Genomic DNA, 70774 nt, shown 5'->3' with positions numbered 1-70774 from the left:
CCTCCTCTCTCTCTGTGCGTCCCTCTCTCTCTCTCTGTGCGTCCCTCCTCTCTCTCTCTGTGCGTCCCTCCCTCTCTCTCTGTGCGTCCCTCCTCTCTCTGTGCGTCCCTCCTCTCTCTCTGTGCGTCCCTCCTCTCTCTCTCTGTGCGTCCCTCCTCTCTCTCTCTGTGCGTCCCTCCTCTCTCTCTGTGCGTCCCTCCTCTCTCTCTCTGTGCGTCCCTCTCTCTCTCTCTCTGTGCGTCCCTCCTCTCTCTCTGTGCGTCTCTCTCTCTCTGTGCGTCTCCTCTCTCTCTCTGTGCGTCCCTCCTCTCTCTCTCTGTGCGTCCCTCCTCTCTCTCTCTGTGCGTCCCTCCTCTCTCTCTCTGTGCGTCCCTCCTCTCTCTCTGTGCGTCCCTCCTCTCTCTCTCTGTGCGTCCTCCTCTCTCTCTCTGTGCGTCCCTCCTCTCTCTCTGTGCGTCCCTCCTCTCTCTCTGTGCGTCCCTCCTCTCTCTCTGTGCGTCCCTCTCTCTCTCTGTGCGTCCCTCCTCTCTCTCTCTGTGCGTCCCTCCTCTCTCTCTCTGTGCGTCCCTCCTCTCTCTCTCTGTGCGTCCCTCCTCTCTCTCTCTGTGCGTCCCTCCTCTCTCTCTCTGTGCGTCCCTCCTCTCTCTCTCTCTGTGCGTCCCTCCTCTCTCTCTCTGTGCGTCCCTCCTCTCTCTCTGTGCGTCCCTCCTCTCTCTCTCTGTGCGTCCCTCCTCTCTCTCTGTGCGTCCCTCCTCTCTCTCTGTGCGTCCCTCCTCTCTCTCTCTGTGCGTCCCTCCTCTCTCTCTCTGTGCGTCCCTCCTCTCTCTCTCTGTGCGTCCCTCCTCTCTCTCTGTGCGTCCCTCCTCTCTCTCTCTGTGCGTCCCTCCTCTCTCTCTCTGTGCGTCCCTCCTCTCTCTCTGTGCGTCCCTCCTCTCTCTCTCTGTGCGTCCCTCCTCTCTCTCTGTGCGTCCCTCCTCTCTCTCTCTGTGCGTCCTCCTCTCTCTCTGTGGCCCTCCTCTCTCTCTGCGTCCTCCTCTCTCTCTGTGCGTCCCTCCTCTCTCTCTCTGTGCGTCCTCCTCTCTCTCTCTGTGCGTCCCTCTCTCTCTCTGTGCGTCCCTCCTCTCTCTCTGTGCGTCCCTCCTCTCTCTCTCTGTGCGTCCCTCCTCTCTCTCTCTGTGCGTCCCTCTCTCTCTCTCTGTGCGTCCCTCCTCTCTCTCTGTGCGTCCCTCCTCTCTCTCTCTGTGCGTCCCTCCTCTCTCTCTGTGCGTCCCTCCTCTCTCTCTCTGTGCGTCCCTCCTCTCTCTCTGTGCGTCCCTCCTCTCTCTCTGTGCGTCCCTCCTCTCTCTCTCTGTGCGTCCTCCTCTCTCTCTCTGTGCGTCCCTCCTCTCTCTCTCTGTGCGTCCCTCCTCTCTCTCTGTGCGTCCCTCCTCTCTCTCTCTGTGCGTCCCTCCTCTCTCTCTCTGTGCGTCCCTCCTCTCTCTCTGTGCGTCCCTCCTCTCTCTCTCTGTGCGTCCCTCCTCTCTCTCTCTGTGCGTCCCTCCTCTCTCTCTGTGCGTCCCTCCTCTCTCTCTCTGTGCGTCCCTCCTCTCTCTCTGTGCGTCCCTCCTCTCTCTCTCTGTGCGTCCCTCCTCTCTCTCTCTGTGCGTCCCTCCTCTCTCTCTCTGTGCGTCCCTCCTCTCTCTCTCTGTGCGTCCCTCCTCTCTCTCTGTGCGTCCCTCCTCTCTCTCTCTGTGCGTCCCTCCTCTCTCTCTCTGTGCGTCCCTCCTCTCTCTCTGTGCGTCCCTCCTCTCTCTCTCTGTGCGTCCTCCTCTCTCTCTCTGTGCGTCCCTCCTCTCTCTCTCTGTGCGTCCCTCCTCTCTCTCTGTGCGTCCCTCCTCTCTCTCTCTGTGCGTCCCTCCTCTCTCTCTGTGCGTCCCTCCTCTCTCTCTCTGTGCGTCCCTCCTCTCTCTCTGTGCGTCCCTCCTCTCTCTCTCTGTGCGTCCCTCCTCTCTCTCTCTGTGCGTCCCTCTCTCTCTCTCTGTGCGTCCCTCCTCTCTCTCTGTGCGTCCCTCCTCTCTCTCTCTGTGCGTCCCTCCTCTCTCTCTGTGCGTCCCTCCTCTCTCTCTCTGTGCGTCCCTCCTCTCTCTCTGTGCGTCCCTCCTCTCTCTCTCTGTGCGTCCCTCTCTCTCTCTCTGTGCGTCCCTCCTCTCTCTCTGTGCGTCCTCCTCTCTCTCTCTGTGCGTCCCTCCTCTCTCTCTGTGCGTCCCTCCTCTCTCTCTCTGTGCGTCCCTCCTCTCTCTCTGTGCGTCCCTCTCTCTCTCTGTGCGTCCCTCCTCTCTCTCTCTGTGCGTCCCTCCTCTCTCTCTGTGCGTCCCTCCTCTCTCTCTCTGTGCGTCCCTCCTCTCTCTCTCTGTGCGTCCTCCTCTCTCTCTCTGTGCGTCCTCCTCTCTCTCTGTGTCTCTCTCTGTGCGTCCTCCTCTCTCTCTGTGCGTCCCTCCTCTCCTCTCTGTGCGTCCCTCCTCTCTCTCTCTGTGCGTCCCTCCTCTCTCTCTCTGTGCGTCCCTCCTCTCTCTCTCTGTGCGTCCCTCCTCTCTCTCTCTGTGCGTCCCTCCTCTCTCTCTGTGCGTCCTCCTCTCTCTCTCTGTGCGTCCCTCCTCTCTCTCTCTGTGCGTCCCTCCTCTCTCTCTCTGTGCGTCCCTCCTCTCTCTCTCTGTGCGTCCCTCCTCTCTCTCTCTGTGCGTCCCTCCTCTCTCTCTGTGCGTCCCTCCTCTCTCTCTCTGTGCGTCCCTCCTCTCTCTCTCTGTGCGTCCCTCCTCTCTCTCTCTGTGCGTCCCTCCTCTCTCTCTCTGTGCGTCCCTCCTCTCTCTCTCTGTGCGTCCCTCCTCTCTCTCTCTGTGCGTCCCTCCTCTCTCTCTCTGTGCGTCCCTCCTCTCTCTCTCTGTGCGTCCCTCCTCTCTCTCTCTGTGCGTCCCTCCTCTCTCTCTCTGTGCGTCCCTCTCTCTCTGTGCGTCCCTCCTCTCTCTCTCTGTGCGTCCTCCTCTCTCTCTCTGTGCGTCCCTCCTCTCTCTCTCTGTGCGTCCCTCCTCTCTCTCTCTGTGCGTCCCTCCTCTCTCTCTCTGTGCGTCCCTCCTCTCTCTCTGTGCGTCCCTCCTCTCTCTCTCTGTGCGTCCCTCCTCTCTCTCTCTGTGCGTCCTCCTCTCTCTCTGTGCGTCCCTCCTCTCTCTCTCTGTGCGTCCCTCCTCTCTCTCTCTGTGCGTCCCTCTCTCTCTCTGTGCGTCCCTCCTCTCTCTCTGTGCGTCCCTCCTCTCTCTCTCTGTGCGTCCCTCCTCTCTCTCTCTGTGCGTCCCTCCTCTCTCTCTCTCTGTGCGTCCCTCCTCTCTCTCTCTGTGCGTCCCTCCTCTCTCTGTGCGTCCCTCCTCTCTCTGTGCGTCCCTCCTCTCTCTCTCTGTGCGTCCCTCCTCTCTCTCTGTGCGTCCCTCCTCTCTCTCTGTGCGTCCCTCCTCTCTCTCTGTGCGTCCCTCCTCTCTCTCTCTGTGCGTCCCTCCTCTCTCTCTCTGTGCGTCCCTCTCTCTCTGTGCGTCCTCTCTCTCTGTGCGTCCCTCCTCTCTCTCTCTGTGCGTCCTCCTCTCTCTCTGTGCGTCCTCTCTCTCTCTCTCTCTGTGCGTCCCTCCTCTCTCTCTCTGTGCGTCCCTCCTCTCTCTCTCTGTGCGTCCCTCCTCTCTCTCTGTGCGTCCCTCCTCTCTCTCTCTGTGCGTCCCTCCTCTCTCTCTCTGTGCGTCCCTCCTCTCTCTCTCTGTGCGTCCCTCCTCTCTCTCTCTGTGCGTCCCTCCTCTCTCTCTCTCTGTGCGTCCCTCCTCTCTCTCTCTGTGCGTCCCTCCTCTCTCTCTCTGTGCGTCCTCCTCTCTCTCTCTCTGTGCGTCCCTCCTCTCTCTCTCTGTGCGTCCCTCCTCTCTCTCTCTCTGTGCGTCCCTCCCTCTCTCTCTGTGCTCCTCCTCTCTCTCTGTGCGTCCCTCCTCTCTCTCTCTGTGCGTCCCTCCTCTCTCTCTCTCTGTGCGTCCCTCCTCTCTCTCTCTGTGCGTCCTCCTCTCTCTCTCGTGCGTCCCTCCTCTCTCTCTGTGCGTCCCTCCTCTCTCTCTGTGCGTCCCTCCTCTCTCTCTCTGTGCGTCCCTCCTCTCTCTGTGCGTCCCTCCTCTCTCTCTCTGTGCGTCCTCTCTCTCTCTCTCTGTGCGTCCCTCCTCTCTCTCTGTGCGTCCCTCCTCTCTCTCTCTGTGCGTCCCTCCTCTCTCTCTGTGCGTCCCTCCTCTCTCTCTCTGTGCGTCCCTCCTCTCTCTCTCTGTGCGTCCCTCCTCTCTCTCTCTGTGCGTCCCTCCTCTCTCTCTCTGTGCGTCCCTCCTCTCTCTCTCTGTGCGTCCCTCCTCTCTCTCTGTGCGTCCCTCCTCTCTCTCTCTGTGCGTCCTCCTCTCTCTCTCTGTGCGTCCCTCCTCTCTCTCTCTGTGCGTCCCTCCTCTCTCTCTCTCTGTGCGTCCCTCCTCTCTCTCTCTGTGCGTCCCTCCTCTCTCTCTCTGTGCGTCCCTCCTCTCTCTCTGTGCGTCCCTCCTCTCTCTCTCTGTGCGTCCCTCCTCTCTCTCTCTGTGCGTCCCTCCTCTCTCTCTCTGTGCGTCCTCCTCTCTCTCTCTGTGCGTCCCTCCTCTCTCTCTCTGTGCGTCCCTCCTCTCTCTCTCTGTGCGTCCCTCTCTCTCTCTCTGTGCGTCCCTCCTCTCTCTCTCTGTGCGTCCTCTCTCTCTCTCTGTGCGTCCCTCCTCTCTCTCTCTGTGCGTCCCTCTCTCTCTCTCTGTGCGTCCCTCCTCTCTCTCTCTGTGCGTCCCTCCTCTCTCTCTCTGTGCGTCCCTCCTCTCTCTCTGTGCGTCCCTCCTCTCTCTCTCTGTGCGTCCCTCCTCTCTCTCTCTGTGCGTCCCTCCTCTCTCTCTCTGTGCGTCCCTCCTCTCTCTCTCTGTGCGTCCCTCCTCTCTCTGTCGTCCCTCCTCTCTCTCTCTGTGCGTCCCTCCTCTCTCTCTCTGTGCGTCCCTCCTCTCTCTCTCTGTGCGTCCCTCCTCTCTCTCTGTGCGTCCCTCCTCTCTCTCTCTGTGCGTCCCTCCTCTCTCTCTGTGCGTCCCTCCTCTCTCTCTGTGCGTCCCTCCTCTCTCTCTGTGCGTCCCTCCTCTCTCTCTCTGTGCGTCCCTCCTCTCTCTCTCTGTGCGTCCCTCCTCTCTCTCTCTGTGCGTCCCTCCTCTCTCTCTCTGTGCGTCCCTCCTCTCTCTCTCTGTGCGTCCCTCCTCTCTCTCTCTGTGCGTCCCTCCTCTCTCTCTCTGTGCGTCCCTCCTCTCTCTCTCTGTGCGTCCCTCCTCTCTCTCTCTCTGTGCGTCCCTCCTCTCTCTCTCTGTGCGTCCTCCTCTCTCTCTCTGTGCGTCCCTCCTCTCTCTCTCTGTGCGTCCCTCCTCTCTCTCTGACTGTGCGTCCCTCCTCTCTCTCTCTGTGCGTCCCTCCTCTCTCTCTCTGTGCGTCCCTCCTCTCTCTCTCTGTGCGTCCCTCCTCTCTCTCTCTGTGCGTCCCTCCCTCTCTCTGGCGTCCCTCCTCTCTGTGCGTCCCTCCTCTCTCTCTCTGTGCGTCCCTCCTCTCTCTCTCTGTGCGTCCCTCCTCTCTCTCTCTGTGCGTCCTTCCTCTCTCTGTGCGTCCCTCCTCTCTCTCTCTGTGCGTCCCTCCTCTCTCTCTCTCTGTGCGTCCCTCCTCTCTCTCTCTGTGCGTCCCTCCTCTCTCTCTCTGTGCGTCCCTCCTCTCTCTGTGCGTCCCTCCTCTCTCTCTCTGTGCGTCCCTCCTCTCTCTCTCTGTGCGTCCCTCCTCTCTCTCTCTCTGTGCGTCCCTCCTCTCTCTCTCTGTGCGTCCCTCCTCTCTCTCTCTGTGCGTCCCTCCTCTCTCTCTCTGTGCGTCCCTCCTCTCTCTCTCTCTGTGCGTCCCTCCTCTCTCTCTGTGCGTCCCTCCTCTCTCTCTCTGTGCGTCCCTCCTCTCTCTCTCTGTGCGTCCCTCCTCTCTCTCTCTCTCTGTGCGTCCCTCCTCTCTCTCTGTGCGTCCCTCCTCTCTCTCTCTGTGCGTCCCTCCTCTCTCTCTCTGTGCGTCCCTCCTCTCTCTGTGCGTCCCTCCTCTCTCTCTGTGCGTCCCTCCTCTCTCTCTCTGTGCGTCCCTCCTCTCTCTCTCTGTGCGTCCCTCCTCTCTCTCTCTGTGCGTCCCTCCTCTCTCTCTCTGTGCGTCCCTCCTCTCTCTCTCTGTGCGTCCCTCCTCTCTCTCTCTGTGCGTCCCTCCTCTCTCTCTCTGTGCGTCCCTCCTCTCTCTCTCTGTGCGTCCCTCCTCTCTCTCTCTGTGCGTCCCTCCTCTCTCTCTGTGCGTCCCTCCTCTCTCTCTCTGTGCGTCCCTCTCTCTCTCTCTGTGCGTCCCTCCTCTCTCTCTCTGTGCGTCCCTCCTCTCTCTCTCTGTGCGTCCCTCCTCTCTCTCTCTGTGCGTCCCTCCTCTCTCTCTGTGCGTCCCTCCTCTCTCTCTGTGCGTCCCTCCTCTCTCTCTCTGTGCGTCCCTCCTCTCTCTCTCTGTGCGTCCCTCCTCTCTCTCTCTGTGCGTCCCTCCTCTCTCTCTCTCTCTGTGCGTCCCTCCTCTCTCTCTGTGCGTCCCTCCTCTCTCTCTGTGCGTCCCTCCTCTCTCTCTCTGTGCGTCCCTCCTCTCTCTCTGTGCGTCCCTCCTCTCTCTCTGTGCGTCCCTCCTCTCTCTCTCTGTGCGTCCCTCCTCTCTCTCTGTGCGTCCCTCCTCTCTCTCTCTGTGCGTCCCTCCTCTCTCTCTCTGTGCGTCCTCCTCTCTCTCTGTGCGTCCCTCCTCTCTCTGTGCGTCCCTCCTCTCTCTCTCTGTGCGTCCCTCTCTCTCTCTGTGCGTCCCTCCTCTCTCTCTCTCTGTGCGTCCCTCCTCTCTCCTCTGTCGTCCTCCTCTCTCTCTGTGCGTCCTCCTCTCTCTCTGTGCGTCCCTCCTCTCTCTCTCTGTGCGTCCCTCCTCTCTCTCTCTGTGCGTCCCTCCTCTCTCTCTGTGCGTCCCTCCTCTCTCTCTCTGTGCGTCCCTCCTCTCTCTCTCTGTGCGTCCCTCCTCTCTCTCTCTGTGCGTCCCTCCTCTCTCTCTCTGTGCGTCCCTCCTCTCTCTCTGTGCGTCCCTCCTCTCTCTCTCTGGCGTCCCTCCTCTCTCTCTCTGTGCGTCCCTCCTCTCTCTCTCTCTCTGTGCGTCCCTCCTCTCTCTCTCTGTGCGTCCTCTCTCTCTCTCTGTGCGTCCCTCCTCTCTTCTGTGCGTCCCTCCTCTCTCTCTCTGTGCGTCCCTCCTCTCTCTCTCTGTGCGTCCCTCCTCCTCTCTCTCTGTGCGTCCCTCCTCTCTCTCTCTGTGCGTCCCTCCTCTCTCTCTCTGTGCGTCCCTCCTCTCTCTCTGTGCGTCCCTCCTCTCTCTCTGTGCGTCCCTCTCTCTCTCTCTCTGTGCGTCCCTCCTCTCTCTCTCTGTGCGTCCCTCCTCTCTCTCTCTGTGCGTCCCTCCTCTCTCTCTCTGTGCGTCCCTCCTCTCTCTCTCTGTGCGTCCCTCCTCTCTCTCTCTGTGCGTCCCTCCTCTCTCTCTCTGTGCGTCCCTCTCTCTCTCTGTGCGTCCCTCCTCTCTCTCTCTGTGCGTCCCTCCTCTCTCTCTCTGTGCGTCCCTCCTCTCTCTCTCTGTGCGTCCCTCCTCTCTCTCTGTGCGTCCCTCCTCTCTCTCTCTGTGCGTCCCTCCTCTCTCTCTGTGCGTCCCTCCTCTCTCTCTCTGTGCGTCCCTCTCTCTCTCTCTGTGCGTCCCTCCTCTCTCTCTCTCTGTGCGTCCCGTCCCTCCTCTCTCTCTGTGCGTCCCTCCTCTCTCTCTCTCAGTGCGTCCCTCCTCTCTCTCCTCTCTGTGCGTCCCTCCTCTCTCTCTCTGTGCGTCCCTCCTCTCTCTCTCTGTGCGTCCCTCCTCTCTCTCTCTGTGCGTCCCTCCTCTCTCTCTTGTGCGTCCCTCCTCTCTCTCTCTGTGCGTCCCTCCTCTCTCTCTCTGTGCGTCCCTCCTCTCTCTCTCTGTGCATCCCTCCTCTCTCTCTCTCTGTGCGTCCCTCCTCTCTCTCTCTGTGCGTCCCTCCTCTCTCTCTCTGTGCGTCCTCCTCTCTCTCTGTGCGTCCTCCTCTCTCTCTGTCTTCCCTCTCTCTCTGTGCGTTCCCTCCTCTCTCTCTGTGCGTCCCTCCTCTCTCTCTCTGTGCGTCCCTCCTCTCTCTCTCTGTGCGTCCCTCCTCTCTCTCTCTGTGCGTCCCTCCTCTCTCTCTCTGTGCGTCCCTCCTCTCTCTCTCTGTGCGTCCCTCCTCTCTCTCTCTGTGCGTCCCTCCTCTCTCTCTCTGTGCGTCCCTCCTCTCTCTCTCTGTGCGTCCCTCCTCTCTCTCTCTCTGTGCGTCCCTCCTCTCTCTCTCTGTGCGTCCCTCCTCTCTCTCTCTGTGCGTCCCTCCTCTCTCTCTCTGTGCGTCCCTCCTCTCTCTCTCTGTGCGTCCCTCCTCTCTCTCTGTGCGTCCCTCCTCTCTCTCTCTGTGCGTCCCTCCTCTCTCTCTCTGTGCGTCCCTCCTCTCTCTCTCTGTGCGTCCCTCCTCTCTCTCTCTGTGCGTCCCTCCTCTCTCTCTCTCTGTGCGTCCCTCCTCTCTCTCTCTGTGCGTCCCTCCTCTCTCTCTCTCTGTGCGTCCCTCCTCTCTCTCTGTGCGTCCCTCCTCTCTCTCTCTGTGCGTCCCTCCTCTCTCTCTCTGTGCGTCCCTCCTCTCTCTCTGTGCGTCCCTCCTCTCTCTCTCTGTGCGTCCCTCCTCTCTCTCTCTGTGCGTCCCTCCTCTCTCTCTCTGTGCGTCCCTCCTCTCTCTCTGTGCGTCCCTCCTCTCTCTCTCTCTGTGCGTCCCTCCTCTCTCTCTCTGTGCGTCCCTCCTCTCTCTCTCTGTGCGTCCCTCCTCTCTCTCTCTGTGCGTCCCTCCTCTCTCTCTCAGTGCGTCCCTCCTCTCTCTCTCTGTGCGTCCCTCCTCTCTCTCTCTGTGCGTCCCTCCTCTCTCTCTCTGTGCGTCCCTCCTCTCTCTCTGTGCGTCCCTCCTCTCTCTCTCTGTGCGTCCCTCCTCTCTCTCTCTCTGTGCGTCCCTCCTCTCTCTCTCTCTGTGCGTCCCTCCTCTCTCTCTCTGTGCGTCCCTCCTCTCTCTCTCTGTGCGTCCCTCCTCTCTCTCTGTGCGTCCCTCCTCTCTCTCTCTGTGCGTCCCTCCTCTCTCTCTCTGTGCGTCCCTCCTCTCTCTCTCTGTGCGTCCCTCCTCTCTCTCTCTCTGTGCGTCCCTCCTCTCTCTCTCTCTGTGCGTCCCTCCTCTCTCTCTCTGTGCGTCCCTCCTCTCTCTCTGTGCGTCCCTCCTCTCTCTCTCTGTGCGTCCCTCCTCTCTCTCTCAGTGCGTCCCTCCTCTCTCTCTCTGTGCGTCCCTCCTCTCTCTCTCTGTGCGTCCCTCCTCTCTCTCTCTGTGCGTCCCTCCTCTCTCTCTCTGTGTGTCCCTCCTCTCTCTCTCTGTGCGTCCCTCCTCTCTCTCTCTCTGTGCGTCCCTCCTCTCTCTCTCTGTGCGTCCCTCCTCTCTCTCTCTCTCTGTGCGTCCCTCCTCTCTCTCTCTGTGCGTCCCTCCTCTCTCTCTGTGCGTCCCTCCTCTCTCTCTGTGCGTCCCTCCTCTCTCTCTCTGTGCGTCCCTCCTCTCTCTCTCTGTGCGTCCCTCCTCTCTCTCTCTGTGCGTCCCTCCTCTCTCTCTCTGTGCGTCCCTCCTCTCTCTCTGTGTCCCTCCTCTCTCTCTCTGTGCGTCCCTCCTCTCTCTCTGTGCGTCCCTCCTCTCTCTCTGTGCGTCCCTCCTCTCTCTCTCCGTGCGTCCCTCCTCTCTCTCTCTCTGTGTCCCTCCTCTCTCTCTCTGTGCGTCCCTCCTCTCTCTCTCCGTGCGTCCCTCCTCTCTCTCTCTCTGTGTCCCTCCTCTCTCTCTGTGCGTCCCTCCTCTCTCTCTGTGCGTCCCTCCTCTCTCTCTCTGTGCGTCCCTCCTCTCTCTCTCTCTGTGTCCCTCCTCTCTCTCTCTGTGCGTCCCTCCCCTCTCTCTGTGCGTCCCTCCCCTCTCTCTCTCTCTCTGTGCGTCCCTCCTCTCTCTCTCTGTGCGTCCCTCCTCTCTCTCTGTGCGTCCCTCCTCTCTCTCTCTCTGTGCGTCCCTCCTCTCTCTCTCTGTGCGTCCCTCCCCTCTCTCTCTCTCTCTGTACGTCCCTCCTCTCTCTCTGTGCGTCCCTCCTCTCTCTCTCTCTCTCTCTGTGCGTCCCTCCTCTCTCTCTCTGTGCGTCCCTCCTCTCTCTCTCTCTCTCTCTGTGCGTCCCTCCTCTCTCTCTCTGTGCGTCCCTCCTCTCTCTCTCTGTGCGTCCCTCCTCTCTCTCTCTGTGCGTCCCTCCTCTCTCTCTCTCTGTGCGTCCCTCCTCTCTCTCTCTGTGCGTCCCTCCTCTCTCTCTCTGTGCGTCCCTCCTCTCTCTCTCTCTGTGCGTCCCTCCTCTCTCTCTCTCTGTGCGTCCCTCCTCTCTCTCTCTGTGCGTCCCTCCTCTCTCTCTCTGTGCGTCCCTCCTCTCTCTCTCTGTGCGTCCCTCCTCTCTCTCTCTCTGTGCGTCCCTCCTCTCTCTCTCTGTGCGTCCCTCCTCTCTCTCTCTGTGCGTCCCTCCTCTCTCTCTCTCTGTGCGTCCCTCCGTCTCCCCTGCCCCCCTCGCTCTCCTCTCCCCCCCTCCCCCCTCACACACTCTTTTCTTTGCAGCCGCCACCGAAGATTCCAGACAAGCAGCTGGATGAGCGCGAGCACACGATAGAGGAGTGGAAAGGTATCCCTCCGCTATACCCTGCGCGCGTCCTTACCCACAATCCCCTATACCCTGCGCGCGTCCTTACCCACAATCCCCTATACCCTGCGCGCGTCCTTACCCACAATCCCCTATACCCTGCGCGCGTCCTTACCCACAATCCCCTATACCCTGCGCGCGTCCTTACCCACAATCCTCTATACCCTGCGCGCGTCCTTACCCACAATCCTCTATACCCTGCGTGCTTCCTTACCCACAATCCCCTATACCCTGCGCGCGTCCTTACCCACAATCCTCTATACCCTGCGTGCTTCCTTACCCACAATCCCCTATACCCTGCGCGCGTCCTTACCCACAATCCTCTATACCCTGCGCGCGTCCTTACCCACAATCCTCTATACCCTGCGTGCTTCCTTACCCACAATTCTCTATACCCTGCGTGCGTCCTTACCCACAATCCCCTATACCCTGCGCGCGTCCTTACCCACAATCCCCTATACCCAGCGCGCGTCCTTACCCACAATCCTCTATACCCTGCGCGCGTCCTTACCCACAATCCCCTATACCCTGCGCGCGTCCTTACCCACAATCCCCTATACCCTGCGCGCGTCCTTACCCACAATCCCGTTACCCTGCGCGCGTCCTTACCCACAATCCCCTATACACTGCGCGCGTCCTTACCCACAATCCCCTATACCCTGCGCGCGTCCTTAACCACAATCCCCTATACCCTGCGCGCGTCCTTACCCACAATCCCGTTACTCTGCGCGCGTCCTTACCCACAATTTCCTATACACTGCGCGCGTCCTTACCCACAATCCCCTATACCCTGCGCGCGTCCTTACCCACAATCCCCTATACCCTGCGCGCGTCCTTACCCACAATCCCGTTACCCTGCGCGCGTCCTTACCCACAATCCCCTATACACTGCGCACGTCCTTACCCACAATCCCGTTACACTGCGCGCGTCCTTACCCACAATCCCGTTACACTGCGCGCATCCTTACCCACAATCCCGTTACACTGCGCGCGTCCTTACCCACAATCCCGTTACACTGCGCGTCCTTACCCACAATCCCGTTACCCTGCGCGCGTCCTGACCCACAATCCCCTATACACTGCGCACGTCCTTACCCACAATCCCGTTACCCTGCGCGCGTCCTTACCCACAATCCCGTTACACTGCGCGTCCTTACCCACAATCCCATTACCCTGCGCGCGTCCTGACCACAATCCCGTTACACTGCGCGCGTCCTTACCCACAATCCCGTTACACTGCGCGTCCTTACCCACAATCCCGTTACACTGCGCGCGTCCTTACCCACAATCTCGTTACACTGCGCGCGTCCTTACCCACAATCCCGTTACACTGCGCGTCCTTACCCACAATCCCGTTACACTGCGCGTCCTTACCCACAATCCCGTTACACTGCGCGCGTCCTTACCCACAATCCTATTACACTGCGCGTCTTTACCCACAATCCCTTTACACTGTGCACGTCCTTACCCACAATCCCATTACACTGCGCGTCTTTACCCACAATCCCGTTACACTGCGCGCGTCCTTACCCACAATCCCGTTACACTGCGCGCGTCCTTACCCACAATCCCGTTACACTGCGCGCGTCCTTACCCACAATCCCGTTACACTTTGCGCGTATAGTGCTGAACACTGGCTGGTACACGAATGCGCCGCCCCTGCGCTAACGCGGTTATCTGTCCGTTTTCAGAGCTGATATATAAGGAAGTGCTGGACTGGGAGGAGAGAGCCAGGAACGGGGTAATCCGGGGGCAACCGCCTCCTTTAGGTTGGTTTATTCAAATTGTGCCCAGATGTGAGCAGTGAGAAGGGGGGAGAGGAGGAGGAGGGGCAGGGGAGAAGCGGAGAGGTGATTTGGGGGGGGGGGAGTAGAGGGAGGTGATGGGGGGGCTAGGGGGGGAATTAAGGAGGGATGGGTGAAGGAGGAGTCGAGCGGAGAAGCAATGGGATGGGAGAAAGAGGAGATGGGGCAGAGGTGAGGGATGGGGAGATTACAGGCAGAGGTGAGGGATGGAGGGAATACAGGCGGAGGTGAGGGATGGGGGAGTTCAGGCGGAGGTGAGGGATGGGGAGATTACAGGCGGAGGTGAGGGATGGGGAGATTACAGGCGGAGGTGAGGGATGGGGTGATTACAGGCGGAGATGAAGGATGGGGAGATTACAGGCGGAGGTGAGGGATGGGGGGAGTACAGGCAGAGGTGAGGGATGGGGGGAGTACAGGCAGAGGTGAGGGATGGGGGGAGTACAGGCAGAGGTGAGGGATGGGGGGAGTACAGGCAGAGGTGAGGGATGGGGGGAGTACAGTCGGAGGCGAGGGATGGGGAGATTACAGGCGGAAGTGAGGGATGGGGGGATTACAGGCGGAGGTGAGGGATGGGAGGGGGGAGTACAGGCGGAGGTGGGATGGGGGGAGTACAAGCGGAGGTGGGATGGGGGGAGTACAAGCGGAGGTGAGGGGTGGGGAGATTACAGGCGGAGGTGATGGATGGGGGGAGTACAGGCGGAGGTGAGGGATGGGGGGAGTACAGGCGGTGGTGAGGGATGGGGAGATTACAGGCGTAGGTGAGGGATGGGGAGATTACAGGCGGAGGTGAGGGATGGGGAGATTACAGGCGGAGGTGATGGATGGGGGGAGTACAGGCAGAGGTGAGGGATGGGGGGAGTACAGGCAGAGGTGAGGGATGGGGGGAGTACAGGCAGAGGTGAGGGATGGGGGGAGTACAGGCAGAGGTGAGGGATGGGGAGATTACAGGCGGAGGTGAGGGATGGGGAGATTACAGGCGGAGGTGATGGATGGGGGGAGTACAGGCAGTGGTGAGGGAGGGGGGAGTACAGGCAGAGGTGAGGGATGGGGGGAGTACAGGCGGAGGTGAGGGATGGGGGGATTACAGGCGGAGGTGAGGGATGGGAGGGGGGAGTACAAGCGGAGGTGAGGGGTGGGAGGGGGGAGTACAGGCGGAGGTGAGGGGTGGGAGGGGGGGAGTACAGTCGGAGGTAAGGGATGGGGAGATTACAGGCGGAGGTGAGGGATGGGGGGATTACAGGCGGAGGTGAGGGATGGGAGGGGGGAGTACAGGCGGAGGGATGGGAGTGGGGAGTACAGGCGGAGGTGAGAGGTGGGATGGGGGGAGTACAAGCGGAGGGGGGAGTACAGGCGGAGGTGAGGGGTGGGATGGGGGGAGTACAGGTGAGAGGTGGGATGGGAGGAGTACAGGCGGAGGTGAGAGGTGGGATGGGGGGAGTACAGGCGGAGGTGAGAGGTGGGATGGGAGGAGTACAGGCGGAGGTGAGGGATGGGAGGGGGGAGTACAGGCGGAGGTGAGAGGTGGGATGGGGGGAGTACAGGCGGAGGTGGGAGTGGGGAGTACAGGCGTAGGTGAGGGATGGGAGGGGGGAGTACAGGCGGAGGTGAGGGGTGGGATGGGGGGAGTACAGGCGGAGAGATGGGATGGGTGGGGGGAGTACAGGCGTAGGTGAGGGGTGGGATGGGGGGAGTACAGGCGGAGGGATGGGAGGGGGGAGTACAGGCGTAGGTGAGGGGTGGGATGGGGGGAGTACAGGCGGAGGTGAGGGATGGGAGGGGGGAGTACAGGCGATGGGAGGGGGGAGTACAGGCGTAGGTGAGGGGTGGAATGGGGGGAGTACAAGCGGAGGTGAGGGATGGGAGTGGGGAGTACAGGCGGATGGGAAGGGGGAGTACAGGCGTAGGTGAGGGGTGGAATGGGGGGAGTACAAGCGGAGGTGAGGGATGGGAGTGGGGAGTACAGGCGATGGGAGGGGGGAGTACAGGCGGAGGTGAGGGGTGAGAGGTGGGAGGAGCTGCTGACCCCCTGCCCTGCTTTCCCATAGCACAGGTGCAGCAGTAAGTGACAGGTGGGATGGGGGGAGTACAGGCGGAGGTGAGGGTTGGGATGGGGGGAGTACAGGCGGAGGTGAGAGGTGGGATGGGGGGAGTACAGGCGGAGGTGAGGGATGGGAGGGGGGAGTACAGGCGGAGGTGAGGGGTGGGATGGGGGGAGTACAGGCGGAGAGATGGGATGGGTGGGGGGAGTACAGGCGGAGGTGAGGGATGGGAAGGGGGAGTACAGGCGGAGGTGGGATGGGGGGAGTACAAGCGGAGGTGGGATGGGGGGAGTACAAGCGGAGGTGAGGGGTGGGAAGATTACAGGCGGAGGTGAGGGATGGGGAGATTACAGGCGGAGGTGATGGATGGGGGGAGTACAGGCGGAGGTGAGGGATGGGGGGAGTACAGGCGGAGGTGAGGGATGGGGAGATTACAGGCGGAGGTGAGGGATGGGGAGATTACAGGCGGAGGTGAGGGATGGGGGGAGTACAGGCAGAGGTGAGGGATGGGGGGAGTACAGGCAGAGGTGAGGGATGGGGGGAGTACAGGCAGAGGTGAGGGATGGGGAGATTACAGGCGGAGGTGAGGGATGGGGAGATTACAGGCGGAGGTGATGGATGGGGGGAGTACAGGCAGTGGTGAGGGATGGGGGAGTACAGGCAGAGGTGAGGGATGGGGGGAGTACAGGCGGAGGTGAGGGATGGGGGGATTACAGGCGGAGGTGAGGGATGGGAGGGGGGAGTACAGGCGGAGGTGAGAGGTGGGATGGGGGGAGTACAAGCGGAGGTGAGGGGTGGGAGGGGGGAGTACAGGCGGAGGTGAGGGGTGGGAGGGGGGGAGTACAGTCGGAGGTAAGGGATGGGGAGATTACAGGCGGAGGTGAGGGATGGGGGGATTACAGGCGGAGGTGAGGGATGGGAGGGGGGAGTACAGGCGGAGGGATGGGAGTGGGGAGTACAGGCGGAGGTGGGAGGGGGGAGTACAGGCGGAGGTGAGGGGTGGGATGGGGGGAGTACAGGTGAGAGGTGGGATAGGAGGAGTACAGGCGGAGGTGAGAGGTGGAATGGGAGGAGTACAGGCGGAGGTGGGAGTGGGGAGTACAGGCGGAGGTGAGGGATGGGAGGGGGGAGTACAGGCTTAGGTGAGAGGTGGGATGGGGGGAGTACAGGCGGAGGTGGGAGTGGGGAGTACAGGCGGAGGTGAGGGATGGGAGGGGGGAGTACAGGCGTAGGTGAGGGGTGGGATGGGGGGAGTACAGGCGGAGAGATGGGATGGGTGGGGGGAGTATAGGCGTAGGTGAGGGGTGGGATGGGGGGAGTACAGGCGGAGGTGAGGGATGGGAGGGGGGAGTACAGGCGTAGGTGAGGGGTGGGATGGGGGGAGTACAAGCGGAGGTGAGGGATGGGAGTGGGGAGTACAGGCGGATGGGAGGGGGGAGTACAGGCGTAGGTGAGGGGTGGGATGGGGGGAGTACAAGCGGAGGTGAGGAATGGGAGTGGGGAGTACAGGCGATGGGAGGGGGGAGTACAGGCGGAGGTGAGGGGTGGGAGGGGGGAGTACAGGCGGAGGTGAGCGGTGGGAGGGGGGAGTACAGGCGGAGAGATGGGATGGGAGGTGGGATGTACAGGCGTAGGTGAGGGATGGGAGGTGGGAGGAGCTGCTGACCCCCTGCTCTGCTTTCCCATAGCACAGGTGCAGCAGTAAGTGACGGGTGGGATGGGGGGAGTACAGGCGGAGGTGAGGGGTGGGGTGGGGTGGGAGGAGCTGCTGACCCCCTGTCCTGCTTTCCCATAGCACAGGTGCAGCAGTAAGTGACGGGTGGGATGGGGGGAGTACAGGCGGAGGTGAGGGGTGAGAGGTGGGAGGAGCTGCTGACCCCCTGCCCTGCTTTCCCATAGCACAGGTGCAGCAGTAAGTGACGGGTGGGATGGGGGGAGTACAGGCGGAGGTGAGGGGTGGGATGGGGGGAGTACAGGCGGAGGTGAGGGGTGGGAGGGGGGGAGTACAGGCGGAGGTGAGGGGTGGGAGGTGGGAGGAGCTGCTGACTCCCTGCCCTGCTTTCCCATAGCACAGGTGCAGCAGTAAGTGACGGGTGGGAGGGGGGAGTACAGGCGGAAGTGAGGCGTGGGATGGGGGAGTACAGGCGGAGGGAAGGGAGTGGGGAGTACAGGCGGAGGTGAGGGGTGGGATGGGGGGAGTACAGGCGGAGGTGAGGCGTGGGATGGGGGAGTACAGGCGGAGGTGAGGGGTGGGAGGTGGGAGGAGCTGCTGACTCCCTGCCCTGCTTTCCCATAGCACAGGTGCAGCAGTAAGTGACGGGTGGGAGGGGGGAGTACAGGCGGAAGTGAGGCGTGGGATGGGGGAGTACAGGCGGAGGGAAGGGAGTGGGGAGTACAGGCGGAGGTGAGGGGTGGGATGGGGGGAGTACAGGCGGAGGTGAGGCGTGGGATGGGGGAGTACAGGCGGAGGTGAGGGGTGAGAGGTGGGAGGAGCTGCTGACTCCCTGCCCTGCTTTCCCATAGCACAGGTGCAGCAGTAAGTGACGGGTGGGATGGGGGGAGTACAGGCGGAGGTGAGGGATGGGAGGGGGGGAGTACAGGCGGTGGTGAGGCGTGGGAGGGGGGGAGTACAGGCGGAGGGAAGGGAGTGGGGAGTACAGGCGGAGGTGAGGGATGGGAGGGGGGAGTACAGGCGGAGGGAAGGGAGTGGGGAGTACAGGCGGAGGTGAGGCGTGGGATGGGGGAGTACAGGCGGAGGTGAGGGGTGGGATGGGAGGTGGGAGGAGCTGCTGACCCCCTGCCCTGCTTTCCCATAGCACAGGTGCAGCAGTAAGTGACGGGTGGGATGGGGGGAGTACAGGCGGAGGTGAGGGGTGGGATGGGGGGAGTACAGGCGGAGGTGAGGGATGGGAGGGGGGGAGTACAGGCAAAGGTGAGGGGTGGGAGGGGGGAGTACAGGCGGAGAGATGGGATGGGAGGGGGGAGTACAGGCGGAGGTGAGGGGTGGGATGGGGGGAGTACAGGCGGAGAGATGGGATGGGAGGGGGGAGTACAGGCGTAGGGGTGGGATGGGGGGAGTACAGGCGGATGGGAGGGGGGGAGTACAGGCGGTGGTGAGGCGTTGGAGGGGGGGAGTACAGGCGGAGGTGAGGGGTGGGAGGTGGGAGGAGCTGCTGACCCCCTGCCCTGCTTTCCCATAGCACAGGTGCAGCAGTAAGTGACGGATCCCAGCCTCGGACTTCCTCCTCCTCCTCGGCTGATGCATCCTCCATGTCCACGGACCCCACGCTGCCCTCGGACACAGACAGCAGCCTTGAAACCTCCGCCGGGTCCCTGGGGTGCTGTCGATGACTCTGGGGGAGGGGTTTGGGTGGGGGGAGGTGAGGGAGACCTCCAGGGTAGCACAATTTGGGGGGGGGGGGGAATTGCCACTGGTATTATGTTATAGTGAATATTATTAACCCCCTAGCTGCCTGAAACATAAAATCACACGGGGTTAAAGTTGGTTGGGGCACTGTTAACCCATTCAGTGCTGAAGGACCCGGTAAGCAGTGCCCTGCTGTCCCCTTTAGCACTAAAGGGGTTAAAACGGGCACGGCGGGATGTCTTTTATTGCTGTAATTTGGCCGCTTAGATTAGGAGTGGGGGGCCACCAACAGGCCAGGTATTCGGGATATCCCTGCTTCAGCACAGGTGGCCCAATCGGTGGACTGCACCACCTGTGCTAAATCAGAGATATCCCGAATACCTGGCCTGTTGGTGGCCCCTGAGGACAGGAGTTGACCAGTCCTGATCTAAGTGCTGAAGGTCTGCCCCAGAGTATGTCTGGTAATATTATTATTATAGTTATTATTGTTATTATTATTATTATTATTATTGTGGGGGTGCTCGGACTTCCTGAGAAAAGGTCACTTTTTGGTCCTGATTGTCTTGAAACGGTTATTTTTGCTTCTCCTGCTGGTGCTGCTCAGACTCGGGTTATATATTATATTATCATTGTTTTCCCCCAGAATGTGTCAGATCTGTTTCACATCGTAATCATTTCATCTTTTATGCGATTATTTCCACGCGCGTTTCCCCCGACCCCGGTAAAGTGCCGGGGGGCAGAGGCGATACCCCTCACTGTGCACTCAGTACGGACCAGAGCCCCCCCATACACCTAAAGGGAACCCCGATACCTGTGCAGCGTAAAACAAAGGCGTCCAGCTGCAAACCATGGCGGCGCTCATCAAATACCGCCGCAACATACACAGCGCGCCTCATATCCAGCCACGGGCGCAGAGGCAGCCATCTTAAGTGTGACCCCCAGGAAATGCCATTTCTTATTACTGTGTTTTATTTATTTTTACTGGGAGTTTGCAGAGCGGAGACTGATCTCCGCGTTACTCTGAAGAGACACTGTTTAGTTTATATGAATATTTTTATTTTTGTTGAGAATAAACGCACCGCACCTCGCTGGACTTTTCCGTGTTCTCAGGCGCACGTTCCGTGTTTCCCCGCAGTTAGTCTTCCGCGTCCCATGGAAGAGTCACCGTCATCCTGTTCCTTTCGCCGTCTAAATGTGCCGTGTCACTGGTCTTTAATCCCTTCCTTCCGTGTAATGGTAGCGCACGATTGGATCACGCGGAGCTCAGCGCGTTCTGCCCGCGCTCGCTGCACAGAGAGCCGGGAATCCGTCTGCAGGGCGTGGCAACGGTAACCATGTCGTCCGACTCATAATAAAAGATCCATGTTGGGAAAACAGTTCTCCGGAGTGTTTGTGTGCGCGTCGCCCGGCAGCCATCTTTAATGTGTGCGTGCGTATATCTGAGAGGTAGCTGTGCGTGGAGATTCCTTAATCTTGGGCTGGGACAGTGGTGTCTGCCGTTCCCCTTCCCGATGTTTTACACCTAAGCAGACTGAGTAATTAGTAATGAATCTCAATGCTCTGCAGCCTCCCTCAGTATCTCTAACAGTTTCATAAGTAACATACAGATCCAGGCGGCCGGGACCCTGGCTGAGAAGCAGCCCGGCGAGACGTCGCCTCCCAGGTTGTATTTAGGATCCTTCGTGTTTATCCCAAAGTGCATTAAACACCCGTTCTGTATTCGATTGTACCACCTCTGCCGGTAGGCGGTTCCAGGAGTGCCAAGAAACACAAAATAAACTATAAATAGCAGAATTAGTAGCCGGCGGCTTGAGTCTGACAGATGGGGTGAAACAGGACTTGCTCTTTAATGGGGGAACAATTTCAGTCCACGAGGGTTCAAGGTATCCAGTGTTTGCACAGCCAGGAGCGAGGGTTCCAGTGTGTCCGCAGCCAGGAGCGAGGGTTCCAGTGTGTCCGCAGCCAGGAGCAAGGGTTCCAGCTGTCCAGTATTTGCACAGCAAGGAGCGAGGGTTCCAGCTGTCCAGTATTTGCACAGCAAGGAGCGAGGGTTCCAGGTGTCCAGAGTTTGCACAGCCAGGAGCGAGGGTTCCAGGTGTCCAGAGTTTGCACAGCCAGGAGCGAGGGTTCCAGCTGTCCAGTGTTTGCACAGCCAGGAGCAAGGGTTCCAGCTGTCCAGTATTTGCACAGCAAGGAGCGAGGGTTCCAGGTGTCCAGAGTTTGCACAGCCAGGAGCGAGGGTTCCAGCTGTCCAGTGTTTGCACAGCCAGGAGCAAGGGTTCCAGCTGTCCAGTATTTGCACAGCAAGGAGCGAGGGTTCCAGGTGTCCAGAGTTTGCACAGCCAGGAGCGAGGGTTCCAGCTGTCCAGTGTTTGCACAGCCAGGAGCAAGGGTTCCAGCTGTCCAGTATTTGCACAGCAAGGAGCGAGGGTTCCAGGTGTCCAGAGTTTGCACAGCCAGGAGCGAGGGTTCCATCTGTCCAGTGTTTGCACAGCCAGGAGCAAGGGTTCCAGGTGTCCAGTGTTTGCATACTGTCCAGTAAAAAATTAGAGGTAATACTGTACAATTATGTGTATACCGGTATTACCTCTCTGGACGTGTATGTGTGTATACCGGTATTACCCCTCAGGGCATGTATGTGTATACCGGTATTACCTCTCTGGGTGTGTGTGTGTATACCGGTATTACCTCTCTGGGCGTGTACGTGTATACTGGTATTACCCCTCTGGGCGTGTACGTGTATACCGGTATTACCTCTCTGGACGTGTATGTGTGTATACCGGTATTACCTCTCTGGGCGTGTATGTGTATACCGGTATTACCTCTCTGGGCGTGTATGTGTATTCCGGTATTACCTCTCTGGACGTGTATGTGTATACCGGTATTACCCCTCTGGGCGTGTATGTGTATACCGGTATTACCTCTCTGGTCGTGTATGTGTATACCGGTATTACCTCTCTGGGCGTGTATGTGTATACCGGTGTTACCTCTCTGGGCGTGTATGTGTATACCGGTATTACCTGTCTGGGCGTGTACGTGTATACCGGTGTTACCTCTCTGGGCGTGTACGTGTATACCGGTATTACCTCTCTGGGCGTGTATGTGTATACCGGTATTACCTCTCTGGGCGTGTGTGTGTATACCGGTGTTACGTCTCTGGGCGTGTGTGTGTATGCCGGTATTACCTCTCTGGGCGTGTATGTGTATGCCGGTATTACCTCTCTGGGCGTGTATGTGTATACCGGTATTACCTCTCTGGGCGTGTATGTGTATACCGCTATTACCTCTCTGGGTGTTTGTGTGTATACAGGTATTACCTCTCTGGGCGTGTATGTGTATACCGGTATTACCTCTCTGGGCGTGTATGTGTATAGCGGTATTACCTCTCTGGGTGTGTATGTGTATACCGGTATTACCTTTCTGGGCGTGTATGTGTATACCGGTATTACCTCTCTGGGCGTGTATGTGTATACCGGTATTACCTCTCTGGGTGTGTGTGTGTATACCGGTATTACCTCTCTGGGCGTGTACGTGTATACTGGTATTACCCCTCTGGGCGTGTACGTGTATACAGGTATTACCTCTCTGGGCGTGTATGTGTATACCGGTATTACCTCTCTGGGCGTGTATGTGTATACCGGTATTACCTCTCTGGGCGTGTATGTGTGTACCGGTATTACCTCTCTGGGTGTGTATGTGTATACCGGTATTACCTCTCTGGGCGTGTATGTGTGTACCGGTATTACCTCTCTGGGTGTGTATGTGTATACCGGTATTACCTCTCTGGGCGTGTATGTGTATACCGGTATTACCTCTCTGGGTGTGTATGTGTATACCGGTATTACCTCTCTGGGCGTGTATGTGTATACCGGTATTACCTCTCTGGGCGTGTATGTGTATACCGGTATTACCTCTCTGGGTGTGTATGTGTATACTGGTATTACTTCTCTGGGAGTGTATGTGTATACCGGTGTCTGCCAGAGGTCCGGGAGTGGGTCCTGGACCACAAGCCAGCCAACTGCGAGGAAGCAGCCAACCTGACCCTTATTGTACACAACGGGGAAGACCGCGGCAGAGAGCGCAATGGTCCTCCCCTCAGCCTTTTAGGTTTCCTTAGTGATTCCCGCCCTTGTAGGCTGAGCTTCCGGATATTGCCATGTGGCTCTCTCGGTATGAGCCGGGAATGACTGCGCTGGGATTGTGTGACCTGCCGCCGCTGGGGACGCACTTTGTGTTTCCGGCTTAAATTTGAAACTTTTTCTTTTATATCATTAATTTTTTGTAAAAATAATGAAGAATAGAAACTGGAGTTCCTCTGTCAGTGGGACAGCATCTAAAACTGGGGGAAGTGAGCCTGTTCCTCATCCCTGAGATACCCGAGTCACTCAAGATACCCGAGACCCTGAGATACCCGAGTCACCTGAGACCCTGAGATACCCGAGTCACCCTGAGATACCCGAGTCACCCCGAGATACCCGAGACCCTGAGATACGCGAGACCCTGAGTTACCCGAGACTTGAGACTTGAGATACCCGAGACCCTGAGATACCAGATACCCGAGCCACATGAGATAACCGAGTCACCCCGAGCCACTTGAGATAACCGAGTCACCCAGAGACCCTGAGATACCCGAGTCACCCGAGATACCTGTGGCGAAAATGGGGGTAATCAGCGCATTAATAAAGGCAGTGGGCTCGGCTGGTTACCCCTATTTCGTATTGGGGATGAAGGGGTTAATATTATATGCTGTTCCCCTGTACCATTGGCCCCTACATGCATTGTTGTCCCCTTTTTGCAGGCTAGTCACTACCTGCAGTGCTGAATAACAGGAGCCGTTCCATTAAGACTGCTAATTTAGGAACGGAGTCAGCCAGCACCCTGATTTTTGGTGTGCAGCCTCAGTGTAACCCCCCAAGAACACACATATTAAAAATATAACTTTGTCATAAGGGAAACATATATTTTTGATGAAGTGCCTTTCTGTTGCAGTTTTAAAATGTACCGGCAGGATGCTATTTTTTTCTGCCTGCCTTTGTAATGCATTAAGGAACAAATGTTATGCACAGATTCTTAAACTGTCACTTAATCAGGATGTTTCTGAGTAGCAGATCCTGTTACTCATCCTAGATATTTCACACCTTGGGACCAAACTCCAGACATTACGTCCCCAGAAATGAGTGGCCCCTTTTTACTTAGCAGTGCTACCAAGCTGCTTACTGAGCATGCTCAGAGTTACCCGGGCTGGCTGTAGGATTTGCCCATGTGACATGGCAGGTTCTGATAGGAGGAAGATAATTCCTTGCCAATGGGATGAGGCTAATGTAACACTCCACAGGCCCTTGTCCTTAAAAAGGCCTGTACCCCTCATTCCTGTGTTGTTGCTGTTGCTACCTGATTTCTTCAAGCGGATAAGACCTAAGTACAGCGGCTACGATTCCAGAACGCAAGGGGTTAAAAACATCGCAACAAGGAAACTTGCCCTGCTTCAGGATTTCGTTAGCCCTGGGGATCCAGAACGGACCCCAGAGAACCAGAAAAGACTTTGCACATTCACAGAAGGATTGGACTGGCTATTTATTTGGCAATTTGCAAAAGGACTACATTTTGAAAGACAATCTTCTGGTGCTTTGCACCTTTCTGGACATTATCCTCTGTTCCTCTACCCGTAAGTGCAATTATTAAGTTTATTCTGCAGTTGTCGTGTGTTTGCCTATCGAGGGAATAAATCTCAGTTTATTTTGCTCAACCTGTTCTGCTCAATCAGGATCCACGAAATATAAATGTGTTATTAAGCGCGTCTCCCGTCACAGGCGTTACAAACTGGTGGCAGCTGGTGAGATACTGATTGAGCCTATATTGCAGTGTCCCGCGGGGCTCTGTAATATAGTGAGGACCTTGTAGATTGCAAGCTCCTCAGACAAGTGACAACTTACACACACTTCCAAAGAAGCACGAGATAATTCACTGGTCTCTGGACCCATAATCCGGTGGCACCATGAGTCTGCGCTCAGGGAGGTTCCGTTCCTGGGACAGAGCAAGTCGTGGAGAGATGTGCGGGATATGGCTTAACGACAGACGGTCGTTCCAAGAGTCAGCTGGAGGAGGATTTAGAAGAATATGAGGGCAGAGCGGCCCAATTAACTGCACTTGCAGCGGATGGTACTCAGCCCGAAGTTGAGGAGGTCCCTCCAACTCTGGTGCTGCAAGGACAGGGGGAGGGGGATGCTGACCACCCGGTCGTGGGTGGCTTGGTGCCAGGGAGTGCGGAGGGGTTCGCGGCTGCGGCCGACGGACTGCCGGCCACTGGACTCAGTGCACTGCTCGCCACCTGGGGAGAGGGAATCAGCTACGAGCAGCGGTTAAAGCTCCTCACGGTAGCAGTTGGAAAAGGTTCCCAATCCCACCTTGTAAACGGGGAACAAGAGCTTTCCCGGCCGGATCACCACAGGTTTAGCAAGTTCATTGATGGCACGGATGACCTGGACTCATTTCTGAGCGATTTTGAGAATCAGTGTGGCCGGTTCCGAATACCAAAGAGGGACTAGGTGGTCAAACTATGACCACTATTATCCGGCAAAGCCAAAAGAACTGTGCAGGAACTTCTCGGTGTGGATGCTGATGATTATGGGCATGTGAAGCGTAAGCTGCTGGTCCAGTATGCCCTGACACCTGAGGGGTATAGGAGCAAGTTCCGGACGGGGGATGTAAAACCCAGAGAATCATTTGCGGACTATGCCAACAGAATGGTCAGGCATGGAACTCAGTGGGTCACAGGGTATGAGGCTACCAAATACCATACCTTACTGGACCTGGTGTTCCAGGAGCAGCTGATGCATTGGTTTCCCCCCACTGTGCGGGCTTGGATCTATGACCGCAAACCTAAGACCTGTGAGGACGCTGCCCGGATGGCCGACGAGTATGTGGCCAGCAGGATTGCTTTGGATGAGCCAGCAGTTCCCCAAGGAGGGGCCCGAGCAGCCCAGGGAACTAAAGCTACCCCTCAATGGACACTGAAAGCTGCAGCAGCAAGCAAAGCGCCAAAGGCTGCAGAATTCAAACATGAGAGGCGGTGTTTTACCTGCAACAAGGTCGGGCACCTTAGACCCGATTGTCCGGACCGGGACCGGACCACAGACCCCATCAGGGGCACCACTCCCAAGCAGCAAAACCAGTTGCCCGTGTGCGACTGGCACCATCGGAGGGGACCAGCGCAGCCGTGACGCCAGCCGACAGAGGGATGACCACGGAGGCACCAACCCTTGCCAACCCAGGACCTGCAGTGGAGAGCGGAGGGCATCAGGTTGCACCAATCGGGTTGCAACGCAACGATGCCAGGCAGAAGCATCTGCGGAGGGTGACCATTGGAGACCGGCAAGCAGACGGGTTGCTGGACTCCGGTGCCACCGTGACTCTGGTGCGCCCTGATATGGTGCGGCCAGAGGATTTGCTCCCGGGCACCGGTATGCAAGTGACCATGTCAGACGGAGGACCGCGGTCACTCCAAGTTGTCCGGGTCTTTTTGGACTGGGGGGCGGGTCGTGGCATGAGGGAGGTGGGGGTATTGCCCGGATTGGATGCTGAGGTGCTCCTTGGCAACGATCTGAGGCACGTTACCTGTGTTTTTACTGCGGAGCTGACACCTGCTGCACCGGTTGCAGCGATTACTAGGAGCCAGGCAGCAAAGATCACAGCAGCAGCCTCTGTCCCCCTGCATTTGGGACCCACAGTTCCAGCAGTCTCTGAGGAGACCAGACAGGTAAGCCAGACTCAGTCCGCTTCTGACACTGACTTACTGTACCCTGTCCCTGTTCCCTGTCCCCCTGACTCAGGTATGACCGGGGGGTGGCCAGAATTAGGCACTCAGTTCAGGGAAGCGGTGCAATCTGATCCCACCTTGGAGGGCATGAGACTTCGGGCGTCCGAGTCTAAGCCAAGTGAGGGATATGATTACTACTTGTGGCACCGCGGGCTTCTGTATAGAGAGCAGGGGGCTACAGGGTTAGATAAGGTTTGGACTGGCAAGCGACAGTTAGTGGAACCCACGGGGTATAGGCAACAGTTATTACAGGCTGCCCACTCCATCCCGCTTGCGGGGCATCAGGGGGTCACACGCATGAGAGCCCGGCTCTTGCAGCGTTACTACTGGCCGGGGCCTTCAGCGAGGTGGCAGATTTCTGCCGCTCCTGTGATGCCTGCCTGCGAGTAGGTAAGGCGGGTGATCGTGTGAAGGCACCCCTGAGACCACTACCGGTGATAGGGGAACCCTTTCAGCGGATAGCAATGGACCTTGTGGGGCCCCTTATGATTCCTAGCTGGAGAGGGAAGCGCTACATCCTCACGGTGGTGGATTTTGCCACCCGGTACCCTGAGGCTGTAGCGCTGACTACTATAGATGCTAAGGCATTGGCTAAGGCTTTGCTCACCATTTTCACTAGGGTAGGTTTCCCTAGCGAGGTCCTAACCGATCAAGGGTCGAAATTCATGAGTGAATTGCTCCAGTGTCTCTGGGAGGCGTGCGGGGTGAAGCACCAGCGCACGACCCCTTGCCACCCCCAAACCAACGGACTATGTGAGAGGTTCAATGGTAGCCTGAAGCAGATGCTGCGAACATTTATAGAGGCAGAGGGGGAAGACTGGGAGATTCACCTGCAGCATTTGCTGTTTGTGTACCGAGAGGTGCCGCAAGAATCCACAGGCTTCTCTGCCTTTGAGCTGCTATATGATCGCAGGGTACGGGGACCTCTGGACCTATTCCGGGAGGGATGGGAAGGGGAAACTACCACTACTGATGCGTCTGTGCTTCAGTATGTGATAGATCTCAGAGACCGGTTAGAGATGCTCATGGGGTTGGCACAGGACAACCTTAAGGCTGCTCAGACCAAGCAGAAGACATGGTATGACCAGAATGCCCATAGCAGAGAGTTCATCCCAGGACAGCAGGTACTTGTTCTGAAACTCACTCGGGAGAACAAATTAATGGCTGCCTGGTCGGGACCGTATTTGGTACTGCGAAAGATAAACAAGTGCAACTATGTTGTACAGGTAGATGCTGAGACAGGGAGGACCAAAGTCTATCACATCAATATGCTCAAGGAGTACATAGCACCGAGTGTGGCATCGGTGCTGGCCATTTGCAGCCCACCGATGGGGGATCCGGTGAGCAATGCTCTGCCTGATCTCCTGGGGGAGGCTGGGCAGGGAGGTACCATAGAGCAGGTGGAGATAGGAGCTCAGCTGAGTGTCAGGCAGAGAGCAGATGCCAGGGCTATGCTAGAGCAGTATAGGGCTCTGTTTTCAGACAAGCCAGGGAGGACACACATCACTGAGCACCCAGTGCTGACAGGGGATCGGAGACCTCTGCATAAGCACGCTTATAGAGTGTCAGCAGAGGTGAAGGGCAGTATAGAGAGGGAGGTGGAGGAGATGCTGGCCCTAGGGGTAATTGTACCACCCCAGAGCCCTTGGGCTTGTCCGGTAGTCCTAGTGCCTAAGAAGGATGGGACCACCCGGTTCTGTGTGGACTACCGGCAGCTCAATGCAGGGACGGTTTCAGATGCCTACCCCATGCCCCGCATGGATGAGTTGCTGGATGAACTCGCGGGGGCAAAGTATCTGACCACCAGGGATCTCAGTAAAGGGTACTGGCAAATCCCTTTGACCCAGGAGGCTAGGGAGAAGTCGGCTTTCATCACCCCAAGTGGCCTCTATGAGTTCTTAGTGATGCCATTTGGGATGAAGAATGCACCGGCTACCTTCCAATGCCTGGTCAATTGTTTGCTAGAGGGCATGCAAGGGTTTGCAAGGGCTTATCTGGATGATATTGCTGTGTTCAGTAACTCCTGGGAATCACACTTACTTCAGGTAGCTGCGGTGCTATCCAGGATTAGGGAGGCAGGTCTCACCTTAAAACCCACCAAGTGCTTAGTAGGGATGGCTGAAGTCTTATACCTAGGGCATAGGGTGGGTGGAGGGCACCACAAGCCAGAACCAGCTAAGGTAGAGGCAGTAGTGCAGTGGCCCACTCCCAAAACCAAGAAGCAGGTCATGGCATTTCTAGGCACTGCAGGCTACTATAGGAAGTTTGTCCCCCCAGTATAGTGCCATTGCAACACCCCTGACTGACTTGACCCAGAAGCGACTGTCTGTGATGGTAGTCTGGTCTCCTGCCTGTGAAGCTGCATTTCAGGCTTTGAAGACTGCACTAGCCAGCGCTGCTATACTGGCTGCTCTAGATTATTCCAAAAAGTTTCTGGTGCAGACTGATGCCTCAGACTTTGGTATTGGGGCGGTGCTCAGCCAGGTGGGGGACGGGGGTAGTGAGCATCCCGTGGTTTACCTGAGCCGCAAGTTGCTGCCCAGAGAAGTGGCCTATGCCACTATTGAGGAGTGTCTGGCCATAGTATGGGCTCTCAAGAAGCTACAGCCCTCTCTGTATGGCAGAACCTTCACTGTTATCACTGACCATACCCCCCTAAGTTGGTTACAGAGGGTGTCGGGAGAGAATGCCAAGCTCCTGCGCTGGAGCCTGGCCTTGCAAGAATGTGATTTCACCATTCAGCACAAGAAAGGCAGTGAGCATGGGAATGCTGATAGCCTCTCCCGGCAGGACAATCCCCAAAACCTAATGACTTCAAAAACCCTCCAGTCAGCCCAACCACCAGAGGAGGTGGCCAGGGCAAACCTTGGGCTTTGAGTGGGGGAGATGTGGCGAAAATGGGGGTATTCAGCGCATTAATAAAGACAGTGGGCTCGGCTGGTTACCCCTATTTCGTATTGGGAATGAAGGTGTTAATATTATATGCTGTTCCCCTGTACCATTGTCCCCTATATGCATTGTTGTCCCCTTTTTGCAGGCTAGTCACTACATGCAGTGCTGAATAATAGGAGCCGTTCCATTAAGACTGCTAATTTAGGAACGGAGTGAGCCAGCACCCTGATTTTTGGTGTGCAGCCTCAGTGTAACCCCCCAAGAACACACATATTAAAAATATAACTTTGTCATAAGGGAAACATATATTTTTGATGAAGTGCCTTTCTGTTGCAGTTTTAAAATGTACTAGCAGGATGCTATTTTTTTCTGCCTGCCTTTGTAATGCATTAAGGAACAAATGTTATGCATACATGAGCCCCCTGGTGGGAGATGCCGATGCGTCTAGGGACGTGTGGGGGGGGGGGGGGATGAAAGACCCCAGAGTCTTACAGTGTCACTTAATCAGGATGTTTCTGAGTAGCAGATCCTGTTACTCATCCTAGATATTTCACACCTTGGGACCAAACTCCAGACATTGCGTCCCCAGAAATGAGTGGCCCCTTTTTACTTAGCAGTGCTACTAAGCTGCTTACTGAGCATGCAAATCCTCTGGCCACACCATATCAGGGCGCACCAGAGTCACGGTGGCACCGGAGTCCAGCAACCCGTCTGCTTGCCGGTCTCTGATGGTCATGTGACGATGGGGAGGATTTGGCCCGGGATTAAAGGGGTTAAACCCCAATTGGCCACCCCCTGACCTCACCAGGAAGACAAGGGGTTAACTGGGCTGAGGTCCAGAAATGGGATTTAACCCTTGTTATAACCTGAAAATGTGTATTCCCCTGTTCCCATGTTTTATTGTTATATCAGTGTCTGCATCACACACACACTAGGATTCATCCGGGAGTATAAGGGTTAATAGTTCTTTAATGCTTATAGCCCTTTGTGTAATTTGCCCGCCTTTTTAGGCACCATTTTGCAGGGTCCCATAGGCCGCCATTGGGGCTCCATGTGTTTTAATGGCGAATCTTGCTGTTTGGGTCCTTATTCCTGTGAAGACCAGCAGATGGCGTCCGAGAGGAGGAGCGGCGGTTTCCCATTGACTTCAATGGAGAATCCTCGAAGGAGCTTTCCAGGAACGATTTGGCTGCCGTCCAAACCGCAAAACCGCAAAGCGGATACGATTTCTAAAAGAGAGCTTTGATCACTTAGTAGCCAAGTTCAACGACAAGTGGCGTGGGAATAAACAGTTCTAGAGCACCTAAAAATAAAAAAAAATTTGCCCCTAGTTCCCACTCGACCACCACCGGGTCCCCGAATCCTGGACCCCCGATAAGGGTCGAACCGAGAAGAGCGGGTCGCGCCATAGGTTCCAATGGTGGCGGCAGAAACAGCTCAAGAAAACGGCTAAGTGTGAAAAGCTGAAATTTGGGAATCCATACGTTCCAAAGGGTCCAGAGGGCCAGGGTTTGGGGTACCTGTAGTCACTGCTCCGGCATCACTGCAGAACCATCCTTGACCCTCTTGGACCAACCCGACGGAATATGGACCCCCTTGAAAGTTCGGGACTTTTCCCATAGACTTCAATGGCGACCAATTTCCATTGACCGGCTATGGCGGAAACCCCCCATTGACTTCAAAGGCGGCGTGGCCCCGTTGAAAGTCTATGGCGGCGGATTCCCATAGCCGCCAACGGCGGCGGTTTGCCATTGAAAGTCTATGGCGGCGAAGCCCGTTGTTTTCAATGGGGATTTAGTGAAAAACCGTGATTTAATTTACAGCGGAGATTTTTGTATTAAAATGAGAAACGGTTTTAAGTGTATTTGTGTAACTCCGGTTCTGAGGGTCGTAGCAAGTTTCAAATTGGACCCTAGGGTGTCCCAGTTCCGGCATTGAGGACTGGGAAGTTTGGACCTGCTGGACCCAACGGAACCGGATATTTTTATATGGTTGTGTATTATCTGTAATACTGTGTCCCAAAGTATGGATAAAAACCACAGGAAATTCCCTTGGCCATCAGGTAGCAGATGGTCAGAGAAGCGTCCCAATGTCTAGAATTTAAGTGCTGTTCAAAGGAGTTTATCACCTCCACTGTTTACATGAGGGCGTAGATTACTAAAACCAGAGCAGGCTGTAAGTGTCCCATTTATCACCTCACAACAAAGGGTTTACTGCCAGATATTCCGTTTAGTAGACTGACTGGCATTCCTGATGCAAATGTGGGGCTGCAGAAATGAGACCCCAGAGTCCAACTGAGCATGTGCCAACTAGCTAGGGGGCAGGTATCAAAATGTGTTCCCATGCTAGTGAGTGGCTACAGTTAATTGAAGACCAATCACCTGTACTTAATGTTAAGGATAGGGTTACAAAAGGTATATAATCTGTGGTCAACCCTTTATCCTGTGTTAAGTGTTAGTTCGTTCGTTCATATATACCATCTTGATTGCTGAGAGAAATGCTATGCAATGTCTTGGAAGGATGAAGATTTCTGTATGAACTGCCAGTCCAGATGTGACTGTTTCATCATTTCCATCTTTAAGTAAGTGTCCATATTTTGCCTGTTATTTGTATAATCTGTTGTGTTCACTTTTATCAAGGAATAAATTATATTTTATCAAATCTAAGCCTCGTCCCAGTTCAACCCAGTTATATATATATATATTATATTATTATATATATTTGGTGTAAATTGCAGCCTGTCATAAGCTATCGTCACAGGTCACCCTTCGCAGATGCTTCTGCCTGGCATCGTTGCGTTGCAACCCGATTGGTGCAACCTGATGCCCTCCGCTCTCCACTGCAGGTCCTGGGTTGGCAAGGGTTGGTGCCTCCGTGGTCATCCCTCTGTCGGCTGGCGTCACGGCTGTGCTGGTCCCCTCCGATGGTGCCAGTCGCACACGGGCAACTGGTTTTGCTGCTTGGGAGCGGTGCCCCTGATGGGGTCTGTGGTCCGGTCCCGGTCCGGACAATCGGGTCTAAGGTGCCCGACCTTGTTGCAGGTAAAACACCGCCTCTCATGTTTGAATTCTGCAGCCTTTGGCGCTTTGCTTGCTGCTGCAGCTTTCAGTGTCCATTGAGGGGTAGCTTTAGTTCCCTGGGCTGCTCGGGCCCCTCCTTGGGGAACTGCTGGCTCATCCAAAGCAATCCTGCTGGCCACATACTCGTCGGCCCTCCGGGCAGTGTCCTCACAGGTCTTAGGTTTGCGGTCATAGATCCAAGCCCGCACAGTGGGGGGGAACCGCTGCATCAGCTGCTCCTGGAACACCAGGTCCAGTAAGGTATGGTATTTGGTAGCCCCATACCCAGTGACCCACTGGGTTCCACACCTGACCATTCTGTTGGCATAGTCCACAAATGATTCCCTGGGTTTTACATCCCCCGTCCGGAACTTGCTCCTATACCCCTCAGGTGTCAGGGCATACTGGACCAGCAGCTTACACTTCACATGCCCATAATCATCAGCATCCACACCGGGAAGCTCCTGCACAGTTCTTTTGGCTTTGCCGGATAATAGTGGTCGTAGTTTGACCACCTAGTCCCTCTTTGGTATTCGGAACCGGCCACACTGATTCTCAAAATCGTTCAGAAATGAGTCCAGGTCATCCGTGCCATCAATGAACTTGCTAAACCTGTGGTGATCCGGCCGGGAAAGCTCTTGTTCCCCGTTTACAAGGTGGGATTGGGAACCTTTTCCAACTGCTACCGTGAGCTTTAACTGCTGCTCGTAGCTGATTCCCTCTCCCCAGGTGGCGAGCAGTGCGCTGAGTCCAGTGGCCGGCAGTCCGTCGGCTGCTAACCCCTCCGCACTGCCTGGCACCAAGCCACCAACGACCGGGTGGTCAGCATCCCCCTCCCCCTGTCCTTGCAGCACCAGAGTTGGAGGGACCTCCTCAACTTCGGGCTGAGTACCATCCGCTGCAAGTGCAGCTAATCGGGCCGCTCTGCCCTCATATTCTTCTAAATCCTCCTCCAGCTGACTCTTGGAACGACCGTCTGTCGTTACGCCATATCCCGCACATCTCTCCACGACTTGCTCTGTCCCAGGAACGGAACCTCCCTGAGCGCAGACTCATGGTGCCACCGGGTTATGGGTCCAGAGACCAGTGAATTATCTCGTGCTTCTTTGGAAGTGTGTGTAAGTTGCCACTTGTCTGAGGAGCTTGCAATCGACAAGGTCCTCACTATATTACAGAGCCCCGCAGGACACTGCAATATAGGCTCAATCAGTATCTCACCAGCTGCCACCAGTTTTAAATGCTTGTGACGGGAGACGCACTTAATAACACATTTATATTTCGTGGGTCCTGATTGAGCAGAACAGGTTGAGCAAAATAAACTGAGATTTATTCCCTTGATAGGCAAACACACGACAACTGCAGAATAAACTTAATAATTGCACTTACGGGTAGAGGAACAGAGGATAATGTCCAGAAAGGTACAAAGCACCAGAAGATTGTCTTTCAAAATGTAGTCCTTTTGCAAATTGCACATTCACAGAAGGATTGGACTGGCTATTTATTTGGCAAAGTCTTTTCTGGTTCTCAGGGGTTCGTTCTGGATCCCCAGGGCTAACGAAATCCTGAAGCAGGGCAAGTTTCCTTGTTGTGATGTTTTTAACCCCTTGCGTTCTGGAATCGTAGCCGCTGTACTTAGGTCTTATCCGCTTGAAGAAATCAGGTAGCAACAGCAACAACACAGGAATGAGGGGTACAGGCCTTTTTAAGGACAAGGGCCCATGGAGTGTTACATTAGCCTCATCCCATTGGCAAAGAATTATCTTCCTCCTATCAGAACCTGCCATGTCACATGGGCAAATCCTACAGCCAGCCCAGGTAACTCTGAGCATGCTCAGTAAGCAGCTTGGTAGCACTGCGAAGTAAAAAGGGGCCACTCATTTCTGAGGACGCAATGTCTGGAGTTTGGTCTCAAGGTGTGAAATATCTAGGATGAGTAACAGGATCTGCTACTCAGAAACATCCTGATTAAGTGACACTTTAAGAATCTGGGGTCTTTCATCCCCTAGACACATCGGCATCTCACACTTTAATCTGGTCTGTAACTGTTTCATACGCTCATAATATATATTTTCTTTAACTGTGCATGCAATGTCTTGTATATAAATGTATACCTTGTTCATTTATGTAACTGTATTTGTAACCATGTATTATTTGTTTTACTCTGTGCCCAGGACATACTTGAAAACGAGAGGTAACTCTCAATGTATTACTTCCTGGTAAAATATTTTATAAATAAATAAATAAATAAATAATAAAATAATCTCCCAACCGGGGACTCATATATGCATAACATTTGTTCCTTAATGCATTACAAAGGCAGGCAGAAAAAAATAGCATCCTGCCGGTACATTTTAAAACTGCAACAGAAAGGCACTTCATCAAAAATATATGTTTCCCTTATGACAAAGTTATATTTTTAATATGTGTGTTCTTGGGGGGTTACACTGAGGCTGCACACCAAAAATCAGGGTGCTGGCTCACTCCGTTCCTAAATTAGCAGTCTTAATGGAACGGCTCCTGTTATTCAGCACTGCAGGTAGTGACTAGCCTGCAAAAAGGGGACAACAATGCATATAGGGGACAATGGTACAGGGGAACAGCATATAATATTAACCCCTTCATCCCCAATACGAAATAGGGGTAACCAGCCGAGCCCACTGCCTTTATTAATGCGCTGATTACCCCCATTTTCGCCACAATACCCGAGACTTGATACCCGAGACCCTGAGATAACAGATACCCGAGTCATCCTGAGATACCCGAGTCACCCTGAGATACCGAGTCACCCTGAGATACCTGAGACCCTGAGATACCCGAGACTTGAGATACCCGAGATACCCGAGACTTGAGATACCCGAGTCACCCGAGACCCTGAGATACCCGAGACCCTGAGATACCCGAGACACCTGATACCCGAGACCCTGAGATACCCGAGACTTGAGATACCCGAGACCCTGAGATACCAGATACCCGAGTCACCCGAGATACTCGAGTCACCCGAGGCACCCTGAGATACCCGTCACCATGAGATACCCGAGACACCTGAGATACCCGAGACCCTGAGATACCCGAGACCCTGAGATACCCGAGTCACATGAGATACCCGAGTCACATGAGATACCTGAGTCACATGAGATACCCGAGACCCTGAGATACCCGAGTCACCCGAGACCCTGAGATACCCGAGACCCTGAGATACCCGAGTCACATGAGATACCTGAGACTTGAGATACCTGAGACCCCGAGACCGAGATACCCGAGTCACATGAGATACCCGAGTCACATGAGATACCTGAGACTTGAGATACCTGAGACCCCGAGACCGAGATACCCGAGACCCCGAGATACCCGAGACTTGAGATACCCGAGACCCTGAGATATCAGATACCCGAGTCACCCGAGACACCCGACACCCTGAGATACCCGAGACACCCTGAGATACCCGAGACACCCTGAGATACCCGAGTCACCCCGAGATCCTGAGATACCCGAGACCGAGATACCCGAGTCACCCCAAGACCCTGAGATACCCGAGTCACCCGAGCCACATGATACCCGAGACCCTGAGATACCCGAGTCACCCAAGCCACATGATATACCCGAGACACCTGAGATACCCAAGATACCAGAGAAACCTGAGATACCCGAGAAACCTGAGATACCCGAGAAACCTGAGATACCCGAGAAACCTGAGATACCCGAGAAACCTGAGATACCCGAGAAACCTGAGATACCCGAGACCCTGAGATACCCGAGACCCTGAGATACCCGAGACTTGAGATATCCGAGACCCAGAGATACCCGAGTCACCTGAGACATCCGAGACCCTGAGATACCAGATACCCGAGTCACCCTGAGATACCCGAGACCCTGAGATACCCGAGATACCCAATTACCCGAGATACCCGTCACCCGAGATACCTGCAAAAAAAAAGCAAAGTCTCTCCCTGCCTCCATATTTCGGGGTCTGGAGGAGGCTAACGGCGACACCTTGAAGTGAGCGCGGCGTAACGCGAGGTGAGCGCGGCATAACGTGAGGCAGTGCTAATTTAACATGCTAACAAGCCTATGCTAACGAGATCAATAACTGCCTTTGTTTTTGCATGTAATTATCTTTGTGACTTGGCGTTCACCTCGGTTATCGCCGGCCAGACCCGCGTTGGGCGGGGTGTACGTGGGATGTACGTGGGGTGTACGTGGCGGGTCTCAGGATTATGCTGCTTTGTTCCCCACACTGGAGGCCTTTGGTGGATGTGTAGAACAGTCAGTATGTCTCCCGCACGGACCCTGCCCCCCCCTCCCCCCGCACGGACCCTGTCCTCCCTCTCCCGCACGGACCCTGCCCCCCCCCCCGCACGGACCCTGTCCTCCCTCCCCCGCACGGACCCTGCTCCCCCCGCACGGACCCTGCTACCCCCGCATGGACCCCCCCCTCCGCACGGACCCCGCTCCCTAGCACGGACCCTGCTCCCCCCGCACGGACCCCCCCGCAAGGGGCTACGATGGGGGGGACCTTTATATAGGGGCCACGATGGGGGGGACCTTTATTTAGGGGCCACATTTATATAGGGGCCACGATGGGGGGACATTTATATAGGGGCCACGATGGGGGGGCATTTATATAGGGGGCATTTATATAGGGGACATGACAGTGATACTATTAGTCATTTTACCGATATTAGGCCTGGTTTATATGGGGTGTGGTGTGTGGTGTGTGGTGTGTGGTGTGTGTGGTGTGTGGTGTGGTGTGTCCGGTCCCATGATACGACCTAATGGCTGACTGATTAATCCCTTCTCGCGTGTGTATATAGGGGAATAGCCACGCACTACGGATGAGACCGGTACTGGCTGCATTTCTACGCGTTACTGGCGGTATAATCAGCTCACTAACGGCGTATAGAAGACGGATTCTTTGGCCTCATAACCACCAGCGAGGACGCGGTGTTCTTATCACTGTATAAGTCTGGCACACAGAGACTCCATCTTTATATATGCCGCGGTATAAGCTATATACGTGTATCTGTGTCCGCCGCTGATTAATATACGGTATGTATTGCCTGGGACGTCCCCCTGCAATCATATCACTGTTCTGTAGTATATATCCGCAGAACACATCACAGTAACCGCGTGATTACATTGCGCTAACTTTCCCAAGGACTCTCCCAGCTTATAAATAATGAGACTTTTGGGAATATCGGAATTCCTGACCCCCCCCCCCCCCGCGCACAGACCCCTCCCTCCCCCCCCCCGCGCACAGACCCCTCCCTCCCCCCCACGCACAGACCCCCCCACCCTCCCACGCAGACCCCCCCACCCTCCCGCGCACAGACCCCTCCCACATTCAGATACATTCTTTATACATTTCCATGCAACACCTTTAATAATCGGCTGATGGTCACCAACATTGAGACCTGAGCTGGTGGGAGGGACAGACTGTGGGTCACTGGTCCTCCGGGTCACCCTGCAGTGGGAGGGACAGACAGGATGGGTGACAGGACCTCCGGGTCACCCTGCAGTGGGAGGGACAGACTGTGGGTCACTGGTCCTCCGGGTCACCCTGCAGTGGGAGGGACAGACAGGATGGGTGACAGGACCTCCGGGTCACCCTGCAGTGGAAGGGACAGACCGTGGGTCACTGGCCCTCCGGGTCACCCTGCAGTGGAAGGGACAGACCGTGGGTCACTGGCCCTCCGGGTCACCCTGCAGTGGGAGGGACAGACAGGATGGGTGACAGGACCTCCGGGTCACCCTGCAGTGGGAGGGACAGACAGGATGGGTGACAGGTCCTCCGGGACACCCTGCAGTGGGAGGGACAGAGCGTGGGTCACTGGTCCTCCGGGTCACCCTGCATTGGGAGGGACAGACAGGATGGGTGACAGGACCTCCGGGTCACCCTGCAGTGGGAGGGACAGACTGTGGGTCACTGGTCCTCCGGGTCACCCTGCAGTGGGAGGGACAGACTGTGGGTCACTGGTCCTCCGGGTCACCCTGCAGTGCTATATGCTATAACGTACCCACAATGGGCCCGTCCAATTGTTCCTCCAGAACTGCATTAAGTGTGCGCGGAACCTGCCATTCCCACAGAAAGCTGCGCGGAACCTGCCATTCCCACAGAAAGCTGCGCTGAAGCTGCCATTCCCACAGAAAGCTGCGCTGAATCTGGCGCCTCTGAACTGGTTTTACTGGTTTGGTTTGTTCCGTTACAGCCCGGAGGTTCTGTCTGTGCATTCCGCGTCTCCAGCCGACGCGCTTCTCAGCCCGCGCTGAAGTGCAAGGGCCTGGCAGCGTCTCCGTGTTTCCCGCGGCTATGCGGGCGATTGGCCGCCGCGTCGCGTTCCTCCGCCTCACTCGGCCTGATTTGCAGCCCGGGCCTGGGTTACGCTCCCCAGAGTTTGGAAGAACTCCTCCATCTCCCTCTGCAGGAGGCTGTTCCGGAGCTCGGCGCCCTCCCGCGCGCGCTCAGAGTTTCGCAGTTTGATTTCCAGCAACGCGTTTCGCTTGTTCTCCTGATCCAGCGCTTCCTGCAGGCAGCTCACCCGGAGTCGCATCTCTGCTCTGGCTCTCTCCAAACTGAGAACAAAAACAGGACAGGCCATTAGCCATTAGCTTGTGTATAACACCAACCCTCCACCCCGACAACGCGAAGCTGCGCACACTTCTGGGACCCCACTGAACCCAAGCAGGGACATATTTACAGAGATTAATCTAGATTATAGGGGCTCAACTCCAATCCTCAGGGGCCACCAACAGGTCAGGTTTTCAGGATATCCCTGCTTCAGCACAGGTGGCTCAATCAGTGGCTCAGTCAAAGACCGGGCCACCTGTGCTGAAGCAGTGAGGACTAGAGTTTGCCGCCCCTGGACTCTATTTGATAAAAGTTAATAAATAGCCACCTCTGTTCTAACGCCAGTGCTCAGGGGCCACCAACAGGTCAGGTTTTCAGGATCTCTCTGCTTCAGCAGAGGTGAGTCAGCGTCAGGTTCAGCGTTGAGCTGCGGGGTTTTATTATTTCCAGGAATGGCCTCTTTGTACGCGCTGCTCTGTGCCGCCGTCACAAGCAGTTATTTATTCATTATCTGAACCCAATACGGCTCCACAGAATGGTATCACTACCTGCAATCGCCCTACACCACGCGTGGCCCCTCTCCCTGCGTGGCCCCTCTCACTGCGTGGCCCACGCTGGCCTCTCGGCCACAGGGAGGAATATGTATCACCTCTGTATCCGGCTCTCGTACTCCCCCCTCACTGCGTGGCCCACGCGTGGCCCCCCTCACTGCGTGGCCCACGCTGGCCTCTCGGCCACAGGGAGGAATATGTATCACCTCTGTATCCGGTCCTCGTACTCCCCCCTCACTGCGTGGCCCCCCTCACTGCGTGGCCCATGCTGGCCTCTCGGCCACAGGGAGGAATATGCATCACCTCTGTATCCGGTCCTCGTACTCCCCCCTCACTGCGTGGCCCACGCGTGGCCCCCCTCACTGCGTGGCCCACGCGTGGCCCCCCTCACTGCGTGGCCCACGCTGGCCTCTCGGCCCCAGGGAGGAATATGCATCACCTCTGTATCCGGTCCTCGTACTCCCCCCTCTGTGTGGCCCACGCGTGGCCCCCCTCACTGCGTGGCCCACGCTGGCCTCTCGGCCCCAGGGAGGAATATGCATCACCTCTGTATCCGGCTCTCGTACTCCCCCCTCACTGCGTGGCCCCCCTCACTGCGTGGCCCACGCTGGCCTCTCGGCCCCAGGGAGGAATATGTATCACCTCTGTATCCGGTCCTCGTACTCCCCCTCACTGTGTGGCCCACGCGTGGCCCCCCTCACTGCGTGGCCCACGCTGGCCTCTCGGCCACAGGGAGGAATATGCATCACCTCTGTATCCGGTCCTCGTACTCCCCCCTCACTGCGTGGCCCATGCTGGCCTCTCGGCCCCAGGGAGGAATATGCATCACCTCTGTATCCGGTCCTCGTACTCCCCCCTCACTGTGTGACCCACGCGTGGCCCCCCTCACTGCGTGGCCCACGCTGGCCTCTCGGCCCCAGGGAGGAATATGCATCACCTCTGTATCCGGCTCTCGTACTCCCCCCTCACTGCGTGGCCCACGCGTGGCCCCCCTCATTGCGTGGCCCACGCTGGCCTCTCGGCCCCAGGGAGGAATATGCATCACCTCTGTATCCGGCTCTCGTACTCCCCCCTCACTGCGTGGCCCACGCGTGGCCCCCCTCACTGCGTGGCCCACGCTGGCCTCTCGGCCCCAGGGAGGAATATGTATCACCTCTGTATCCGGCTCTCGTACTCCCCCCTCACTGCGTGGCCCACGCGTGGCCCCCCTCACTGCGTGGCCCCCCTCACTGCGTGGCCCACGCTGGCCTCTCGGCCCCAGGGAGGAATATGTATCACCTCTGTATCCGGCTCTCGTACTCCCCCCTCACTGCGTGGCCCACGCGTGGCCCCCCTCACTGCGTGGCCCCCCTCACTGCGTGGCCCACGCTGGCCTCTCGGCCCCAGGGAGGAATATGTATCACCTCTATATCCGGTCCTCGTACTCCCCCTCACTGTGTGGCCCACGCGTGGCCCCCCTCACTGCGTGGCGCACGCTGGCCTCTCGGCCCCAGGGAGGAATATGTATCACCTCTGTATCCGGTCCTCGTACTCCCCCCTCACTGCGTGGCCCCCCTCACTGCGTGGCGCACGCTGGCCTCTCGGCCCCAGGGAGGAATATGTATCACCTCTGTATCCGGCTCTCGTACTCCCCCCTCACTGCGTGCCCACGCGTGGCCCCCCTCACTGCGTGGCCCACGCTGGCCTCTCGGCCCCAGGGAGGAATATGTATCACCTCTGTATCCGGCTCTCGTACTCCCCCCTCACTGCGTGGCCCACGCGTGGCCCCCCTCACTGCGTGGCCCCCCTCACTGCGTGGCCCACGCTGGCCTCTCGGCCCCAGGGAGGAATATGTATCACCTCTGTATCCGGTCCTCGTACTCCCCCCTCACTGTGTGGCCCACGCGTGGCCCCCCTCACTGCGTGGCCCACGCTGGCCTCTCGGCCCCAGGGAGGAATATGTATCACCTCTGTATCCGGTCCTCGTACTCCCCCCTCACTGCGTGGCCCACGCGTGGCCCCCCTCACTGCGTGGCCCCCCTCACTGCGTGGCCCACGCTGGCCTCTCGGCCCCAGGGAGGAATATGTATCACCTCTGTATCCGGTCCTCGTACTCCCCCCTCTGCTTTCCGAGCTCCTCTTTCAGCTCCGTCACCATTCTGTGGCAGGTCTCCCACGCGTGTCCGGACGCGGAGGTCGTGGCGTCACTGTGCTCGCTGCTGCTCACGCACAGTTCTAGCCGCTCGGCGCTGCCTGCCAGCCGCAGGGTGCCGCGGTCGCTGTGTGACGGTGACACGGAAGCCTGAGACACGTGGCTCCCCCGGCAGGCCGAGCAGCTGCCCACGGAATCTGCCAGTGAGAGGTTACAGGAGGAGGGCCACGTGCTGCTGGGTAAGGACGGGGGGCACGGCAGGACGTTGTCGTACGTGGACAGTCGCTGAGCTGTGGCCGAGTCCTGTGACCAGAGGAAACAGATAATAACATGACACCACGCAGCGCTGCACGTGGCACAGCGAGGCCAAGAGCTTACACTCTAATTTTGGTAGTGACTTGTCACAAGGAGGTGACAGGGATGTGACCTGGGATATCCCACTTCAAAGGCAAGGACAACTGAGCACCTCCATACACACACGCTATACACACGCGTCTCCATACACACACGCTATACACACGCGTCTCCATACACACACACAGGCTATACACACGCGTCTCCATACACACGTGTCTCCATGCACACACGCTATACACACACGTGTCTCCATGCACACACGCTATACATGCGTCTCCATACACTCACACAGGCTATACACACGCACGCTATACACGCGTCTCCATACACACGCACGCTATACATGCGTCTCCATACACACACACAGGCTATACACATGCTATACACACGCACGCTATTCACACGCGTCTCCATGCACACGCACGCTACACACACGAGTCTCCATACACACGCACGCTATACACACGCATCTCCATGCACACGCACGCTATACACACGTGTCTCCATGCACATACACGCTATTCACACGCTATATTACATACACACGCACACACACTATGTTGCATGCACACGCTATATTACATACACATGCACACAATATTACATACTGTACACACGCGCACGCACACCAAGAAACTAAATAGAATAGATAAGAAAACACACACACGCTATACACACGCGTCTCCATTCACACGCACAGGCTATACAGAAACGCGTCTCCATTCACACGCACAGGCTATACAGAAACGCGTCTCCATTCACACACACAGGCTATACAGACGAAACGCGTTGGGACTTTACTCTACCCATATACCATTAGCAGGAGTTTCTTGGGAGCTGTCTGGAGCTGTCACCCTCTCTGTCCTTAACCCCTGGTGTGTGGCCATCACTGGGGTTTATTGGGAGTTGTGTTAGCAGTTGTTCCCTGTACAGCTTCTGTGGCCTTCTGGTTTTTGTGTTTTTATATATATATTTTTTATTATAAAGATTTATCCTGTTTTCCTGCGTCCTTTTCCTGCGTCCTTTTCCTGCGTCCTTTTCCTGCGTCCTTTTCCGGTGTTCTTGGAAATGTTCCAGTTATTCCAGTAATTCCCGGTGAAGTTGGTAACTTTAACAACCATAAGCTTTTTTATATCTATTCTAATGTGAGTGTCCATTTGGCTTCAGCTATTTATGAATTGTGTATACAGTATCACACTGTTTATGAATTGTGTATACAGTATCACACTATTTATGAATTGTGTATACAGTATCACACTGTTTGTGTCATCTCTTTATTGAGATTATCCTGCTGCGGAGGAGATGACATTGACGCTGCAAGTTTTGGGATTGGAGGAGAGTATCCTGCTGATGAGGAACCTATAATAACGCTGCGAGTCCGACTACGAGAGAAGGTCCACAGTGCCAGTTATATCCTATCCACGGAGATTCCTGCTCATCAGTGGGGTTCACTTAACAACCGCAATGCCCGTCTATCCTCGCCTAATGTGAGTGTAGCACTTTTTGCCTTGACGGTTACTTACAATATGACACTATTGTGTTTTCTCTTCCTTCTCCTTTTTTATATATATTTCCTTATTTGATGAGTTTGTGGCAATCGGAACTTCACCCTCCTAACAAACACGAGTGGCTCTGAACGAACCCATTTGCGGCCCCATCAAGGGAATCTATCATTTGGACGACTACGTATCCTTCTAGTTTACAGTTTTTTGCGCTTGTTTCCCCCCCCCCCCCTTATGCCTATACACACACGTGTCTTCATACACACGCACGCTATATACACGCTTCTCCATACACACGCACGCTATACACATGCATGCTATACACTCGCATCTCCATACACACACGCTATACACACGTGTCTCCATACACACACACACGCTATACACAGGCATCTCCATACACACGCGTCTCCATACACACCTGTTTCCATACGCACGTGTCTCCATACGCACGCTATACACCCGCGCCTCCATACACACTATACACACGCGCCTCCATGCATATACACTATATTACATGCACACGCTATATTACATACATACACACGCACGCTATATTACATACACACACACACACTATATTACATACACACGCACACACTATATTACATGCACACGCTATATTACATACATACGCACTCGCTATATTACATACACACACACACGCACACACTATATTACATGCACACACTATATTACATACGCACACACTATATTACATGCACACGCTATATTACATACACATACACTATATTACATGCACACGCTATATTACATACACACACTATATTACATACACGCACACACACACACTATATTACATGCACACGCTATATTACATACGCACGCACGCTATATTACATGCACACACTATATTACATACACGCACACACTATATTACATGCACACACTATATTACATACACGCACACACACTATATTACATGCACACGCTATATTACATACATACGCACGCACGCTGTATTACATACACACACACACACACACTATATTACATACACACACACACACTATATTACATGCACACGCTATATTACATACATACGCACACGCACACACTATATTACATGCACACGCTATATTACATACACACACTATATTACATGCACACACTATATTACATGCACATACACTATATTACATGCACACGCTATATTACATACACACACTATATTACATGCACACGCTATATTACATACATACGCACGCTATATTACATACTGTACACATGTGAACGCACACCAGGGATATGAAACAGATAATGAATTAAATGGAATAGATGAGGATACAAGGTGGTATGGAGGTAGAATGGGGGCAAGTGCGAGTGTGACAAGCAGCGAGACACCCATAGTAAATACAGATAATACTAGAAAACTTCTAAAGACTAAACCAAGTGGGAGCAGAAAGGAAGGAGCAGATAAGATAATAGTACAGACTGAAAAAAACCTGAAATGCATGCTTGCTAATGCAAGAAGCCTGACAGATAAAATGGGGGAACTTGAATTAATAGCTACAAGGGAGCAGTGTGATATCATAGGCATTACTGAAACATGGTGGGATGAAACTCAGGACTGGACAGTTAATCTGGAGGGTTATTCTCTTTTTCGGAAGGATCGTCCAAATAGAAGGGGAGGTGGAGTATGTTTATATGTTAAACCGGATCTAAAATCTATTATAAGGGATGATGTCTATGAAGGGAATGATGAAAATGTAGAGACTTTGTGGATAGAAATTAGCAGTGGAGGTAAAAGTATAAAGAAAATGTTTGTGGGAATATGCTATAAACCCCCAAATATCTGTGAGATTGAGGGAGGTAAAATACTTTTGAAATTGGAGAAGGCATCAAAACTGGGTCATATTTGCATAATGGGGGATTTTAATTATCCAGACATAGATTGGGGCAATGAGATTAGCGTTACAACAAAAGGAAACAGGTTTTTGGGGGTGCTTAAAGACAATTATATGACCCAAATTATTGAGGAACCAACCAGGAGAGGGGCAGTTCTGGATTTGGTCATATCAAACAATGTAGAAGTAATAACAAATATTCAAGTCCTGGAACATTTGGGTAACAGTGATCATAACATGGTCTCATTTGAAATAAATGATCAAAAAACAGATTACTTGGGTTCAACAAATACCTTAAACTTTAGAAAGGCAGATTGTAATAAACTGAGGTCTAATCTAGTAGTAATACAATGAATGGGATGATGTTTTTGCAGGGAAAAATGTAGAAGATAAATGGGCAGTCTTTAAAACATTGTTAGAAAAGTACACTTATCAGTGTATATCTTTGGGTAATAAGTATAAAAGAAATAAGTCAAAACCAATGTGGCTAAATAAACAGGTAGGGGAGGAAATGGACAAGAAGAGGAAGGCGTTTAGATTCTTTAAGTCAGAAGGGACAGAGACATCGTATCAGAATTATAAGGAATGTAACAAAAATTGCAAAAGGGCAATCAAATTAGCAAAAATGGATAATGAAAAAAGGATTGCAATAGAAAGTAAGGTCAACCCTAAAAAGTTCTTTAAGTACATTAATAACAAAAAAATGAGAAAAGAAAATATGGGACCCTTTCAGTGTGAGATGGGTAGGCAGATTATTGGAGATAAGGAAAAAGCAGAGGTATTAAACAAATGATTTACCTCTGTGTTTACCAGGGAAGAATCAAGTTCAATAGTAGTGCCGCAGGAGGAAGCCACAACCTCCATATTAATGAACAATTGGTTAACTGAGGAAGAAGTTCATAAGCGACTTGAAAAAATGAAAATAAATAAGGCACCTGGCCCCGATGGAATACATCCAAGAGTTCTCAAGGAGTAAAGCTCAGTAATAGCAAAACCATTACATTTAATATTCAATGACTCCATTTCCACAGGCTCAGTACCACAAGATTGGCGTAAAGCAGATGTGGTGCCTATATTTAAAAAGGGAGCTAGATCAAAACCAGGGAATTACAGACCTGTAAGCCTGACTTCAATAGTAGGGAAACTACTTGAAGGTTTAATATGGGATAATATTCAGGAATACTTAATGGAAAACAAAATTATTAGTAATAGTCAGCATGGATTTATGAAGGATAGATCTTGCCAAACTAACCTTATTTGTTTCTTTGAGGAGGTAAGTAGGAATTTAGACCAGGGTAATGCAGTTGATGTGGTCTACTTAGATTTTGCAAAGGCTTTTGATACGGTTCCACACAAGAGGTTGGTGTACACAATAAAGAAAATTGGACTCAGTAATAATATATGCACCCGGATTGAAAACTGGTTGAAGGACAGACAACAGAGGTTTGTCATAAATGGAACTTCATAAGTTTATTCGTAAACCATCATTAAAAAAGTTATTTTATAATAGATCCCATATTCCGAATGATACCACTACGCAAAGTTCACCTTTCCTGTCTTGCCTTTAAATTCTTCATGGGCAAGCTATCCAGCTACCTGAACAATCTCCTCACCCCTACTACCTGCAGCACCTATCACCTGAGATCAGACTCCAAAAGACTATTCATGGTCCCAAGGCTCAACAAAGTATCTGGACGTTCCTCCTTCTCCTTCCGTGCACCCCAAAACTGGAACAACCTACCAGAGACTCTCACATCCACCACCAGTTTAAGTTCTTTCAAATCTAAGGCTGTCTCACACTTTAACCTGGTCTGTAACTGTTACATACGCTCATAATATATATTTTCTATAACTGTGCACGCAATGTCTTGTATATAATGTATACCCTGTTCATTTATGTAACTGTACTTGTAACCATGTACTATTTGTTTTACTCCTTGCCCAGGACATACTTGAAAACGAGAGGTAACTCTCAATGTATTACTTCCTGGTAAAATATTTTATAAATAAACTACTGTAGATAATACAACCGTTTCAATTTTTGACCTGGAAATATATTTACAATCTAGGTATAATTTTAAAGGTCACTGTCATTTACAGGATCTTGCTGATCTTTATAATAAAAACACTGATTATAACGTCAATACAGAGTTATTTTGGGGAAGAAGGGACTTAGGATTTAGGAATATGTCCACCTTTAATCGCACCTTCAGTAAGGGTCAATGTTTCAGCAAATCAGTGGAAAGAAATCTTTCTTTATTAACACACACACACACACACACACACACACACACACACACACACACACACACACACACACACACACACACACACACACACGGATCGAGAGCAAAGTCTCCATCTTTGCTGATGATACTAAATTGTGTAAGGTAATAGAATCAGAGCAGGATGTAATTTCTCTTCAGAAGGACTTGGAGAGACTGGAAACGTGAGCAGGTAAATGGCAGATGAGGTTTAATACAGATAAATGTAAGGTTATGCATTTGGGATGCAAGAATAAAAAGGCGACTTACAAATTAAATGGAGATATATTGGGGGAATCCTTGATGGAGAAGGATTTAGGACAGCAGGCTTAGCAATAGTGCCCAATGTCATGCAGTAGCTGCAAAGGCAAACAAGATCTTATCTTGCATCAAACGGACAATGGATGGAAGGGAAGTAAACATAATTATGCCCCTTTACAAAGCATTAGTAAGACCACACCTTGAACATGGAGTACAATTTTGGGCACCAATCCTAACAAAATACATTATGGAACTAGAGAGAGTGCAGAGAAGAGCCACCAAATTAATAAAGGGGGTGGACATTCTAACTTATGAGGAAAGGATAGCAAGTTAGTTAACATCAAAAAGAAAAGTGCCAAATAATACTTCTACTTGTCTCTCCTGAAGAGAAAAGTCTAATTTATTTGTCATTTGTTTTTTCTTTGACATATTTCAAGTAACCCCTTTTTCTCCTCTTTGATACCCTATAAATAAAGGCGCTTTCTGATGTATTGCGATATTTGTGTGCGCCGGAGGCTCTGTGTGTCTCTGCGGCTTCCATCGCGTACACACAGCGCTGACTGCATTCTGTATACACAGATCATGTATGTTATTCTTTACATGTGCCGATCATGGTACCAATGTAATAACCGGGTTACCCTGCGCTTCAGAACACGTCGGTGAGAGAACGGAAAGGTCGGAGAACGCGGCCGCAGGAGGAAAAGCGCGTCGCCCCTCAGCGTCGGTATAACGCCCGGGAGGAGCCGGGAAAACTTATCCAGGGAACGTTTGCAGGGTAAGACTGAGTATGTGTCGGTAAAACAAACTCGGACAGGCTCATTTCTGTCTCTTCACTGCCAGATCAGCCTTAATTACAGCATCGGGGCAGTGAATTGGTTAATTTCTTATGTTTGAGGGGAGAGAAGATAAAGGCGCATATTTACTAAGTGAGGCTATACCTGTGCTGGAAGACCCTTTACAACCCACGCACGTGAATAGGTTTGGAAGGGGTCTCGTGGCACAGCACCCCTAAGTATATACGGCCCAAACTGAAATGTAATTGTGGGCGAAGGGAACATTCTGAAGAGCTGAGAGTTGGAGACAGGATTAGTAAGCAGCAGGGACTCCAGAACCCGTCCGAGCCCAAAACACGTCGGATCCGTGCGAATAAACAGCCTTATTCTGATGCAATCCTTGTATACCCGAGGCGTCCCCACTTAGGCAGGTCCCTGAGGGTACTGGTATTCCACTATCCGCGAGATACAGGACCATTACAAACCAGAATGCGCTGGGGTAGAAAACCAGGTCTGGTTAAAATAATGGCGCCCGACAATACTGCAGCGCTGCCGTAGAGTACGCCGCGCCCCTCACCCTTTCTCCAGAGGACGTCCTGCGATGCCCGCGCAGGGAGGACAGTCCGCTCAGCAGCCAAGCGCCACTGGACGGCAGGTTGGGGAGGTCCGAGCTGGAGGAGCCCTGCTTGGTGCTGGAGGACCTGAAAGAAGACTTCCAGCTGGCCCAGGTTTGAAACTTCGCTGGCGTCTGCTCCGGATTCCGGACGCTACTCACAGGAAGAGCAGTCTCCGGTGGGTGAGGGTCAGGGAGGGTCAGCTGCTGCTCTGCACCGCTGTCCGTCGGGATCCACTCTGCAGAACCACCCTGCTGTCCGGAAACACAAATCGGAGTGTGGGATATCACAGCCGGGAACAGGCGCTGGTTCTCCCGGATCAGCACAGTCATTAGGTGCTGGATCAGCGAGGCGTCTGCCGGAGGAAAAAGGCAGGCAGATTTATTAGCGCTCACATCACAGATCATTGCATTGGTTTATCTTCGTGTTAAAGGAGCAGATGAGGGAGGGGGGGCAGTTAAATGATAGAGTGGAGATAGAGGGCAGCTCTTCCTAGCACCAAAATGAGCTAATAACAGTGACACGTTGTATACAATACATGCAGGGGGACTGACGCCTGACACCAATTATATACAAATTAAAAGTATTTTTAAGTAATTTTGTAAATGTTTAGTGTCTCCATGGTAACCACGTTGTGGAGTATGATACAATTTTCACCTCATCTCGTGAAAAGACGGTTTGCAAGATGCTGTACATGAGAGAGATTGTTCATTCAGAACAGAAGTGGCCAACTCCATCCTCAGGTACCACCAAAAGGACACGTTTTCAGGATATCCCTGCTTCAGGTGGCTCAACCGGTGGCTTAGTCGAAGACTACACCACTTGTGCTGAAGCAGGGATATCCTGAAAACCTGACCTGTTGGTGGCACCGGAGGACTGGAGTTGGCCAGTCCTGATCCAGAGTCTTTCCCTTCAATGTTCTGTTTGGCGAGTAATGGGGTAACATCGTTTATTACAGAGATTAAGGGGGGACAATAATACCCAGATAACATTAGAATTAAACAGAACTGTTTCTCAGAACATTCCTTCTCACTCCGGGGCCCCCAGCTACTGCACACAGGGGCCCCCCAGCTACTGCACACAGGGGCCCCCCAGCTACTGCACACAGGGGCCCCCAGCTACTGTACACAGGGGCCCCCCAGCTACTGCACACAGGGGCCCCCCAGCTACTGTACACAGGGGCCCCCAGCTACTGCACACAGGGGCCCCCAGCTACTGTACACAGGGGCCCCCAGCTACTGCACACAGGGGCCCCCCAGCTACTGCACACAGGGGCCCCCCAGCTACTGCACACAGGGTCCCACAGCTACTGCACACAGGGGCCCCCCAGCTACTGCACACAGGGGCCCCCAGCTACTGCACACAGGGGCCCCCAGCTACTGCACACAGGGGCCCCCCAGCTACTGCACACAGGGGCCCCCCAGCTACTGCACACAGGGCCCCCCCAGCTACTGCACACAGGGGCCCCCAGCTACTGCACACAGGGGCCCCCAGCTACTGCACACAGGGGCCCCCCAGCTACTGTACACAGGGGCCCCCAGCTACTGTACACAGGGGCCCCCAGCTACTGCACACAGGGGCCCCCAGCTACTGCACACAGGGGCCCCCCAGCTACTGTACACAGGGGCCCCCAGCTACTGCACAAAGGGGCCCCCAGCTACTGCACACAGGGGCCCCCCAGCTACTGCACACAGGGGCCCCCAGCTACTGCACACAGGGGCCCCCAGCTACTGCACACAGGGGCCCCCAGCTACTGCACACAGGGCCCCCCAGCTACTGCACACAGGGTCCCTCCAGCTACTGCACACAGGGGCCCCCCAGCTACTGCACATAGGAGCCCCCCAGCTACTGCACACAGGGGCCCCCCAGCTACTGCACACAGGGGCCCCCAGCTACTGTACACAGGGGCCCCCCAGCTACTGCACACAGGGTCCCCCCAGCTACTGAACACAGGGGCCCCCAGCTACTGTACACAGGGGCCCCCCAGCTACTGCACACAGGGGCCCCCCAGCTACTGTACACAGGGGCCCTCCAGCTACTGTACACAGGGCCCCCCCAGCTACTGTACACAGGGGCCCTCCAGCTACTGCACACAGGGGCCCCCCAGCTACTGAACACAGGGGCCCCCCAGCTACTGTACACAGGGTCCTCCCAGCTACTGCACACAGGGGCCCCCAGCTACTGCACACAGGGGCCCCCCAGCTACTGTACACAGGGGCCCCCCAGCTACTGCACACAGGGGCCCCCCAGCTACTGCACACAGGCCCCCCCAGCTACTGTACACAGGGGCCCTCCAGCTACTGCACACAGGGGCCCCCAGTTACTGCACACAGGGGTCCCCAGCTACTGCACACCGCCCCCCCAGCTACTGCACACAGGCCCCCCCAGCTACTGCACACAGGCCCCCCCAGCTACTGTACACAGGGGCCCTCCAGCTACTGCACACAGGGCCCCCCCAGCTACTGCACACAGGGGCCCCCAGCTACTGCACACAGTGGCCCCCAGCTACTGCACACAGGCTCCCCCAGCTACTGCACACAGGCCCCCCAGCTACTGCACACAGGCCCCCCAGCTACTGCACACAGTGGCCCCCAGCTACTGCACACAGGGGCCCCCCAGCTACTGCACACAGGCCCCCCAGCTACTGCACACAGGCCCCCCCAGCTACTGCACACAGGGGCCCCCCAGCTACTGCACACAGTGGCCCCCAGCTACTGCACACAGGGGCCCCCCGCTACTGCACACAGGCCCCCCCAGCTACTGCACACAGGGGCCCCCCAGCTACTGCACACAGGGGCCCCCAGCTACTGCACACAGGGGCCCCCAGCTACTGCACACAGGGGCCCCCAGCTACTGCACACAGGGGCCCCCAGCTACTGCACACAGGGGCCCCCAGCTACTGCACACAGGGGCCCCCCAGCTACTGCACACAGGGGCCCCCAGCTACTGCACACAGGGGCCCCCCAGCTACTGCACACAGGGGCCACCCAGCTACTGCACACAGGGGCCCCCCAGCTACTGCACACAGGGGCCCCCCAGCTACTGCACACAGGGGCCCCCAGCTACTGCACACAGGGTCCCTCCAGCTACTGCACACAGGGGCCCCCCAGCTACTGCACACAGGGGCCCCCAGCTACTGCACACAGGGTCCCTCCAGCTACTGTACACAGGGGCCCCCAGCTACTGTACACAGAGGCCCCCCAGCTACTGCACACAGGGTCCCCCCAGCTACTGCACACAGGGGCCCCCCAGCTACTGTACACAGGGGCCCCCAGCTACTGCACACAGGGGCCCCCAGCTACTGTACACAGGGCCCCCCAGCTACTGCACACAGGGGCCCCCCAGCTACTGCACACAGGGGCCCCCCAGCTACTGCACACAGGGTCCCACAGCTACTGCACACAGGGGCCCCCCAGCTACTGCACACAGGGGCCCCCAGCTACTGCACACAGGGGCCCCCAGCTACTGCACACAGGGGCCCCCAGCTACTGCACACAGGGGCCCCCAGCTACTGTACACAGGGGCCCCCCAGCTACTGCACACAGGGGCCCCCCAGCTACTGCACACAGGGGCCCCCCAGCTACTGCACACAGGGGCCCCCAGCTACTGCACACAGGGGCCCCCAGCTACTGCACACAGGGGCCCCCCAGCTACTGTACACAGGGGCCCCCAGCTACTGCACACAGGGGCCCCCAGCTACTGCACACAGGGGCCCCCCAGCTACTGTACACAGGGGCCCCCAGCTACTGCACACAGGGGCCCCCAGCTACTGTACACAGGGGCCCCCCAGCTACTGCACACAGGGGCCCCCCAGCTACTGCACACAGGGGCCCCCAGCTACTGCACACAGGGGCCCCCAGCTACTGCACACAGGGCCCCCCAGCTACTGCACACAGGGTCCCTCCAGCTACTGCACACAGGGGCCCCCCAGCTACTGCACACAGGAGCCCCCCAGCTACTGCACACAGGGGCCCCCCAGCTACTGCACACAGGGGCCCCCAGCTACTGTACACAGGGGCCCCCCAGCTACTGCACACAGGGTCCCCCCAGCTACTGAACACAGGGGCCCCCAGCTACTGTACACAGGGGCCCCCCAGCTACTGCACACAGGGGGCCCCCAGCTACTGTACACAGGGGCCCTCCAGCTACTGTACACAGGGCCCCCCCAGCTACTGTACACAGGGGCCCTCCAGCTACTGCACACAGGGGCCCCCCAGCTACTGAACACAGGGGCCCCCAAACTACTGTACACAGGGTCCTCCCAGCTACTGCACACAGGGGCCCCCAGCAACTGCACACAGGGGCCCCCCAGCTACTGTACACAGGGGCCCCCCAGCTACTGCACACAGGGGCCCCCCAGCTACTGCACACAGGCCCCCCCAGCTACTGTACACAGGGGCCCTCCAGCTACTGCACACAGGGGCCCCCAGTTACTGCACACAGGGGTCCCCAGCTACTGCACACCGCCCCCCCAGCTACTGCACACAGGGGCCCCCATCTACTGCACACAGGGGCCCCCCAGCTACTGCACACAGGGCCCCCCCAGCTACTGCACACAGGGGACCCCCAGCTACTGCACACAGGGGCCCCCCAGCTACTGCACACAGGGGCCCCCCAGCTACTGCACACAGGGGCCCCCCAGCTACTGCACACAGGGGCCCCCCAGCTACTGCACACAGGGGCCCCCCAGCTACTGTACACAGGGGCCTCCCAGCTACTGCACACAGGGGCCCCCCAGCTACTGCACACAGGGGCCCCCCAGCTACTGCACACAGGGGCCCCCCAGCTACTGCACACAGGGGCCCCCCAGCTACTGCACACAGGCCCCCCCCAGCTACTGCACACAGGCCCCCCCAGCTACTGCACACAGGCCCCCCCAGCTACTGTACACAGGGGCCCTCCAGCTACTGCACACAGGGCCCCCCCAGCTACTGCACACAGGGGCCCCCAGCTACTGCACACAGGGGCCCCCAGCTACTGCACACAGGCCCCCCCAGCTACTGCACACAGGGGCCCCCAGCTACTGCACACCGCCCCCCCAGCTACTGCACACAGGGGCCCCCAGCTACTGCACACAGGCCCCCCCAGCTACTGCACACAGGGGCCCCCAGCTACTGCACACAGGGGCCCCCAGCTACTGCACACAGGGGCCCCCCAGCTACTGCACACAGGGGCCCCCCAGCTACTGCACACAGGGGCCCCCCAGCTACTGCACACAGGGGCCCCCCAGCTACTGCACACAGGGCCCCCCCAGCTACTGTACACAGGGCCCCCCCAGCTACTGTACACAGGGGCCCCCAGCTACTGTACACAGAGGCCCCCCAGCTACTGTACACAGGGGCCCTCCAGCTACTGTACACAGGGGCCCTCCAGCTACTGCACACAGGGGCCCCCAGTTACTGCACACAGGGCCCCCCCAGCTACTGCACACAGGGGTCCCCAGCTACTGCACACCGCCCCCCCAGCTACTGCACACAGGGTCCCCCAGCTACTGCACACAGGGCCCCCCCATCTACTGCACACAGGGGCCCCCCAGCTACTGCACACAGGGCCCCCCCAGCTACTGCACACAGGGGCCCCCCAGCTACTGCACACAGGGCCCCCCCAGCTACTGTACACAGGGGCCCCCAGCTACTGCACACAGGCCCCCCCCAGCTACTGTACACAGGGGCCCCCCAGCTACTGCACACAGAGGCCCCCCAGCTACTGTACACAGGGGCCCCCCAGCTACTGTACACAGGGGCCCTCCAGCTACTGCACACAGGGGCCCCCAGTTACTGCACACAGGGGTCCCCAGCTACTGCACACAGGGGCCCCCAGCTACTGCACACAGGGTCCCTCCAGCTACTGCACACAGGGGCCCCCAGCTACTGCACACAGTGGCCCCCAGCTACTGCACACAGGGTCCCTCCAGCTACTGTACACAGGGGCCCCCAGCTACTGCACACAGGGGCCCCCAGCTACTGCACACAGGGGCCCCCAGCTACTGCACACAGAGGCCCCCCAGCTACTGCACACAGGGGCCCCCCAGCTACTGCACACAGGGGCCCCCAGCTACTGCACACAGGGGCCCCCCAGCTACTGCACACAGGGGCCCCCCAGCTACTGCACACAGGGGCCCCCCAGCTACTGCACACAGGGGCCCCCCAGCTACTGCACACAGGGGCCCCCCAGCTACTGCACACAGGGGCCCCCAGCTACTGCACACAGGGTCCCTCCAGCTACTGCACACAGGGGCCCCCCAGCTACTGCACACAGGGGCCCCCCAGCTACTGCACACAGGGGCCCCCCAGCTACTGCACACAGTGGCCCCCAGCTACTGCACACAGGGGCCCCCAGCTACTGCACACAGGGTCCCTCCAGCTACTGCACACAGGGGCCCCCAGCTACTGCACACAGAGGCCCCCCAGCTACTGCACACAGGGTCCCCCCAGCTACTGCACACAGGGGCCCCCCAGCTACTGTACACAGGGGCCCCCAGCTACTGCACACAGGGGCCCCCAGCTACTGCACACAGGGGCCCCCCAGCTACTGCACACAGGGGCCCCCCAGCTACTGCACACAGGGGCCCCCCAGCTACTGCACACAGGGTCCCACAGCTACTGCACACAGGGGCCCCCCAGCTACTGCACACAGGGGTCCCCAGCTACTGCACACAGGGGCCCCCAGCTACTGCACACAGGGGCCCCCAGCTACTGCACACAGGGGCCCCCAGCTACTGCACACAGGGGCCCCCAGCTACTGCACACAGGGGCCCCCAGCTACTGCACACAGGGGCCCCCAGCTACTGTACACAGGGGCCCCCCAGCTACTGCACACAGGGGCCCCCAGCTACTGCACACAGGGGCCCCCCAGCTACTGTACACAGGGGCCCCCAGCTACTGCACACAGGGGCCCCCCAGCTACTGTACACAGGGGCCCCCAGCTACTGCACACAGTGGCCCCCAGCTACTGCACACAGGCTCCCCCAGCTACTGCACACAGGCTCCCCCAGCTACTGCACACAGGCCCCCCAGCTACTGCACACAGGCCCCCCAGCTACTGCACACAGTGGCCCCCAGCTACTGCACACAGGGGCCCCCCAGCTACTGCACACAGGCCCCCCAGCTACTGCACACAGTGGCCCCCAGCTACTGCACACAGGCCCCCCCAGCTACTGCACACAGGGGCCCCCCAGCTACTGCACACAGTGGCCCCCAGCTACTGCACACAGGGGCCCCCCAGCTACTGCACACAGTGGCCCCCAGCTACTGCACACAGGCCCCCCCAGCTACTGCACACAGGGGCCCCCCAGCTACTGCACACAGGGGCCCCCAGCTACTGCACACAGGGGCCCCCATCTACTGCACACAGGGGCCCCCAGCTACTGCACACAGGGGCCCCCAGCTACTGCACACAGGGGCCCCCCAGCTACTGCACACAGGGGCCCCCAGCTACTGCACACAGGGGCCCCCCAGCTACTGCACACAGGGGCCCCCCAGCTACTGCACACAGGGGCCCCCCAGCTACTGCACACAGGGGCCCCCAGCTACTGCACACAGGGTCCCTCCAGCTACTGCACACAGGGGCCCCCCAGCTACTGCACACAGTGGCCCCCAGCTACTGCACACAGGGGCCCCCAGCTACTGCACACAGGGTCCCTCCAGCTACTGTACACAGGGGCCCCCAGCTACTGCACACAGAGGCCCCCCAGCTACTGCACACAGGGTCCCCCCAGCTACTGCACACAGGGGCCCCCCAGCTACTGTACACAGGGGCCCCCAGCTACTGCACACAGGGGCCCCCAGCTACTGTACACAGGGGCCCCCAGCTACTGCACACAGGGGCCCCCCAGCTACTGCACACAGGGGCCCCCCAGCTACTGCACACAGGGTCCCACAGCTACTGCACACAGGGGCCCCCCAGCTACTGCACACAGGGGCCCCCAGCTACTGCACACAGGGGCCCCCAGCTACTGCACACGGGGGCCCCCAGCTACTGCACACAGGGGCCCCCAGCTACTGTACACAGGGGCCCCCCAGCTACTGCACACAGGGGCCCCCCAGCTACTGCACACAGGGGCCCCCAGCTACTGCACACAGGGGCCCCCAGCTACTGCACACAGGGGCCCCCCAGCTACTGTACACAGGGGCCCCCAGCTACTGCACACAGGGGCCCCCAGCTACTGCACACAGGGGCCCCCCAGCTACTGTACACAGGGGCCCCCAGCTACTGCACACAGGGGCCCCCAGCTACTGTACACAGGGGCCCCCCAGCTACTGCACACAGGGGCCCCCCAGCTACTGCACACAGGGGCCCCCAGCTACTGCACACAGGGGCCCCCAGCTACTGCACACAGGGCCCCCCAGCTACTGCACACAGGGTCCCTCCAGCTACTGCACACAGGGGCCCCCCAGCTCCTGCACACAGGAGCCCCCCAGCTACTGCACACAGGGGCCCCCCAGCTACTGCACACAGGGGCCCCCAGCTACTGTACACAGGGGCCCCCCAGCTACTGCACACAGGGTCCCCCCAGCTACTGAACACAGGGGCCCCCAGCTACTGTACACAGGGGCCCCCCAGCTACTGCACACAGGGGGCCCCCAGCTACTGTACACAGGGGCCCTCCAGCTACTGTACACAGGGCCCCCCCAGCTACTGTACACAGGGGCCCTCCAGCTACTGCACACAGGGGCCCCCCAGCTACTGAACACAGGGGCCCCCAAACTACTGTACACAGGGTCCTCCCAGCTACTGCACACAGGGGCCCCCAGCTACTGCACACAGGGGCCCCCCAGCTACTGTACACAGGGGCCCCCCAGCTACTGCACACAGGGGCCCCCCAGCTACTGCACACAGGCCCCCCCAGCTACTGTACACAGGGGCCCTCCAGCTACTGCACACAGGGGCCCCCAGTTACTGCACACAGGGGTCCCCAGCTACTGCACACCGCCCCCCCAGCTACTGCACACAGGGGCCCCCATCTACTGCACACAGGGGCCCCCCAGCTACTGCACACAGGGCCCCCCCAGCTACTGCACACAGGGGCCCCCCAGCTACTGCACACAGGGGCCCCCCAGCTACTGCACACAGGGGCCCCCCAGCTACTGCACACAGGGGCCCCCCAGCTACTGAACACAGGGGCCCCCCAGCTACTGTACACAGGGGCCTCCCAGCTACTGCACACAGGGGCCCCCCAGCTACTGCACACAGGGGCCCCCCAGCTACTGCACACAGGGGCCCCCCAGCTACTGCACACAGGGGCCCCCCAGCTACTGCACACAGGCCCCCCCAGCTACTGCACACAGGCCCCCCAGCTACTGTACACAGGGGCCCTCCAGCTACTGTACACAGGGGCCCTCCAGCTACTGCACACAGGGCCCCCCCAGCTACTGCACACAGGGGCCCCCAGCTACTGCACACAGGCCCCCCCAGCTACTGCACACAGGCCCCCCCAGCTACTGCACACAGTGCCCCCCCAGCTACTGCACACAGTGGCCCCCCAGCTACTGTACACAGGGGCCCCCCAGCTACTGAACACAGGGGCCCCCCAGCTACTGTACACAGGCCCCCCCAGCTACTGCACACAGTGGCCCCCCAGCTACTGCACACAGGGGCCCCCCAGCTACTGCACACAGGGCCCCCCAGCTACTGCACACAGGGGCCCCCAGCTACTGCACACAGTGGCCCCCAGCTACTGCACACAGGCTCCCCCAGCTACTGCACACAGGCCCCCCAGCTACTGCACACAGGCCCCCCAGCTACTGCACACAGTGGCCCCCAGCTACTGCACACAGGGGCCCCCCAGCTACTGCACACAGGCCCCCCAGCTACTGCACACAGTGGCCCCCAGCTACTGCACACAGGCCCCCCCAGCTACTGCACACAGGGGCCCCCCAGCTACTGCACACAGTGGCCCCCAGCTACTGCACACAGGGGCCCCCCAGCTACTGCACACAGTGGCCCCCAGCTACTGCACACAGGCCCCCCCAGCTACTGCACACAGGGGCCCCCCAGCTACTGCACACAGGGGCCCCCAGCTACTGCACACAGGGGCCCCCAGCTACTGCACACAGGGGCCCCCATCTACTGCACACAGGGGCCCCCAGCTACTGCACACAGGGGCCCCCAGCTACTGCACACAGGGGCCCCCAGCTACTGCACACAGGGGCCCCCATCTACTGCACACAGGGGCCCCCATCTACTGCACACAGGGGCCCCCAGCTACTGCACACAGGCCCCCCCAGCTACTGCACACAGGGGCCCCCAGCTACTGCACACAGGCCCCCCCAGCTACTGCACACAGGGGCCCCCATCTACTGCACACAGGGGCCCCCTGCTACTGCACACAGGCCCCCCCAGCTACTGCACACAGGGGCCCCCAGCTACTGCACACCGCCCCCCCAGCTACTGCACACAGGGGCCCCCAGCTACTGCACACAGGCCCCCCCAGCTACTGCACACAGGGGCCCCCAGCTACTGCACACAGGGGCCCCCAGCTACTGCACACAGGGGCCCCCAGCTACTGCACACAGGCCCCCCCAGCTACTGCACACAGGGGCCCCCCAGCTACTGCACACAGGGGCCTCCCCAGCTACTGCACACAGGGCCCCCCCAGCTACTGTACACAGGGGCCCCCAGCTACTGCACACAGGGCCCCCCCAGCTACTGTACACAGAGGCCCCCCAGCTACTGTACACAGGGGCCCTCCAGCTACTGCACACAGGGGCCCCCAGTTACTGCACACAGGGCCCCCCCAGCTACTGCACACAGGGGTCCCCAGCTACTGCACACCGCCCCCCCAGCTACTGCACACAGGGTCCCTCAGCTACTGCACACAGGGCCCCCCCATCTACTGCACACAGGGGCCCCCCAGCTACTGCACACAGGGCCCCCCCAGCTACTGCACACAGGGGCCCCCCAGCTACTGCACACAGGGGCCCCCCAGCTACTGCACACAGGGCCCCCCCAGCTACTGTACACAGGGGCCCCCAGCTACTGCACACAGGGCCCCCCCAGCTACTGTACACAGGGGCCCCCCAGCTACTGTACACAGAGGCCCCCCAGCTACTGTACACAGGGGCCCTCCAGCTACTGCACACAGGGGCCCCCAGTTACTGCACACAGGGGTCCCCAGCTACTGCACACAGGGGCCCCCAGCTACTGCACACAGGGTCCCTCCAGCTACTGCACACAGGGCCCCCCCAGCTACTGCACACAGGGGCCCCCCAGCTACTGCACACAGTGGCCCCCAGCTACTGCACACAGGGGCCCCCAGCTACTGCACACAGGGGCCCCCAGCTACTGCACACAGGGGCCCCCAGCTACTGCACACAGAGGCCCCCCAGCTACTGCACACAGGGGCCCCCCAGCTACTGCACACAGGGGCCCCCCAGCTACTGCACACAGGGGCCCCCCAGCTACTGTACACAGGGGCCCCCCAGCTACTGTACACAGGGGCCCCCAGCTACTGCACACAGGGGCCCCCAGCTACTGTACACAGGGGCCCCCAGCTACTGCACACAGGGGCCCCCCAGCTACTGCACACAGGGGCCCCCCAGCTACTGCACACAGGGTCCCACAGCTACTGCACACAGGGGCCCCCCAGCTACTGCACACAGGGGCCCCCAGCTACTGCACACAGGGGCCCCCAGCTACTGCACACAGGGGCCCCCAGCTACTGTACACAGGGGCCCCCCAGCTACTGCACACAGGGGCCCCCCAGCTACTGCACACAGGGGCCCCCCAGCTACTGTACACAGGGGCCCCCAGCTACTGCACACAGGGGCCCCCAGCTACTGCACACAGGGGCCCCCCAGCTACTGTACACAGGGGCCCCCAGCTACTGCACACAGGGGCCCCCAGCTACTGTACACAGGGGCCCCCCAGCTACTGCACACAGGGGCCCCCCAGCTACTGCACACAGGGGCCCCCAGCTACTGCACACAGGGGCCCCCAGCTACTGCACACAGGGCCCCCCAGCTACTGCACACAGGGTCCCTCCAGCTACTGCACACAGGGGCCCCCCAGCTACTGCACACAGGAGCCCCCCAGCTACTGCACACAGGGGCCCCCCAGCTACTGCACACAGGGGCCCCCAGCTACACACAGGGGCCCCCCAGCTACTGCACACAGGGTCCCCCCAGCTACTGAACACAGGGGCCCCCAGCTACTGTACACAGGGGCCCCCCAGCTACTGCACACAGGGGCCCCCCAGCTACTGTACACAGGGGCCCTCCAGCTACTGTACACAGGGCCCCCCCAGCTACTGTACACAGGGGCCCTCCAGCTACTGCACACAGGGGCCCCCCAGCTACTGAACACAGGGGCCCCCCAGCTACTGTACACAGGGTCCTCCCAGCTACTGTACACAGGGGCCCCCCAGCTACTGCACACAGGGGCCCCCCAGCTACTGTACACAGGGGCCCCCCAGCTACTGCACACAGGCCCCCCCAGCTACTGTACACAGGGGCCCTCCAGCTACTGCACACAGGGGCCCCCAGTTACTGCACACAGGGGTCCCCAGCTACTGCACACCGCCCCCCCAGCTACTGCACACAGGGGCCCCCATCTACTGCACACAGGGGCCCCCCAGCTACTGCACACAGGGCCCCCCCAGCTACTGCACACAGGGGCCCCCCAGCTACTGCACACAGGGGCCCCCCAGCTACTGCACACAGGGGCCCCCCAGCTACTGCACACAGGGGCCCCCCAGCTACTGAACACAGGGGCCCCCCAGCTACTGTACACAGGGGCCTCCCAGCTACTGCACACAGGGGCCCCCCAGCTACTGCACACAGGGGCCCCCCAGCTACTGCACACAGGGGCCCCCCAGCTACTGCACACAGGCCCCCCAGCTACTGCACACAGGCCCCCCCAGCTACTGTACACAGGGGCCCTCCAGCTACTGCACACAGGGGCCCCCCAGCTACTGTACACAGGGGCCCCCCAGCTACTGAACACAGGCGCCCCCCAGCTACTGTACACAGCCCCCCCCCAGCTACTGCACACAGTGGCCCCCCAGCTACTGCACACAGGGGCCCCCCAGCTACTGCACACAGGGCCCCCCAGCTACTGCACACAGGGGCCCCCAGCTACTGCACACAGTGGCCCCCAGCTACTGCACACAGGCTCCCCCAGCTACTGCCCACAGGCCCCCCAGCTACTGCACACAGTGGCCCCCAGCTACTGCACACAGGCCCCCCAGCTACTGCACACAGTGGCCCCCAGCTACTGCACACAGGGGCCCCCCAGCTACTGCACACAGGCCCCCCAGCTACTGCACACAGTGGCCCCCAGCTACTGCACACAGGCCCCCCCCAGCTACTGCACACAGGGGCCCCCCAGCTACTGCACACAGTGGCCCCCAGCTACTGCACACAGTGGCCCCCAGCTACTGCACACAGTGGCCCCCAGCTACTGCACACAGGCCCCCCAGCTACTGCACACAGGGGCCCCCCAGCTACTGCACACAGGGGCCCCCAGCTACTGCACACAGGGGCCCCCATCTACTGCACACAGGGGCCCCCAGCTACTGCACACAGGGGCCCCCAGCTACTGCACACAGGCCCCCCCAGCTACTGTACACAGGGGCCCTCCAGCTACTGCACACAGGGGCCCTCCAGCTACTGCACACAGGGGCCCCCAGTTACTGCACACAGGGGTCCCCAGCTACTGCACACCGCCCCCCCAGCTACTGCACACAGGGGGCCCCCATCTACTGCACACAGGGGGCCCCCCAGCTACTGCACACAGGGCCCCCCCCAGCTACTGCACACAGGGGCCCCCCAGCTACTGCACACAGGGGCCCCCCAGCTACTGCACACAGGGCCCCCCAGCTACTGAACACAGGGGCCCCCAGCTACTGTACACAGGGGCCTCCCAGCTACTGCACACAGGGGCCCCCCAGCTACTGCCACACAGGGGCCCCCCAGCTACTGCACACAGGGGCCCCCCCCAGCTACTGCACACAGGCCCCCCAGCTACTGCACACAGGCCCCCCCAGCTACTGTACACAGGGGCCCTCCAGCTACTGCACACAGGGGCCCCCCCAGCTACTGTACACAGGGGCCCCCCAGCTACTGAACACAGGCGCCCCCCAGCTACTGTACACAGGCCCCCCCCAGCTACTGCACACAGTGGCCCCCAGCTACTGCACACAGGGGCCCCCCAGCTACTGCACACAGGGGCCCCCCAGCTACTGCACACAGGCCCCCCAGCTACTGCACACAGGCCCCCCCAGCTACTGTACACAGGGGCCCTCCAGCTACTGCACACAGGGGCCCCCCAGCTACTGTACACAGGGGCCCCCCAGCTACTGAACACAGGCGCCCCCAGCTACTGTACACAGCCCCCCCCCAGCTACTGCACACAGTGGCCCCCCAGCTACTGCACACAGGGGCCCCCCAGCTACTGCACACAGGGCCCCCCAGCTACTGCACACAGGGGCCCCCAGCTACTGCACACAGTGGCCCCCAGCTACTGCACACAGGCTCCCCCAGCTACTGCCCACAGGCCCCCCAGCTACTGCACACAGTGGCCCCCAGCTACTGCACACAGGCCCCCCAGCTACTGCACACAGTGGCCCCCAGCTACTGCACACAGGGGCCCCCCAGCTACTGCACACAGGCCCCCCAGCTACTGCACACAGTGGCCCCCAGCTACTGCACACAGGCCCCCCCCAGCTACTGCACACAGGGGCCCCCCAGCTACTGCACACAGTGGCCCCCAGCTACTGCACACAGTGGCCCCCAGCTACTGCACACAGTGGCCCCCAGCTACTGCACACAGGCCCCCCCAGCTACTGCACACAGGGGCCCCCCCAGCTACTGCACACAGGGGCCCCCAGCTACTGCACACAGGGGCCCCCATCTACTGCACACAGGGGCCCCCAGCTACTGCACACAGGGGCCCCCAGCTACTGCACACAGGCCCCCCCAGCTACTGTACACAGGGGCCCTCCAGCTACTGCACACAGGGGCCCTCCAGCTACTGCACACAGGGGCCCCCCAGTTACTGCACACAGGGGTCCCCAGCTACTGCACACCGCCCCCCCAGCTACTGCACACAGGGGCCCCCATCTACTGCACACAGGGGCCCCCCAGCTACTGCACACAGGGCCCCCCCAGCTACTGCACACAGGGGCCCCCCAGCTACTGCACACAGGGGCCCCCCAGCTACTGCACACAGGGGCCCCCCAGCTACTGAACACAGGGGCCCCCCAGCTACTGTACACAGGGGCCTCCCAGCTACTGCACACAGGGGCCCCCCAGCTACTGCACACAGGGGCCCCCCAGCTACTGCACACAGGGGCCCCCCAGCTACTGCACACAGGCCCCCCAGCTACTGCACACAGGCCCCCCCAGCTACTGTACACAGGGGCCCTCCAGCTACTGCACACAGGGGCCCCCCAGCTACTGTACACAGGGGCCCCCCAGCTACTGAACACAGGCGCCCCCCAGCTACTGTACACAGGCCCCCCCCAGCTACTGCACACAGTGGCCCCCCAGCTACTGCACACAGGGGCCCCCCAGCTACTGCACACAGGGCCCCCCAGCTACTGCACACAGGGGCCCCCAGCTACTGCACACAGTGGCCCCCAGCTACTGCACACAGGCTCCCCCAGCTACTGCCCACAGGCCCCCAGCTACTGCACACAGTGGCCCCCAGCTACTGCACACAGGCCCCCCAGCTACTGCACACAGTGGCCCCCAGCTACTGCACACAGGGGCCCCCCAGCTACTGCACACAGGCCCCCCAGCTACTGCACACAGTGGCCCCCAGCTACTGCACACAGGCCCCCCCCAGCTACTGCACACAGGGGCCCCCCAGCTACTGCACACAGGGGCCCCCCAGCTACTGCACACAGTGGCCCCCAGCTACTGCACACAGGCCCCCCCAGCTACTGCACACAGGGGCCCCCCAGCTACTGCACACAGGGGCCCCCAGCTACTGCACACAGGGGCCCCCATCTACTGCACACAGGGGCCCCCAGCTACTGCACACAGGGGCCCCCAGCTACTGCACACAGGCCCCCCCAGCTACTGCACACAGGGGCCCCCATCTACTGCACACAGGGGCCCCCATCTACTGCACACAGGGGCCCCCAGCTACTGCACACAGGCCCCCCCAGCTACTGCACACAGGGGCCCCCCCAGCTACTGCACACAGGGGCCCCCATCTACTGCACACAGGGCCCCCAGCTACTGCACACAGGCCCCCCCAGCTACTGCACACAGGGGCCCCCAGCTACTGCACACAGGGGCCCCCAGCTACTGCACACCGCCCCCCCAGCTACTGCACACAGGGGCCCCCAGCTACTGCACACAGGCCCCCCCAGCTACTGCACACAGGGGCCCCCATCTACTGCACACAGGGGCCCCCAGCTACTGCACACAGGGGCCCCCAGCTACTGCACACAGGCCCCCCCAGCTACTGCACACAGGGGGCCCCCCAGCTACTGCACACAGGGGCCCCCCAGCTACTGCACACAGGGCCCCCCCAGCTACTGTACACAGGGGCCCCCAGCTACTGCACACAGGGCCCCCCCAGCTACTGTACACAGAGGCCCCCCAGCTACTGTACACAGGGGCCCTCCAGCTACTGCACACAGGGGCCCCCAGTTACTGCACACAGGGCCCCCCCAGCTACTGCACACAGGGGTCCCCAGCTACTGCACACCGCCCCCCCAGCTACTGCACACAGGGTCCCCCAGCTACTGCACACAGGGCCCCCCCATCTACTGCACACAGGGGCCCCCCCAGCTACTGCACACAGGGCCCCCCCAGCTACTGCACACAGGGGCCCCCCAGCTACTGCACACAGGGGCCCCCCAGCTACTGCACACAGGGCCCCCCCAGCTACTGCACACAGGGCCCCCCCCAGCTACTGTACACAGGGGCCCCCAGCTACTGCACACAGGGCCCCCCCAGCTACTGTACACAGGGGCCCCCCAGCTACTGCACACAGAGGCCCCCCAGCTACTGTACACAGAGGCCCCCCAGCTACTGTACACAGGGGCCCTCCAGCTACTGCACACAGGGGCCCCCAGTTACTGCACACAGGGGTCCCCAGCTACTGCACACAGGGGCCCCCAGCTACTGCACACAGGGGCCCCCAGCTACTGCACACAGGGGCCCCCAGCTACTGCACACAGGGGCCCCCAGTTACTGCACACAGGGGTCCCCCAGCTACTGCACACAGGGCCCCCCCAGCTACTGCACACAGGGGCCCCCCAGCTACTGCACACAGGGGCCCCCCAGCTACTGCACACAGGGGCCCCCAGCTACTGCACACAGGCCCCCCCAGCTACTGCACACAGGGGCCCCCCAGCTACTGCACACAGGGGCCCCCCAGCTACTGTACACAGGGGCCCCCCAGCTACTGCACACAGGGGCCCCCCAGCTACTGCACACAGGGGCCCCCCAGCTACTGCACACAGGGTCCCTCCAGCTACTGCACACAGGGCCCCCCCAGCTACTGCACACAGGGGCCCCCAGCTACTGCACACCGCCCCACCCCCCACCCCCCAGCTACTGCACACCGCCCCCCCCCCCCAGCTACTGCACACAGGGGCCCCCCCCAGCTACTGCACACAGGGGCCCCCCACCTACTGCACACAGGGGCCCCCCACCTACTGCACACAGGGGGCCCCCAGCATGCGGTCAGCGGGTCCGCGGTTACCCACCTTGTATCAGAGCGATGGGGTCCTGCAGTTTGGGGCGCAGGATGTTGGGGGCAAAGACGGTGGCGAGATTCTGCACACTCATTTTATTACTGCCCGAGTGAGGACTGCACCTCGGTCCAGGAAACTGTCATGGGTGAGAGGGGGGGGGGGGGGGAGTGAGAGCAGGGGGGGAATGGCGAGAGCAGGGGGGGAATGGCGAGAGCAGGGGGGGAATGGCGAGAGCAGGGGGGGAATGGCGAGAGCAGGGGGGGAATGGCGAGAGCAGGGGGGGAATGGCGAGAGCAGAGGGGGGGGGAATGGCGAGAGCAGGGGGGGAATGGCGAGAGCAGGGGGGAATGGCGAGAGCAGGGGGGAATGGCGAGAGCAGGGGGAAGGGTGAGAGAGAGAGGGGGGGAAGGATGAGAGCGGGGGGAAGGGTGAGAGAGAGGGGGTGAGAGAGAGAGGGGGGAAGAGTGAGAGTGGGGGAGGGGAAGGGTGAGCGAGGGAGAGGGGAAGGGTGAGCGAGGGGGAGGGGAAGGGTGAGCGAGGGGGAGGGAGGGTGAGCGAGGGGGGGTGAAGGGTGAGCGAGCAGGGGGGAAGGGTGAGAGAGCAGGGGGGAAGGGTGAGAGAGCAGGGGGGAAGGGTGAGAGAGCAGGGGGGAAGGGTTAGAGAGCATTGGGGGAAGGGTGAGAGAGCAGGGGGGGAAGGGTGAGAGAGCAGGGGGGAAGGGTGAGAGAGCAGGGGGGAAGGGTGAGAGAGCAGGGGGGAAGGGTGAGAGAGCAGGGGGGGGAAGGGTGAGAGAGCAGGGGGGGAAGGGTGAGAGAGCATTGGGGGAAGGGTGAGAGAGCAGGGGGGGAAGGGTGAGAGAGCAGGGGGGGAAGGGTGAGAGAGCAGGGGGGGAAGGGTGAGAGAGCAGGAGGGGAAGGGTGAGAGAGCAGGGGGGGAAGGGTGAGAGCTCAAGGGGGAGGGGGAAGGGTGAGAGAGCAAGGGGGGGGGAAGGGTGAGAGAGCAAGGGGGGGAAGGGTGAGAGAGCAAGGGGAGGAAGGGTGAAAGAGCAAGGGGGAGGAAGTGTGAGAGCAAGGGGGCGGAAGGCAGTGACGGGGGGGACGGGGGGACGTGAGGCAGTGACGGGGGGACGAGGCAGTGACGGGGGGACGAGGCAGTGACGGGGGGACGTGAGGCAGTGACGGGGGGACGTGAGGCAGTGACGGGGGACGTGAGGCAGTGACGGGGGGACGTGAGGCAGTGACGGGGGGACGTGAGGCAGTGACGGGGGGACGTGAGGCAGTGACGGGGGGACGTGAGGCAGTGACGGGGGGACGAGGCAGTAACGGGGGGACGTGAGGCAGTAACGGGGGGACAGGGGAGTGAGGCAGTGGGGGGTGAGGCAGTGAGGGGGGATGGGGGTAAGGCAGTGACGGGGGGACGTGAGGCAGTGACGGGGGACGTGAGGCAGTGACGGGGGGACGTGAGGCAGTGACGGGGGGACGTGAGGCAGTGACGGGGGGACGTGAGGCAGTGACGGGGGGACGTGAGGCAGTGACGGGGGGACGTGAGACAGTGACGGGGGACGTGAGGCAGTGACGGGGGGACGTGAGGCAGTGACGGGGGGACGTGAGGCAGTGACGGGGGGACGAGGCAGTAACGGGGGGACGTGAGGCAGTAACGGGGGGACAGGGGAGTGAGGCAGTGGGGGGTGAGGCAGTGAGGGGGGATGGGGGTAAGGCAGTGACGGGGGGAATGAGGCAGCGACGGGGGGCGAGCCAGTGACGGGGGGACGGGAGGGTAAGGCAGTGACGGGGGGGACGGACGTGAGGCAGTAACGAGGGGACAGGGGAGTGAGGCAGTGAGGGGGGATGGGGGTAAGGCAGTGACGGGGGGACGGGTGGGTGAGACAGTGACGGGGGGACGTGAGGCAGTGACGGGGGGACGTGAGGCAGTGACGGGGGGACGTGAGGCAGTGACGGGGGACGTGAGGCAGTGACGGGGGGACGTGAGGCAGTGACGGGGGACGTGAGGCAGTGTCGGGGGGACGTGAGGCAGTGACGGGGGGACGTGAGGCAGTGACGGGGGGACGTGAGGCAGTGACGGGGGGACGTGAGGCAGTGACGGGGGACGTGAGGCAGTGACGGGGGGACGTGAGGCAGTGACGGGGGGACGTGAGGCAGTGACGGGGGGACGTGAGGCAGTGACGGGGGGACGTGAGGCAGTGACGGGGGGACGTGAGGCAGTGACGGGGGGACGTGAGGCAGTGACGGAGGGACGTGAGGCAGTGACGGGGGACGTGAGGCAGTAACGGGGGGACGTGAGGCAGTGACGGGGGACGTGAGGCAGTGACGGGGGGACGTGAGGCAGTGACGGGGGGACGTGAGGCAGTGACGGGGGGACGTGAGGCAGTAACGGGGGGACGTGAGGCAGTGACGGGGGGACGTGAGGCAGTGACGGGGGACGTGAGGCAGTGACGGGGGGACGTGAGGCAGTGACGGGGGGACGTGAGGCAGTGACGGGGGGACGTGAGGCAGTAACGGGGGACGTGAGGCAGTGACGGGGGGACGTGAGGCAGTGACGGGGGGACGTGAGGCAGTGACGGGGGGACGTGAGGCAGTGACGGGGGGACGGGAGGCAGTGACGGGGGGACGGGAGCAGTGACGGGGGGACGTGAGGCAGTGACGGGGGGACGTGAGGCAGTGACGGGGGACGTGAGGCAGTGACGGGGGGACGTGAGGCAGTGACGGGGGGGACGTGAGGCAGTGACGGGGGGACGTGAGGCAGTGACGGGGGGACGTGAGGCAGTGACGGGGGGACGTGAGGCAGTGACGGGGGGGCGTGAGGCAGTGACGGGGGACGTGAGGCAGTGACGGGGGGACGTGAGGCAGTGACGGGGGGACGTGAGGCAGTGACGGGGGGACGTGAGGCAGTGACGGGGGGACGTGAGGCAGTGACGGGGGGACGTGAGGCAGTGACGGGGGGGACGAGGCAGTGACGGGGGGACGTGAGGCAGTGACGGGGGGGACGTGAGGCAGTGACGGGGGGACGTGAGCAGTGACGGGGGGACGTGAGGCAGTGACGGGGGACGTGAGGATGGGGGGACGTGAGGCAGTGACGGGGGACGTGAGGCAGTGACGGGGGGAGTGAGGCAGTGACGGGGGGACGTGAGGCAGTGACGGGGGGACGTGAGGCAGTGACGGGGGACGTGAGGCAGTGACGGGGGGACGTGAGGCAGTGACGGGGGGACGTGAGGCAGTGACGGGGGGACGTGAGGCAGTGACGGGGGGACGTGAGGCAGTGACGGGGGGACGTGAGGCAGTGACGGGGGGACGTGAGGCAGTGACGGGGGGACGTGAGGCAGTGACGGGGGGGACGTGAGGCAGTGACGGGGGACGTGAGGCAGTGACGGGGGGACGTGAGGCAGTGACGGGGGGACGTGAGGCAGTGACGGGGGGACGTGAGGCAGTGACGGGGGGACGTGAGGCAGTGACGGGGGGACGTGAGGCAGTGACGGGGGGACGTGAGGCAGTGACGGGGGGACGTGAGGCAGTGACGGGGGGACGTGAGGCAGTGACGGGGGGACGTGAGGCAGTGACGGGGGACGTGAGGCAGTGACGGGGGGACGTGAGGCAGTAGACGGGGGGACGTGAGGCAGTGACGGGGGACGTGAGGCAGTGACGGGGGACGTGAGGCAGTGACGGGGGACGTGAGGCAGTGACGGGGGGACGTGAGGCAGTGACGGGGGGACGTGAGGCAGTGACGGGGGGACGTGAGGCAGTGACGGGGGACGTGAGGCAGTGACGGGGGGACGTGAGGCAGTGACGGGGGGGACGTGAGGCAGTGACGGGGGACGTGAGGCAGTGACGGGGGGACGTGAGGCAGTGACGGGGGGACGTGAGGCAGTGACGGGGGACGTGAGGCAGTGACGGGGGACGTGAGGCAGTGACGGGGGGACGTGAGGCAGTGACGGGGGACGTGAGGCAGTGACGGGGGGACGTGAGGCAGTGACGGGGGGACGTGAGGCAGTGACGGGGGGACGTGAGGCAGTGACGGGGGGACGTGAGGCAGTGACGGGGGACGTGAGGCAGTGACGGGGGGACGTGAGGCAGTGACGGGGGGACGTGAGGCAGTGACGGGGGGACGTGAGGCAGTGACGGGGGGACGTGAGGCAGTAACGGAGGGACGTGAGGCAGTGACGGGGGGACGAGGCAGTGACGGGGGGACGTGAGGCAGTGACGGGGGATGTGAGGCAGTAACGGGGGACGTGAGCAGTGACGGGGGGACGAGGCAGTGACGGGGGGACGTGAGGCAGTGACGGGGGGACGAGGCAGTGACGGGGGGACGTGAGGCAGTGAC

The 70774-nt window shown here is 58.8% G+C and overlaps 1 protein-coding gene and 1 long non-coding RNA gene across 2 annotated transcripts; one reads left to right on the top strand and one right to left on the bottom strand.

Moving 5' to 3' along the window:
• The first annotated feature begins 10748 nt into the window (after positions 1-10748).
• On the top strand, positions 10749-19507 carry LOC142476216 (uncharacterized). Its single transcript, XR_012791443.1, has 3 exons — positions 10749-10904; positions 12614-12691; positions 17967-19507. It is a non-coding gene; the product is annotated as an uncharacterized LOC142476216 (long non-coding RNA).
• A 17781-nt stretch (positions 19508-37288) lies between these two features.
• On the bottom strand, positions 37289-66547 carry LOC142476215 (rho GTPase-activating protein 22-like). Its single transcript, XM_075581706.1, has 4 exons — positions 66452-66547; positions 48750-49141; positions 41089-41450; positions 37289-38470 (listed from the first exon to the last, which is right to left on the bottom strand). The coding sequence occupies exons 1-4, from the start codon at positions 66531-66533 to the stop codon at positions 38245-38247; spliced, it is 1062 nt and encodes a 353-aa protein (XP_075437821.1). The 5' UTR covers positions 66534-66547; the 3' UTR covers positions 37289-38244.
• Between the last annotated feature and the right edge of the window lie 4227 nt (positions 66548-70774).

This window comes from Ascaphus truei, unplaced genomic scaffold (assembly GCF_040206685.1).
Source record: "Ascaphus truei isolate aAscTru1 unplaced genomic scaffold, aAscTru1.hap1 HAP1_SCAFFOLD_1503, whole genome shotgun sequence".
In the NCBI taxonomy this organism is placed as follows: Eukaryota; Metazoa; Chordata; class Amphibia; order Anura; family Ascaphidae; genus Ascaphus; species Ascaphus truei.
Note: the sequence above shows the minus strand (reverse complement) of the source record. Positions and strands in the feature narration are given on the sequence as shown.

Excerpts from the sequence above, each read along its gene's own strand:
- LOC142476215 (XM_075581706.1), bottom strand. The coding sequence starts at position 66,533 with ATGAGTGTGCAGAATCTCGCCACCGTCTTTGCCCCCAACATCCTGCGC. Across the intron at positions 41,451-48,749 it reads GGACGTCCTCTGGAGAAAGG|GACTCGGCCACAGCTCAGCG; the intron begins GTGAGGGGCGCG and ends CTCTGGTCACAG. Across the intron at positions 38,471-41,088 it reads TACGAGGACCGGATACAGAG|TTTGGAGAGAGCCAGAGCAG; the intron begins GTGATACATATT and ends TTTTGTTCTCAG.